This window comes from Pistacia vera, unplaced genomic scaffold, assembly GCF_008641045.1.
Source record: "Pistacia vera cultivar Batoury unplaced genomic scaffold, PisVer_v2 Contig47, whole genome shotgun sequence".
Lineage (NCBI taxonomy): Eukaryota > Viridiplantae > Streptophyta > Magnoliopsida > Sapindales > Anacardiaceae > Pistacia > Pistacia vera.
Window position 1 is genome coordinate 1 of NW_022196301.1, and position 66,795 is coordinate 66,795.

A 66,795-nucleotide genomic window follows, 5' to 3' on the forward strand; every position below is an offset into this window, starting at 1 on the left:
GATCATGGCAAACAGAAACGAAGGTTAATTTGATGCTTTTTTTTTTTTTTTTTGTTTAATTTTATATATTTTGTGCTTAAAAGTGGAATGAGGAACTAATAATTTTGTATAATATTATTTGATCAGGGTTATCAGTTCTGGACACAATCTGACGAGAAAGGGAATTTCTTAATTAAAAATGTTCGAGAAGGGGACTATAATTTGTATGCATGGGTCCCTGGAGTTGTTGGAGATTATAAGCATGACATTAATATTACCGTCAAAGCAGGTAAAAATATAATTTTCGATGGGCCTAACTTTATAATGAACTTTTATGGGCCAGTCTGAAGTATTAGCAAATAAAATCTAAACAGGCCCATGTTGTCAGAATCATATTGAGAAGCTTGCCAATCACTGTAGCAACAGTTCTGTTTCTACTTTCACGTGACTAATTGCTTCTTTGACATGTTTAACACAGGATCTAAGTTCAAGTTGGGAGCCATTGTGTATAGGCCTCCCAGATATGGTCCTACATTGTGGGAAATTGGCGTTCCCGATCGCTCTGCTGTTGAGTATTTCGTGCCGGACCCCTATCCAACACTCATGAACCGACTGTACACTAAGGACACCATGGACAAGTAGTTTGCTAATACCATACTAAAACTTAGGTGTTACATATTATTTCTTGCACTACATTGGCTTGATTCCATAAAAAATTATATGATCTGCAGGTTTAGGCAATACGGATTATGGGAACAATATGCAGATATCTATCGTAACGATGACCTCAAGTACACCGTCGGCGTTAGTGATTATACTCGACAGTGGTTCTTTGCTCATGTTACCAGGTTTTTAGTTCATCTATTACCTTTTAGTTTTATGGGGTCTGGAAACCTTATTAATTTTCCAGGGCCTGTTTCTAAATTTCTAGTAATGCATTGCAGGGAAATAGGAAATAGGACATATCAAGCAACGACATGGCAGATTATGTTTGAGCTTCCATATGTTGATAATCCAGGACCTTACACACTTCAAGTGGCCTTGGCATCAGCAACTGACTCTGAATTACAGGTATAATACATATCTTTCTGCCACCTGCAAAACCAATTCATCTCAATATTAATTTTCTGCTAATGAACTTCTAAAATGGTTTTATAGGTTCGACTCAACGATGCAAATGCCGAAAAACCTCATTTCACCACAGGGCTAATCGGCAAGGACAACGCCATTGCCAGACATGGAATTCATGGGTTGTACAGGTTTTATAGTATCAATGTTCCAAGCAATAAACTTTACAGAGGAAACAACACAATCTATCTAACTCAGTCAAGAAGCAGAAGCCCCTTCCAAGGAATTTTGTATGATTACATTCGCTTAGAAGGTCCCCCTGCCCGTGAAACTTGATAACGCCAAAATGCTGTAGCATAAAGTTTATATTGATTAATTTATTGTAATTTTTTTAGGCATTATTTAGTTAATCTCTTCTTGTGATTAGCCTTAAAAGTAGATAAAATGCGCAATAGATTTAATCAAACTCATTCCTTGTATCACCCATTGTATACATTGTTATTCAATCTTGCTCATTCTTTGGTTTGCAAATGCTTATATGAATTTAAAAGATGTATGCATAATCTTTGTGGCAAACAATGGTAGATTGGTAGGAACAAGGGGACTACGGTCCTATCTCCCCCATTGAAAGCAACTCAGTGGAGTTTCACAAATTAGGAAATAAATCATACCCTACAATAAACAAGAAGATGACAATGCACAAAGATGGATGATAATAATTTACGTATTGGTATCTCATAACTACAAAAATAAAGATTTGATTGTTCTTTGGCAGCTCCTTGACCACTTATACCCCTCGCTATCCATTCACTGTTGCTCCCATTTTGCATTTTGTACTGAAATTAAAGAAATTCAAAGAACTGATATTAATGGAGCAAATAACAGAGGAAGTGCAGTAAAAGATGGCCTTTGGATGGGCAGCCAGAGACACTTCTGGTCTTCTATCTCCTTTCAGTTTTTCCAGGAGGTTAATTTTATCTCTACTCTCCGTTATGTTTCTCTCTTACGTGATTATGATACCTTTCTCTAAAAATATTAGATCCGTAAGTATGGAGATTCATGGAAGATGTTTTGTGTTAAAAATTATTTAGACCGATTTGCAGGGTAACTGGAGAAAAAGACGTGACTTTGAAGGTGCTGTATTGTGGGATATGCCATTGTGATCTTCACATGATAAAAAACGATTGGGGCTGTAGATGTATTGGCTGGAGAATTCTAAGGAAAAGATGGAGAAAAATGTGTTGAGAGAAAGCTCTGCATTTTCATATATTAACATTGCAAATTTATACAACATAAACAGTCCACTGTTACACTAACTTTGTAGAGATATTTACAAATTTGAAATTTAGACCAAAGTTTACAACTAACACAAACCTTAATCACAGCTGAATACACCTAAACACATCACTAAAAACACATCAACTTAAGTTGCTCACACATGTTAGAATACAAGGCAAAACAGAGAGTTCTTTGGCGTCAAAAGGTTTTCAAAACCAAACTGAATTTCAGTTACATTTCCAGCAAAATACCACTGTTTCAACACTCCTTGATTTTATTGCTGGAAACACCAATTCTGAGCCTAAAGTCTTCAAACTTGGCTTTGGACAAGCCTTTCGTCATGATATCAGCCACTTGATCTTCACCCCTGCAATGGACTAGCTTAACTTCTCCACCTTGTTCAGCTTCTCTCACTGCATGAAACTTGATTTTTATGTGCTTAGTTCATCCATGATGAACTGGATTTTTAGCCATAGCCACAACTGATTGATTGTCACACATAATTGTAGTAGGATTTCTTTGTTTCAGCTTTAAATATTCCAGGATGTTTCTCAACCAAATGCATAACCTGAAGTGCTTCTCATGTCCTCTATTGAACCACCCCAATCACTGTCAGAAAATCCCACCAATTCAAAGATTTCTGACCTCCTAAACCATACTCCAAAATTAGTGCTACCCTTTACATATCTTAGCACCCTTTTTGCAACTTTAAAGTGTGTTTCCTTGGGCTGACTCATAAACCTGGACAACAAGCTTGTAGCATACATTATATCTGGTCTGGTTGCTGTTAAATATAGCAAACAACCAATCAAACTCTTATACAGCCCTTCATCAATATTCTATGCATCATCATCTTTTGAAAGCCTTTGATTAGGAACCAATGGAATGTCCACTGGTTTGCAATTCTCCATGTTGAATTTCCTTAAAACTTCACTTGCATACTTCTCTTGGTTGACAAAAATCCCATTTGAACTTTGATGAACTTGAATCACGAGGAAATAAGACATTTCCCCTAAATTAGTCATCTCAAATTCATTGAGCGTGGACTTCTTAAACTCCTCAAATTGAGCAAGTTTACTCCCTGTCACAAGAAGATCATCAACATACAAGGAAATAATCATCACATCCTCATCAACTTCTCTAACATACAAAGTATGCTCATTTGGACTCCTCACAAAATCCAAGCTTATTAAGTGATCATTAATCCTACTATACGAGGCCCTTAGTGCCTGTTTCAGGCCATATAAGGCCTTCTTCAGGAGGTAAACTTTATCTTCATTTCCTCTGATCTAGTACCCTTTTGGCTGTTCAACATATATTTCCTCATTCAGCCATCCATTGAGGAAGGTTGATTTAACATCCTATTGAAAAATTTTCCAGCCAAATTGAGCTGCCACAGTAAGCAATAATCTGATTGTATCATGCCTAGCTACTGGTGCAAAGGTGTCCAAGAAATCAACTCCATATTGTTGAGCAAAACCTTTGACAACCAACCTATCGTTGTGCTTAAGAACTGAGCCATCCGGATTGAGTTTCCTCTTGAAAATCCATTTAACTTGGATTACTTTTCTGTTCTAAGGCCTGTCCATAAGTTTCCAGGTTTGGTTCTTCTCAATCATTGCTAACTTCTCCTTCATGGCAACTCTCGAAGCCTCTGATTTTGCTACTTCATAGTAGTTTGTTGGTTCAAGTGAAGCCATGTTGCACCTCTCATAAACCTCAGCTAAAGGTCTAATGCCTCTTCTGCATCATTCTGATCTTCTTAAAAAATCTGATCACTAGCAATTTCTGTCCATTAAGGTCTTGTCTCTATATCAACTTTGTTTTCTTCACAATTCCAAACTCCATCCTCATCTACCTTGACATCCTTGGAGATCAAAATCTTCTTGGATTTTGGAACATCCACCCGATAAGCTTTGGATTGGTTGCTATAGCCAATGAAAATTCCAATCAAGGCCTTATCATCCAACTTGGATCTTTTTGCTGTTGGAACTAAGATATAGTATATACTCCCAAAATTTTTGAGATTGTCTACTGCTGGTTTGACTCCATACTAGGCTTCATAAAGAGTCTGGTTGATCAAGGCTTTTGTGGGAAGCCTATTGAGTAAGTAGACTGCGGTGTTGACAACCTCTGCCCAAAAACTCTTCGGCAACTTCTTCTCAGCAACCATACACCTTGCCATCTCTATAACAGACCTGTTCTTCCTCTCACTAACTCCATTTTGCTATGGAGGGTAGGGACTACTATACTGATGTCTAATTTTAGCCTCCTTGCAAATTTGCTCAAACTCTTAAGAAGTGTATTTAGTGCCATTGTCACTTTTCAAGGTTTTAATGGTTTTTCCTATTTGGTTTTCCACCAGTTGCTTAAACTTCTTAAACACACTAGCCACCTCACTTTTTTGCTTCAAAAAATACACCCAATACATCTTGGACCAATCATTTATAAATAACACAAAGTACCTACTTCCACTCAATGATAAAGTTTCCATAGGTCCACACACATCTGAGTGAATGAGTTGAAGTTTTCTAGCAGCTTTCTAGGCTTGGTTTATGGGAAAGGACTGCCTACTCAACTTGCCAAGTTGACAAGCTGGGCATACAACCTTAGTTTTTTAGATTCTGGACCAATTTTTTGGTATGAATTTCTTTAAGGCCATGGTAATGGAAATGGCCAAATCTCTTATGCCATTGTTCAAACTCATCTACCCTAGCATTATAGGCTCTAACTTCAGATTTTTCCCACTTAATAGGGAAGCTTTTTCCCACAATTTTTACCCTTATGAGTTTACACCCTTCACTATCCAAGATTTGGCAGGTTTGGTTTTGAAAATGCAGGACATAATTCTTCTCCAAAATTTGTCCTACACTAAGGAGGCTTTGACTAATTTCGGGTGCATAAAGTACATTGGTAATGAGTTTTGTACCTATTGGTGTCTAGATAACAGCATCTCTCTTTCCTTTTGCTTCCACAAACTCACCATTTCCCACTTTGATTCTGGACTGATATGCATGATTCAATTTGACAAAGTTCTGCAGGTTTGGTGTCATGTGGTTTGTACATCCACTGTCATTTAGCCAACCTTCATTGTTTGTTTATGTTGCACTGCAGGAAGCTACAAACAGTTGCTCTATCCCCTACTCTGGTTGTTGATCATCAATCATTTGAGCTTGTTGTTGGGACTGCTCTCCTTTGTTCTTGTAGACCCTCTTTATATGGCCAAACTGCTTGCAGGCCCTACATTGTATCCCTGGCCTAAGTAAACACCTTTTCTCGGAATGGCCTTTCTTTTTGCAGTGAGAGCAAGATGGATAATCTTTCATCCCACCTGGTTTTCCCTACTGACCATTACCCATTTTTGTCACTAGCATATCTCTTATTGTTCCCTTGTGCAAACTTGCCTTTGTGAGTTGCCATCATTCCACCCTCACTTGCATCTTCTTGCCTCAAGAGCCTTATTTGCTCTTGTGCTTGCAATGCATGGACCAACTCAGTAAGAGTGATATGTGACATATCCTTTGAGTCCTTAAGAGATGAAATTTTGGGCTCAAACCTTTGGGGCAAACTTACCAAAACCTTCTCCACAACTCTCATATCTATCGACTCTACTCCAAGCAACTTGATTTTGTTGACTACACTCATCAGCCTATCAACATACTCTTTCACCTTCTTAGATTCTTGTATCCTCAACATCTCAAACTCCCTTCTTAGATTCAGCACTTGCATATTCCTTGTAGTGTCACTTCCCATGAATTCTTCTCTCAACTTGTCCCAAGCCTTTTTTGCAATTTCACATGCCATTATCCTTGTGAATACAAGGTCTGTTACAACAGGATAAATATGGGACAAGGTTTTCAGAGCTTTAGCAACTTCTTCTTCAAAGATTCTGATATGATTTAGAGTTGGATTTGGTCCCAACTATGTTGGCTGTCTATTCTCTTCTACATACTGCCACAAGCCTTGGCCCCGAAGGAAAGCCTTCATTTTTACAGCCCACATGTGATAGTGTTCACCATTGAAATCTGGAGGTGACATCAAGGCTGATTGAGCAGCCATTGGTTTAGGTTAAAGGTCTGAAGCAGAAAATATAAAGTCTGAAATAGAGAAGTTCTTGAGATGGGATGAAAGATTGAACGTGGGAGGGAGAGATTTCAGGTTTTCTAGTATGGCTTTGATACCATTTGTAGGTGTATTGGCTAGAGAATTCTAACGAAAAGATAGAGAAACGTGTGTTGAGAGAAAGCTCTGCATTTTCATTTTATTAACATTGCAAATTTATACAACAAAAACAGTCCACTGTTACACCAACTTTGCAGAAAAATTTACAAATTTGAAATTTAAACCAAAGTTTACAATTAATACAAGCCTTAATCACAGCTGAGTACACCTAAACACATCACTAAAAACACATCAACTTTAGCTACTCACACATGTCAAAATACAAGGCAAAACAGAGAGTTCTTTGGCACCAAAAGGTTTTCAAACCAAACTGAATTTTAGTTACATTTATAGCAAAATATCACTATTTCAACAACGGCAATTCCATATACACTTTTGTCCCAGGTAATGTTCTTCATAAATCAATCCAAATGGTATAAATATCCAAACTAAGACACCTATGATCCTTAAAGAAATATAATTTAACAAAAATGATGAACCATGCTATCAAATATTCAACAATTCATTAACTGTATGTGAAATTTATATGACACAACTAAATTGTATAATCCAGGCATGAGATTGTTGGAGTAGTGATAAGAGGTTGGAAGCAAGGTAGAAAAGTTCAAAGTTGGAGTTAGAGTGCACATGGGAAGCATAGTTGGATCTTGCCACTCTTGTGACAATTGTGCCAGCGATCTTCATATTTACTGTCCAAAATTTATACCTACTCAAGGCACACAAGACTATGATGGAACCACCACACATGGAGGCTACTCTGCCATTATGGTTGCAAATGAGCATTTTGTCATCCCTATTCCAGATAATTTACCTGTTGATGCCAGTGCCCCTCTCCTTTATGCTGGAATTATTGTTTATAGTCCTTTGAGATACTATAGACTGAACAAACTTGGCATGCATGTGGGTGTTGTTAGCCTTAGTGGGCTTGGCCATGTGGCTGTCAAGTTTGCAAATGCTATGGGGGTTAAGGTGACAGTAATTAGTAATTCTCTTAACAAGAAGAAGGAAGCTATTGATCATCTTGGTGTTGACTCATTTTTCGTTAGCAGTAACCAAGATGAGATAAATGTATTTTACTATAAGCATATTTGTTTCCTACAGTCATAATTATTAATTTGTTTCAAATGTTGATGTTTTCATGTTGACAATAGGCTGCCATGAGCAAGATGGATGGTATAATCGATACGGTATCAATGCCTCATCCTCTCCTGCCATTGATTGGACTATCAAGAACTAATGGAAAACTTGTTCTTGTTGGTTGTCTAGAGAAACCATTGGAGCTACCAGTTTTTACTTTGCTATTAGGTAGGGATATAATTCTAGTAAATTGCATATATATAAGTAATTAATGAAGAACAAATTAAATAATTTTTTGGCATTGCATTGATTTAAGTCTAACAATTGTCGAGGAATGACAGGAGGAAGATAGTGGGTGGGGGGACGAATGAGACTCAAGACATGTTTCATCTTACAGGACAACACAAAAGCAACACACTCATGGACCTCTTTTCTAAAGCCCATGTTAGATATTGTTTTGTTATTGATATTGGAAACCACATTAATTTGCACCACTTAATTAAATTGCTATGTAATAATCTGAATTTAGATCTCTCTCTATCTCAACTTCAATAACCTTTTCAAGGTGTAGATGCTAAAATCTACAGTTGCGGAAATAGGGTCTAATCCCGTATAGTTCAGGCCACTAACAATCTGCTGTACCTACACACAAAGCAAATAAGCGTGGAGGTTACTTGGACACTAGTATGGTGTCTACCGTAGGCACTCTGATGCTCAAGTCAGTAAGGCTGAATGAAGCAATTTAGTGAGGGTAAAGGAAGGATAGGTTATCAGAGGTCAAGTCGAAGACTAGAACCACAATGTAGTAAGATAGCTCTTAGGAGTAAGAGTTGGGTGTTGGTAGGTGATATTGAGGTTGAATGCCTAAACAGGGGAGTGACCTTTGTTTATATAGTAGTTGTTGGGTCTTTGTATCCTGCTAGGACTTTGAATCTTTAAGGGTAAAGGTCTCGTGAATAGGAAAGATCCTGATTCACTTGACTTAATAGTAACATGAGTCCTAATTTGCCTAAGATATAGAATCTTGGGCGAATTAGGATAAAGTAAAACAGGAAGAATGGTACTTACCTTGGTTTGGAAGGTCTGGCCTTAGGTGGGCCGCTGGAGTCGCCCATTTTGGAAGAAAGCTGGATCTGGAGGTCGCAGTTCAGCCCAAGTCACGAGCTTTGGTGCTGATCCAACTGAAATTGGATCACAAGCTTGAGCCGATGTCGTGGAACATGTATGTTTGGGCTTGATAAGGCCTCGTATGATTTTAGACCCCCATAGTTAGCCCTCTACTCTCTAAGCTAAAGAGTCTTTAGCTTGGAGAGTAGATGGTCTGATGGAAGCTAACCAGATAGAGAGGCGGTCTGTCGGGTCGGTCAAGTATCCTCATTGGCTGAATGAGATGTCTTTTCGTGGTGAAAGCTGCAAGGAGGCTGTTGACTATATTTTCGCAAACTTGTGTAGTTGAGTCTACTCAGCTGGTCGAGCCGAATGTTAAACTATGAGGCGTGGTACTAGTAGCTATGTCCACTTGGTCGACTGAGCCAAGCGATTGGGTGAAAGAAACATCCCTTGAAGCTAAGTTCATTCGATCGGCTGAACCGAACCGAACCGAATGATAGGGAATAAGCTTATTCAGTCTGTCAGGTCGAGTGTCTGTGCGTTCTTTGCTCTAAAAAGGTCTTATCCATTTCTTGGATTGCTTTGTCAAGTCGAGCTTTGTCTGAGTGTAATGGGGTGGCATTAAGAGAGCGAGACACGTGTATTATAGGGTTACCTGTGTTTTGAGTAGGAGACGAGACATTAGGATTCCCAAGGCAGTCCTATTGTATTACATGTGTACGATCAGGATTTTTTCTTTCTTTTAAGTGGGAAATCGAAGAGTCGTAGCCAATTGGTTGTTGCCGCATGTTGTCTTGGCAGGTTGGGTGATTAAAAGGAGAAGAAAACCACTGGCGACTGTTCATCTTCGTCTTCACCTCATTCTTTATTTTTTTCAAAAAATTTCCTTCGGTCACCATCGAAGCTTTTTCAGGAGTTGCTAGCGATTTCTTCATGATAAATTTCTTTTCCTTTACAGAAATTGGTTTCTTTTCACTGTTTCTACTTTCCTTCAGTTAGACGTGGTTTAGAATCGTTTTTCTTCGGGCGGTTTGAAGTATCGATTTTTCCTTTTTGATTTCTTTGGAATTTTGTGGAATTCCCAGAGGTTTGAGGAGAGATCTTTAGATTTGGCTAGATTCCGAGGATAGGCTCAGTTTTTTGGGATGATTTTGGTAAGTTTTTCAAAATTTTGGGAGAAAAAGCTTTGAAGGATTTGGGTTTAGAAGTGTAGGCTTTATTGTGGAAATTTCTGGGAATTTTGAGTTTGGTTTGTAGGAGAAAGAGGAGTTGATTTATTCGCTGTTGCAATTTGGCACGCCTGGGGTGCTTGCCCTAGTCGAGTGATAACCTCTAAGGTTACTCGTAGATTTTGTCAACCACTAGTCGGTCTTCTAGACCGAGTTGATTGTAGTGTTAAAAGGTTTAACACTTGGACACGAAATGTCGGATATCGAGTTGAGTGGGAATAGCTAGTGTGAGATGGAGGGTAGAAGAGAGTATGAGAACACCCCCACTATGGTAGTACTGTCGGAGGAAGGTAACGTGGCTGTGGGAATCCCTAAAGGGTTGAGTGTAGCCAGGACTGACCCAGCTGCTGTCGAGTTGAGTGGCGAGCACTCTGATAGGCAAGGGGAGAGTGGGAAAGATAGCGATGAAGAGCCAGACAGTAGTCCAGAGGGTGAGCCTTCTACAAGTGGGACTGCGAGGATACAACCAGTTGACTGGGTAGAGGGATCTTTCCATTGGACTATCCCTCAAAGCTTACTTAGGATGATGAATGAAGGATAAGGACCATGTACCATATCCCTTACTCGGTTGAGATACATCTGTCGAGAGATCATGAGCAGGTCGACTGGGACGTTCCAGGATGGATCGCTATGTACAACATCTACTTCTATGACAAGCTAAGGTTGCTGATTCCTAGCCTGGTTTGGGAAGTGCTGAACCATTTAATGATAGCGCCGACTCAGATTATGCTGAATGGCTGGAGGCTATTGATAGCATTGGAACTTCTTTGCACTATGCATTAAGTGGGATTCGGCCTACATGAGTTCCTTTACTCTTATTATTTGAAGGAGCATGACACCGATAAGGGTAGATACTTAGTCACACTAATGCATGACTGAGTCCACCTAGTGACATTCCGGTGATCAAGTGATAAGAACTGGAAGGGAAAGTTCTTCTTCGTGAGGGGTGATGCGGTCTTTGGATAGAGAGGGCAGGGCAACATACCCTTTACGTGGAGGGCGACTGGTTAGTAACTTTTACTTGTCTTTTGCCTTGAGTACTGAGCCTTATCTTTCGTTATTCTGCAGATTCGATATTCAACAAGGCTAGGCAGAGTGGAGGCGGTTTGGACTTGCCAACCTAGGAATTGCTTGCTATACCGCTAAAATAGAGAGATTGGAGAGTGCTCTTACAAGAGGTGAACCTTAGGGCGAGTCATCTTTGGAGCGTGCAATACAGAGAGGTACACCTTTACCTTTGTTGAAGCAGACGTGGAATGTTTTGTTGACATGCTACTGCAATCACATCTGCTTCAAACATTCGCTTCTTTATCCTCTAACTCTTGGAGAGTTTGCTCTTGTGGAGAGACTGATGAAGAGTATTAATGTCGACATCCTGAATGCGAGCAAGATGATCAGAGAGAGTTGGCGTCCAAGCCGAGTGAAAATATCCACATGGAATGAACCGAGTCAGTCCTACCAACTACATCGCCTACTGTCTGTTGCAGCCATGATAGGGAAGCTAGTCGACTCTTTCTTGCTACCCACCGATGAGAGTCGGTTGGATCAGATGGGGATGAGTGCGATTGCTGAATGGGTTGTGGCTCGGTAATTTCAGGTAATTTTTATCATTGAACACTTTGTTCCCTAAGAGAAACTTTTTATGAGTGTTAGATTTTTTTGGAGGCTCTGACTGGGAGTTTGTATCTGAAGAAGGCCGTGGTCGCCCAGGACATGAAGATTCAGGACTTAACCAAGTCCAACACTAGCCTCCGCACTTAGGAGGCTTTGACCTTGAAATCTTCGAAGGAGAGTGCTGCCAAGCTACGACAGGCCGAGCTGGAATTGGGGGAGTTGAAGAAAACATTGGCGGAGAAGGAAAAGGTGCTGGCGGAGAGGGACGCGACGCTTGCTGAGAAGGAGGAAGAGTCCATCGCCCTCAGGGAGCGATGCTGATTGATAGCTAATAAGAGCTTGAAAATAAATATTTTGTTAGTGATTCAATTGGATTATTTGTGGAAAATTGTGTTTGATTTGTGAGATTTAACTTAATTATTTCATAAATATCTTTTATGGGATCACGGGTATGTTTGAGTGTTTTCAGGTTATAAGTTCTTAAGGATGACATTCAAATTAAGAATTATATCAATGATGGAATGTGGGACGACAAGAATCAAATAGTTTGTGATTTAGAGCTAAAACGAAGAAGTTATGGTGATTTAAAGTTGAAGTGAAAATCCTGGAAAACGCTCCAGTCTTGAACATGTGTCAGTAATTCAACAATAACATGAGCTGTAGATTTTGGATTGAGATGATTCTTAGACCGTTGGAAAGCTGATTCAAAGAACTACAATTCATATCCTTACCACTTGGCCGGATTCAAACTTTTCGCACTAAAAAATCACCGTCTTTTCAAGATGGCAAGTCTTGGGGCAGAATCAACTATGCCTAGGCACAGTGTCGTGGCATAACTACGATTCTGGAATTTTCTACCGTAAATTTATGACGTGTATTTCCTGTTTTAAGAGTTCTAAAATGATTAGGATAATAGGAATCATAACCCTAAAACCCTAGGAGTATAAATATAAGTCTTTAGCTGATTTTTGGGGGAGATTAGAAAGGAGAGAAGTTTAGCTGTTGTTTAGAGATTGCAAATTCCTACAATTTTGGGTCACCAATGAGAGAAGTTTTTCTATTCTTTCTTATACTCATGTTTATGAATACAATGGTTGCTTTTATTATTGAACGTATGAACTAATTTTATTTTCTAGGGCTAAGATGCAGCCCAATTTTATGAATATGCATTGAATTATTTGTTGCTAATTTTTATTAAGTTTTGTTCTAAGTTTTATTATTGCGCTTAAAGCTTTCAATTCTTAAGGGCCCTAGAGTTGAATGATTTTATTGGTTAGGTGCGAGATGAAGCCTAATTAGTCTAAGGTAATAAAACGATAGATTGACCGAATGCTAGAGATAGGTTACCGCGATCTATGAGGCTCTAGTGAATTCCATAGAACTTAATGATCTCCAATTGCTTAAATCTGATTAGAGATAATTCGGGTTAGTAATTAGGGGTTAATTTGTTAATTGTTTGAGAGAAAGTTAGCGAAATATTAGGGAGTTTGGCCTTTAGAATAAGCTTAACTGAGTTAACGATAATTATCAATGCATAGGATTAGATTAGTGTGAAATCTATGCCCTAGGTTTAGTCATATTGAGTTCCTACCAAAGTCCTGATAAAATTCTGTTTTTGTTCTGTTTCTAGTTTGTTTTATTTTTCATGGAATCATTCTGAAAATCTGATAAATCAAATAGCAATAAGATAGGCTAGTGTGGTACTTGGTAGTAGTAATTCTCTTGGGATTCGACCCTCGTTACTCGAGCTTTATTACTTGTACAATTACATGCACTTGCGGATTTCACAACAATAGCCATCGATGCCATGATCAAGGCCTATGTTGAACTGATGAAGGAATACAAAGCTTGCAACACTTCCCACTGGAATCCTGATGAGGATATTGAATTGTAGGAAGAGATCGAGGCAGAGTCGATCGGTGGAAACGGTGGGGTAGAGGAAGATTAGGTTGAGTCCAAGTGCAAGGATGTGGTGGACGACTTTGCTGGAGACTTGGAAGGGTTGCTTACTAAGTCAATCAAAACTCTTCCAAGGGATGACTCGGCATGGAGGCGTCGACGAGAAAGGGAAAAGAGGTCGAGCCGACCATATGGCACTCGACTCAGGAAGATGGCCTGAAACATGCTGCTCCTTGAATGTATTTGTTTTTTGTTTGAACGGATTTATGTTTCTGATGCTGTATGCCCATACTTTTGTACTTGAACTAGCCTGATGAGGCCTTAGTAAAATATGATATTTTGTTGAAGCTGTAAATCTGTTGAATTGGCTGAGTGACTATTTGTTTATTGTCCCCCGGTTGCTTTCGGTGCGATAAACCGACTGTGGTTTGATGCAACTACATACTTGTTTGTAGTGACAAACTAACTCATTCAGTCGCTCAGACTGAATGCCTATGAGTTACTTAATTGACAAATTTTCTAAGTGTTAAAGCATATTTTGAACAGGTGGAACCTATATCACACGTGAACCGAGTCGGTGTGACTAACTTTGTAGTTAAAAACATTCGGGGGCTATGTGGTCCTGTCGGCATGACCGACTTTGTAGTTGAAAACATGTGAGGGCTATGTGGCCCAGTCGGTATGACCGACTTTGTAGTTGAAAACATGTGCCTTGATGAGCTGTAGGACCAATCGGCATGACCAACTTTGTAGTTGAAACTTCGTAGTATAATAGTTGAACATAATTTTCTCTGAATAGTTCTTTTTATTGATTCAAGGCTTTGGGGCCGATTGTCGTTGAAGGAGATGGACATGCCCACTCATCCCTTTGAAAAAACAAAAAACGATAAAAAAGAAGTAACAAGAAGGAAGCTAAGATATGGTTTGTCAGAAGTGATACCATTCGAGGTGAATGGTGTTCCAACTGTGGTTGATATCCTTACCCTTCGATGATTGAAGCTTGTAGGCGCTCTTGTTGACTGACCGGGTGATCTTGTATAGGCCTTCCCAAGTGGGACCGAGCTTGCCAGCGTTTATCTCCTTTTTGTTTTAAAGACGTTCCAGAGAACTCAGTCACCTTCTTTGAATGACCTTACTTGGACGTTGCGGTTGTATTGCTGAGTGACCCGCTACTGGTAGATGGCGTTTCTAATATGCACCTGTTCATGCAACTCATCAATGGTGTCCAAGTTGTGGCATAAGTTCAGGCTATTTGATTCGTCATTCATCCATTGAAGCCTAGGGGATGAGACTGACACTTTTGTTGCGATGATTGCCTCCAAGCCATATACCAGGGAAAAATGAGTTTCGCGTGTGGATGAGCGGGTAGTTGTTCTGTAAGACCATAATACTCCTAGTACTTCATCTGCCCATGAAGGCGCTTCATCATGGTTTGTATGATCGTCTTGTTAGATAAATCGGTCTGGCCGTTTGACTGGGGGTTTCAGGGAGTTGAGAAGCTGAGCTTGATGTAACAACTGCTATAAACTAGTAAAATGCTTGTATAATAATATAGAAAATGGGCCCAAAACTTTTCTTTTTATTATATGTAGTAAGTCTTTTATACACAAAGAGCATGATTTACAAAATGCCATTTAAAAAGACAAAAACAGGGGAAACAGTAAACTATTGCTCCTCGCTTGCCGACGCCCTTCTGACTGCATCATCACCTAGATCTTGCATCCACAAAGGAAAATGACGGGGTGAGCACAAAATAATGCTCAGTAAGTAAACCCTCTATCTATCTATCCCCGTAAGTATTTCTCTTAATTCTTTCCTCATACTTTCTTTCTATTGTTTTCTACTAAACGTCATGTCCTCATCTTACCGGAGGTACGGCCGGATGGCGTTCACACAGCGCCATCATACTCTTCATGACTGTCGGGTGGAGTTCACACAGCACCAACCCGCTCTTAATGACTACCGAGAGGGGATCACAAAGCACCTATCCGGTTTCCATAACTATCGGGTGGAGATCACAAAGCACCTACCCGTTTCTCATGACTTTCGGGTGATGATCACAAAGCACCAACCCGTTTCTAATAACTATCGGGTGACGATCACAAAGCATCAACCCGTTTCTCATGACTTTCGAGTGATGATCACAAAGCACCAACCCGTTTCTAATAACTATCGGGTGACGATCACAAAGCATCAACCCGTTTCTCATACTCTTCTCATAGAACTTCTCATTCTCTCTACCCTTAGAGTAGTTGCATTCACAAAGTTCTCTACTCATAGAGCAAGTGCCTACACAAAGTTTTCTACTCTTTCTTAAGTCATTTCTCAATGCACAATTAATGTCTATGGATGGTTCATCTCCACTAATGCACTTATGAAATGCCAACATGCAATGTTGCAAGAATTAAGGTTCACTACTCATACTCAAACCTCTATTAGGCATTTCATCAAACAACTCAAGTGCATAATAAAACTCTACTATAACAATAATTCTATGTCTTTCTCTAACCATCCAAAATGGGAGAAAACTCCTTCACATAGCCATAATTCCTGTCAAAGAATAACACTTCCAAAAGGATTTCTCAATATCCTTCAATTCCATCTCAAACTACCTTTCCAACTCACATCTCACTTCTCATAATTGAAATGTATGAACAACCACAAAGCAATAATAATCTCCATTTGAGACTCAATAACATAGCATATAACATGTATACAATATACATACATAATTGCTATTAAAGCCCTAATCAAGAAAATTCTCAAATCTCCACTTAGGTTGGGATTTACTTACTTTGTGATTGAGAGATCTCACTAGCACTTCCTTTCTCTTGGTTTGCTTGATTCTTTTCTCTACCCTTAAAAAATTCAACCAAAGGCCCTCAATATTCAAATACACTCAAATTTCACAAAACTTCACATCCAAAGCAAGAATCCTTACCTTAGGATGCCTTAGATTGCTTTCCTAGCCTAATTCACTCCAAAAGCCCTCTTAAAAACCTTGAACAAATGAAAGAGAGAGGAAGTAAGAAGGGAGAGTGGCGATGGAGAAGAAGAATGAAGGGTTTGCAATGACTTAATTCCTTTTAACACACTTTATGCACAAGCCTTCCCATTTTGCCCTTACTCTTCCTTAGGAACTCCATCTATATCCTTTGATTCATTACACACACACCCCCACATTAACATATTCTCCATGAAAAATCCTTTCAATTTACTCCCCACTTTTCGTACTAATTAGGGGTAGAATGGTCAAATTGCCCCTAGGGAAGAAAATATCTAAAACTTAACAAACAATTTGGTTGGCACGTCGCCACGGCGAGGAAGCTTCTGTCGCCACGGCGAAACTGTCCAGCAGCTTCCTCGTGGCTTCAACACCTTTTCGCCGCGGCGAAGATTCTTCTTCGCCCCGGCGAAGATTCTGCGAAGCTTGGAACACAAAACTTCCTTTATTTTAACCAATTTCCAAGGCAAATGTTCAACCAAACAATAATACTAATAAACCAATTCAAATAAGAGCAAAGGAAGAAACATTAGCTACGTACCTCAAGTGGGGCGTTACACTTGATTCCCCATGTTTCACAAAAATATTTAAAGCTAGAACTGATGAATTGGGACCCATTGTCTATGACTATCTCTTTTGGAATCCCAAACTGACAGATAACGTTCTTCTAGATAAAGCCTTTTACCTCCCAGTCTCACACTTGGGTGAATGCTTCCGCCTTTATCCACTCAATAAAGTAGTCTGTTACAGCCAACATGTACACTTGCTACCCAGATGTGGTTGGAAGCTTGCCCACTATGTCCATTCTCCATTTCATGAATGGCCAAGGGGTCATGATGGAGTTTAGTTGTTCGGGGGAAAGGTGTGAGACGTTAGCAAATCTTTGACAGTAGTCAAACTTCTTGACATATGCGATTGAGTCCGAGCACATGGTAGGCCAATAAAAACCAGAGGTGATCACCTGGTGTGTCAGGCTATGTCCCCAGTGTGGTTTCCACATTCGCCTTCATGAAGCTCTGCTAGTACATGCTGGGCTTCTTCTGGAGTTATGCATTTGAGGTATGGGCTGAAGAATGACTTCTTCAAGAGTTATCCTTCATAGATTGTGAATCGGGAGGCCTTTGTCCTCAGACGGCGAGCTTCATTCTTTTCTGCGGGAAACTCATTTTTCTTTAAATACTTCAGGATCAGAGTCATCTATGATTCAATTAGCTTGATGTCCATGACCTCTGAAGGTTCTTTGGGGACTAGTATTGCCTCAAATAGAGGCTCTTTCCATTTGGCCGACCATTGGAGGAAAAGAAATGGGATGGAAGAGTCAGACTTACCTTGAAGAGCTGAGCCAAGTTTAGTGAGTGCATCAGCACGTGTATTTTCTATTCTTGGTACTTGAGTGATCGTGAACTCTTCGAAGACAAATTGCAGCTCCTTCACTAAGTTCAAATAGGCTGTCATCTTCGAGTCTCTAACTTGGTAAATCCCTTGAAGTTGATTGACTATTAATTAAGAATCAGACTTGACTTCTAACCTTGTTACCCCTATCTTTTTGCGAGTGAGAGATCAGCTATCAAAGCCTCATACTCGGCCTCATTGTTTGTGCATTTGAAGCCACACTGGATGGCCCGTTGGATGATATCCCCATATGGAGTAGTTAGAATGATTCCCAAGTTGCTGCCATTTGCATTGCTCGATCCGTCGACCGAGAGTATCCACTTCAAAGGCGCCTCACGTGATAGGCATAGTAGCTCTTTCTCTGCCTGAGTGGAGGTGCTAGGGGTGAAGTTTGCTATGAAATTCGTTAACACTTGGGACTTTACAGCTGTGCGTGGTTGGAATGAGACGTCGAATTCACTTAGCTCGACCGTCCATTGAGTGATTTGTCTCAAGAGCTCAGGCTTATGCAGAATCTTCTTGAGCGGATATGTAGTAAGCACAATTATAGAATGACATTGAAAATATGGCCGAAGCTTCGTGGAGGAGTGAATGAGTGCTAGGGCCAGCATCTCTAACTGACTATACCGGGACTTGGCGTCAAGGAGCGACTTGCTCACATAATAGATTGGTAACGGCTTCCCATTATCTTCTCCAATTAGGATGGTTGAAACTACCGACTCCGAGACTGCCTGGTATGTATACAATTTTTCTATAGTTAGTGGTTTAGAAAGTAAGGTTAGAGAAGTCAAGTACCTTTTGAGTTGCTATAGAGCTTCTTCGTAAGGCGTGGTCCATTTAAACTGCTTTGACTTTTGAAGTACTGCAAAGAAGGGTTGACACTTGTTTGTCGACCGAGAGATGAATCTGCTTAGTGAAGCCACTCTTCCAAAGAGACACTGAACGTCTTTCATGCATTTTGGTGATGGGATGTTTAAGACGACTCGAATTTGATCAAGGTTAGCTTCTATCCCTTGTTGAGTGACCATATATCCTAGGAACTTACCAGAAGAGACCCTGAATAGACACTTGGCTAGGTTGAGCTTCATGTTATACTTCCTCAGAACTGCAAAAGCCTGACTTAAGTGGTCTAGCTACTGCTCGGCTTTTGTTGACAAGCCGATGATAGGCAGCCCCAACATTCTTGAGTCCGAACGGTATCACCTTGTAACAGTAAGTGCCCATCTCTATGATGAATGAAGTTTTCTATTCGTTGTTTGGATGCATGAGTATATGATTGTACCTTGAGAAGATGTCCATGAAACTAAGCAACTCGTGACTAGCTGTAGCGTTGACCAACATATCGATATGCGGCAAAGGGAATGAGTCCTTAGGACAGATTCTATTCAAGTCCATGAAGTCTATGCAGACTCGCCACTTCCCATTCTTCTTTCGGACAACCACCACGTTAGCTAGCTAGTCGAGGTAATGGACCTCCTGAATAAGCCCATTATTTAGGAGTTTTTTTACTTCTTCGTTGATCACCTGGTTTCGCTTTAGAGCGAACTTTTGTCTTTTCTGTCTTACCGGGGGACAGTTTGGGTCAACCTGGAGATGGTGCATGATTTCGTCAAGGATGATCCTAGTTGCATGGGACCAAGTGAAGCAGTCGCTATTCTTTTGCAGTAAGTTGATCAGTCACTCTCTGATTTCAAGACTCAATCTCGATCCTATCTAAGTCTTTCAGTCGGGATGATTTGGGTCAATCTGTACTTCATCCAGTTCTTCCATTAAAGGTTGATCTGGTTTGGCTGGGCTAGTCGGACTCGTTTGTAGTTGCTCTAAGGTGTTGGGCTTTCCTTTGAAGACATTTTTTGTAACATTCTCTAGAGGACTTCGGGTCTCCTTTGATCTCTGTTACTCCCTATTTAGTAGGGAATCTGATTGTCTAGTGGAAGGTTGAAGGGACAACTCTCATGTCATGGATCTAAGGTCTACCTAGAATGACATTGTAAAGTGGAGGGCAATCCATCACAAGGAAGGTGGTCTATCGGTTTACTCCACTCGTGTAGACAGGCATGGTTATCTCTTTGATAGTATACTTTTGCTCAGAGCTGAATCCGACCAGGATGGTGGGATGCCTATTGATATCTGATTCGTCTAGGCCCATTTTTTTAACTACCTTTAAGAAGAGAATGTTGACAGAAGATCCTTCATCTACAAACACTCTCCGTACTAGAATATTTGCTATTTGAAGCGAGATAATCAAGGCATCATGGTGCGGGCCTGCCACGGTGGCTGGCTTATAAGAGTGCAATTTAGATATCTTTTTTCCTTCCATATTATGTTTTTTTGTTATATTTTATGCCTAGTTGAGCTGATTAGAGCTTATTTTTTAAGTTTGACATATTTGGATAGACTTTAGGAAATAATTGAGAGAAGATTAGGAAATTCCAGATTTTCCAGATTTTTCGTTATTCTGACCAATGCTACGTTTTTCAGGTTTTTCAGGGAGTTAGATTCCTCGTTGCAAAAGTGTTCTTCAGAGAAATTAAAGTAGATGAATCAAGCTTTTCAGGAAGGTATTATGGGCGAGAATCCGAGTTCGTTTGGGTTCTCAATAGTTGTTGCAAATCCGGACCTGGAATCCTAGTCGCGGAAGGATTCCTTAGCTGAGTATTGAATCTTCGAACGGGCCTAACTAGAGCGTCGGATATAAAAAACGGGCGATTAAAAATCCCAAATTCATCTACACATCCTGGACTACAATTTTCATGAAGTGACGGAGCCCAGAAAAGATCTTTTACATTGCGAGAATCCTGGTTCAAGCTGGAGACGAATTCTGGAATCCATATCTGATAAGATTTTGTCAAATTTGGAAGTCTATCTTCTAGGAAACGTCTAGGAAAGAAATTCCATGATTCTTGGGGAATAATTAAGGAAAACACATGTTATTTAATTAGAAGTTTTTAGGTGAAACGGGGGGAGGACAGTAGAGTTTTATTTTTCAGAGTTTTTTCTTTCTAGATAAAGATGTGCGGCTAATTTCTTTCTTTAGTTCAAGGGGATTTTGAAGCCTAATTTCATGTCATTGGTGTAACTTAACTTCAGTAACATTGTTCTCAATCTCGTTTTTATTAGAATTATTTATGTTATTCTGATTTAATTGTCTGTGATTCCTGTTTGAGTGATTTAGTTTTGGCCTGCTAAATTGTTTAATCAGAATTTACCTGTTAGAATTAGGAATTGTGATACGTAATCGTCCTTTTTCTATTCAACGAGTGACGCATGATGATAGCTGATTATGGACAAGTTTTCGGTCTATTGTCTTGAATAACATAACCTAAGTTAAATAATCTGAGCTTGCATGATTGTTGCTTAGATTGATCTATTCTCCTAATTCTTAAGCCTGCCATTGAATTAAATTTAGAGAGCTTGTTCTAGGTTGTTCAAGGGTTAGTATCTACTCGAAGAGCTTGTTTCAGTAGTGACAAACTAAGGGAGAATTCGGGTAAAAGAGCTTGTTGTTTACTAGGGTCAGAAATTCCATAATGACGAGATAGAACAGTGTTACGGTTACTTTATGTCCAATGCATGTTTAGGTGGATATTGAACCGAGAACTGATTGTTTAAACTGATATTTTATTTCTCTGTTTTACTTTAGTTTGCCTCGATTACAAACCCCCTTTCATTACTGTTGTCAGGTTTATTGTTTAGAGTTTAATTTGCATTTCTGTTGATTGTTTTAGAATATAGAAATTAATCGAGTCATTCCCTGTGGGATCGACCCTTACTTGCCCTTTATACAATTCAGTAGTTAGGTTAGTAAGGTTAATTAATTTGGTGCATTCGGCACGCTACCACTGGCTCATCATCTTCGAATCGGATGACTTGCTGAGTAGGCTTTTGTGTGGATAGATGGAAGAACGAGCTTCCAGATGATGGCTTGCTCGGGCATGCCTCTTTGCCGAGGAGTAGCTGACTCTGCTTATCTCTGAACCACCTGATATCATGTTACAGAATCCTTTCGGCTTTAGGTCAAATGGAGGGGAGGACCGGTTCTTCTTGTCTCTATTTTTTGTTGTGCTTTTTTCTTTATTGGTCAATAAGTCACGAAGGTGTCCTCTCTTAATCAAGGCCGCGACTTCCAATCTTAGAGCTATGCAATCAACATTATTATGTCTGTGGTCATGGTGGAATTCACACCACTTGGTAGTGTCTCTCTTGGCATCCGGTCTCAGCTTGGGTGGCCACTTAATTGCTGGACCCATCCCCTTCATTATGGAAACCACTTGTGTTGGCTCGACATTGAGGTTATACTTAGGGACCATGAACGAAGAAGAGCCGGAAGGTTTATATACAGGCCAAGTTGGCTGTCGGTCATATGGTTTTTGGTTGTTTCTGTTGGAATTTCGTGCTGGAGCTAAGTTGTTTGCCTCATACTGTTGAGCGTTTGGGTGCCTCTCACTGCGGTTCTATCGACGTTCATCGTAGGATGTATGCCTTCTATGGTTTACCTTATCTTCTTCCCACCTTATCTGAATGATCGCTCGGGGCAGGGCGTCCTCCATTGAACTATAGCCCAGTTTAGTAAGGTCTTTGTAGAGTTCCCCATCGGGAAGCAGTCCCTTTCTGAAAGCATCTACCACAATTTCAGGGTAGCAGGATGGAATTGATATCTTTTGTTTATTAAATTGACTGACATACACATGCAGCGACTCTCCTCTTTTATGATAAATCTTGTATAAGTCGGATGATAGCTTCTCTAACCTCTTGCTACTTGCAAACTACTCAACGAATATGTTGGTGAGTTGGGCGAATGAGCCTATGAAGTTGTTGGGGATGTTTGTGTACCATTGGATGGTTGGCCTTGATCCATTGGAACTGAAGCTTTTGCACATGTGTGCTTCCTTGAGGTCCCGGGGTATGGAGATGGCAAACATCCTCTGTTTGTATGAATCTATGTGATCGTCTCGATCAATCGTTCCATCATATGGTTTGATATTTGGAATGAAAAATTTCTGAGGCATCTCGGCTAAGGCTATGGAGTCTATGAAGGGTGAGTCAGCATAACTATGGGGAAGACTCTTTTTGGCTGGGACAGGTACTCCAGGTATGCGTCTCATCGTAGCTTCCATGTCAGCCAACTTTTTTGCTAATATATGTTCAAGAGGGGAGGCTGTAGACAAAAGGTCTGGGTTCATGGTTTGAGGTTGCGTGCTTCTTTCACTCGGTTTGGTAGGGCGAGCCGAGACGTTGTGGTAGCTTTGGTTGTTATCCTGTGTGTTCTGGATTCTATTCATCCCTTCAAGATGAGTCATCCCAAGTGTTACTATTCGGGTATTTCTAATGGCATGGATGGTTAAACGTGTGATTTGGGTGTCGTTCAACCCATTAGGATGAGCTGAGCCAAGCCAAACGGTGTTTGGATGGATGGATGGATGGATCGATCGACCTATAAGGGTGATCCGAGTAAGAGGGGTCTTGGATGTGTTGTGGATCATTGAAGCCAAAGGGTTGGTAAAGGTTAGTGATGTTTTGTGGCCGGTGGCTTGGGACAGCTAAAGTGATATGGTCACAGGTAATTGAGGGATCGACTGATAGGGTGTGTGTTTGCATGGCTAAGCTTGTTGTATCTGTGTTGGTGGGAGCCAATCCATCCGTCACGAATGATTGGAGTTAGGAAGGCTGATGGTAAGAAGCCGAGTTCTTAGGGTTTGGGGTCATAAGTAGTTTACCTTGGGGTTTACCGAGATGCAGAAGTGGTTCTCGGTTATCTAATTGAATGTGAAGTCAAAAGAATAAAACTAGTTTACCTTTTCTCGTGGACTTTGATTTTTGGCCAGAATGTTGTTATTCTCGGCTTCTAGAACGTGACTTTGTCGGCTTGTTATTGCATGAGTGTCAAAAGAGCCTCGACCTTAGCCGTGAGATTTGCCAAGGCGGTATTCATGTTTTTAGCCATTGTGTGACTCTTTGTAGAGCAAGATTCTGAACGAAGGTCGATTGCCAGAGGCCCCACGGTGGGTTCCAAACTGTAGATGCTAAAATCTATGGTTACAAAAATAGGGTCTGATCCCGTGCAGTTGAGGCCACTGACAATCTACTGTACCTGCACACAAAGCAAACAAGTATGGAGGTTACTTGGACATTGGTGTGATATCTGTGGTAGGCACTCCGATGCTCAAGTCAGTAAGGTTGAATGAGACAATTTAGTGAGGGTAAGGGAAAGATGGGTTACCAGAGGTCAAGTCAGAGACTAGAATCACGGCATAGTAGGATAGCTCTTAGGAGTAAGAGCTTGGGTGTTGGTAGGTGATATTGAGGCTGAATGCCTAAACAGGGGAGTGACCTCTATTTATATAGTAGTTGTTGGGTCTTTGTATCCTGATAGGACTCTGAATCCTTAAGGGTAAAGGTCTCGTGAATAGGAAAGATCCTGATTCACTTGACTTAATAGTAATAGGAGTCCTAATTTGCCAAAGATACAGAATCTTGAGTGAATTAGGATAAAGTAAAACAGGAAAAATGCTACTTACTTTGGTTTGGAAGGTCTGACCTTAGGTGGGCCACTAGAGTCGCCCATTCTGGAAGAAAGCTGGATCTGGAGGTCGCAGTTCGGCCCATGTCACGAGCTTTAGTGCTGATCCAACCGAAATTGGATCACAAGCTTGGGCCGATGTAGTGGAACATTTCTATTTGGGCCTGACAAGGCCTGGTATGATTTTAGACCCCCATACAAGGATATTGTGTCTTTTATATTTTTATTTATGAGTGTAATCAATGGTTTTTTTCTTAATTATTTAATATTATATTATCCATCAATTTACATCCTTATATTTACTTAGAAGAATCATGCATGTTGTAGTAGTTTGTCTTCACTTTTGACTTTAGTGAATTGTATAATTAAAAATAAATGAATAGATTAACAATTTAGGGACATGAGTAGAGTGTTTTATCTTTTTAGTTTCTTTAATGTATTATATATGTACAGGTAAATGGCCTAGCTAGTACTGCAAGTTCCTCTTCCTTTTACCTTGATTAACGATCACCTGAAAAAAAAAAATGGAATGTCTCTGACTTTGAAACATCTTAATGTAAATGCATAATAGCGTTGGTTTTGCATTGTATATATATAATATCCTTTCCTGGGTTTGTGACGTTGTTAAAATCTGCATTTTGGATAGGGAGGCACAATACTAACTTGATTATCTTTACGAACGGAACTAATAATCACATATTTAAGGCTCAGTAATTTTCAAATATACATTCTTATGATTCAACCACTTAATTGATCTATCGGTCAACTCATTGAATCAAGGCCTTCCCTACCACCTGTTATGAAGCAAAGTCAAGCAGCAGAGACTCACATTTGACAAAAATATTAGCCTTAGGCTTGGCCCAAAAAGGCTGCTGCTTGAAGACTTTCTTAGAAACTTGATTATTAAATTGTTGACTCCATCACATATGTGTCGTACAAAATATAGAATGTTCAAATATTATACTTCATTAGCTCACCAAATATGTAAGCCAAGCGTAATAGAGTATCTTGTTGATGCAGTGATGCCTTGCTGGAAATGCATCAAATGCTCAAGTCTGCAGGATTGTGTTTTTGGAAAATGCGAATTTTTCATGCAGCAAAAGTTATCGTGCATGGAGAGTTTTTGTGTTGTTGGTTATCTTGTTGTTTAAAGGGTATTTAAGTAAGTTCATTAGAAGTAATTTTACTGTAATGTTCTGTTGAAATTTGAATTTGAAAGCTGTAACTTCTGCTGTAGTTAGTGTAATTAGCAGAGAGTGGATATGAGTTATATATGGTCTTTTTAATAAAAAAGTTCATAACCTTTTTGCAAACATTTGGGGTGATCTGTTTCTCTCTCTCTCTCTCTCTTAATGTTCTCCGACTGAAACCAACAAATGGTATCAGAGCTGCCACAAAAACCAGAAACTTAGCATTGTAAACCTTCGATCACACCTCCAAAAATACTCTTCATCTCAAAACGAGTTCTTCCTTCTTCTTGCGACAGACACGAAAAACAAGGGCATGGCAACACAATCTGCCTTGATGGCTCCACCAATATTCAATGGAGAACATTACCATATTTGGGCAGTAAAGATGAAATCCTTTCTTTGTGGACAAGGATTATGGTAATATGTGGAAGAAAACCGGCAGCCACCTCCTCTTGGACAGAATCCCATGTTGAATCAAATGAGGTTGCATGAGGAAGAAACAGCCAAAGCTCTGAGAGCTCTTTCTCACATACATGCTACTATGACTGATCTTGTTTTGACAAAAATCATGGCATATGAAAACCCCAAAGAAGCATGGGATAAATTGAGAGAGGAGTACATGGGGAGCACTACAACAAGGAATATGCAGGTTCTTAATCTAAGGAGGGAATTTGAGATGCAAAGAATGCAAGAAACTGAAAAAGTAAAGGATTATGTTGACAGACTACTGAATGTTGTCAACAAAATCAGGCTTATGGGAGTGGAGTTGACTGATCGTAGGGTTGTGGAAAAGGTTTTGGTGAGTCTTTCGGAGAGATTTGAGTCCAAAATCTCTTCTTTAGAGGACTTTAAAGACATGACTCAGATCACATTGATTGAGCTTGTCCATGCTCTCCAAGCTCAAGAGCAAAGAAGGCTCTTAAGGCAAGAAGATACTAGTGAGGGTGCATTGGTTGCAAGCTTCAAAGGCAAACCTGCACAGACACAAACAAGAAAGTATGCTGGAGATAGAAAAGGGAAAGAGAAGAGTAATAACTAGTGGGAGAGACTTGGTGGAGCGAAAGAATTTCCAGCCTGCACCCACTGTAAAAAGAAGGGGCATCCGGAGAGAAGATGCTGGTTCAGGCCTGGTATACAGTGCAGGAGTTGTAAGCAATTCGGGCATATTGAAAGAGTGTGTAAGAACAAAGTAAACCAGCCAATACAACAAGCAAAAGTTGGGGAGGATCAGCAACAATGTCAAGAGACAGAACAGCTCTTTGTGGCCACCTGCTACACTGCACAAACCAGCAATGATGCTTAGTTAATTGATAGTGGCTGCACCAATCACATGGCTGCAGACCTGTAAAATTTTGTTAGCTTGGACAAATATAGCTCCAGAGTCAAGATTGGGAATGGTGAATTCATGGAGGTCAAAGGCATAGGGGATGTTTTCGTCCGAACTTGGTCAAGTACAAAAGTAATCTCTCATGTGTTGTATGTTCCTAGAATTAGCCAAAATCTATTGAGTGTGGGACAAATGTTAGAGAGAGGTTATTCCTTACATTTTGAAAACCAAGCATGTACCATACTGGATCCTAAAAGGGTCGAATTGATGAGGGTAAAGATGCTAGGGAAAAGCTTCCTGGTTGAGTGGAAAACCATCAATGATTCTGCCCTGTTAACTAGACAGGAGGAGTCAGAAACTTGGCACAAACGGCTTGGACATTACCACTATAATGGCCTCAAGGAGTTAAAGAATGCAAACATGGTGAGTGACCTGCTAAAAATTGAGGAGAGAAGCACATGGTGTAGTGCATGCCAAATTGGAAAATTGAGCAGACCTGCATTTCCTACGGATTAGACCTGGAGAGCAACAATGAAGCTTCAACTGATTCATTCAGATGTTTGTGGTCCCATGCAAACAGAATCCTTAAGTGGAAGCAGGTATTTCATACTCTTTATAGATGATTATACATGGATGACATGGGTGTATTTTTTATAGCAGAAAAGTGAAGTTCTTGTAGTGTTTAGAAAATTCAGACTGTTAGTAGAAAATGAAGCTGGAACAAAGATCAAATCATTGAGAAGTGACAACGGAACAGAGTACACTTCAAGGGAATTCAGTTCTCTCTGTTTAGAAACTGGTATTAGGCATCAATTCACTACTCCATACACTCCACAGCAAAATGGAGTAAGTGAAAGAAGAAATAGGACTATCATGGAGATGGCTAGATGCATGTTGGCAGAAAAACATCTCTTTAAGAAGTTCTGGGCTAAAGCAGTAAATACGGGGGTTTATCTCCTGAATAGGCTACCAACCAAAGCAGTAAAGGGGCAAACACCAGCTGAGGCATGACAGGAACCAAACCTGCAATTGGATATTTAAGAGTGTTTGGAAGTGTGTGCTATGAGATGGTTCCAACAGTGAAGAGGACTAAGCTGGATAACAAAGCTGAAGTGGGTATTTTCATTGGTTATAGCAACCAATCAAAAGGATTTAGAGTGTACATTTCAGAGACAAAAAGAGTTGTGATAACTAGGGATGTGAGAATTGATGAGAATGCAGTTTGGTGTTGGGCGAGCAAGAAGATTGTTGTTGATTGTAACTCACAACAACCAACTGGAGCTGCTCTGGATGAACTTGAAACTGAAGAAGATGAAGTACCAGCAGATGAAAAACTAGCAATTCGTGGAACCAGGACCTTGGCTGCTGTTTATGCAAGGTGCAATGTGGTTGTGTTAGAACCTAAAACGTATGCTGAAGCTGCTGGATCAGATGCTTGGAAGAATGCTATGCAGGAGGAGATTTCCATGATTGAGAAGAACAACACATGGAGGTTAGTTGAAAGACCTGAAAACAGAAGAATAATTCAGGTAAAATGGATTTATAAATTAAAGCTTAATCCGGATGGTGCAATCCACAAACACAAGGCTAGGCTCGTGGCAAAGGATTTGCACAGCAGCAAGGGGTGGATTACACTGATACATTTGCTCCGGTAGCAAGACATGACATTATAAAGATGATCATAGCCATGGTAGCCCAATTTAGTTGGAAAATTTTCCAACTTGATGTCAAATCTGCCTTCCTAAATGGCTGTCTGGAAGAGGAGATTTTTGTGGACCAACCCGAAGGCTACCAAGTGAAGGGTGAAGAAAGCAAGGTGTACATGCTAGAGAAGGCATTGTATGGTCTAAAACAGGCACCTAGGGCCTGGTACAGCTGCATAAACGATTACCTTAATAGCTTAGGCTATGTAAGAAGTCCAAACGAACATACCCATTATGTCAAAGAAGCTGAAGGTGATTTAATTATTGTGTCATTGTATGTGGATGACCTGTTAATGACAGGGGGCAATCCAGACCAGTTGAAGATATTCAAGCAATCCATGCAATCTGAATTTGAGATGACATATTTGGGGGAGATGTCATATTTTCTTGGTCTACAGATTTTTCAGTCCAAAAGTGGAATATTTGTGTATCAGGAAAAGTATGCAAATGAAATCCTCATAAAGTTTGGGATGGAGAATTGCAAACCTGCAGATACACCCTTAGTCTCTAACCTGAAGCTAAGCAAAAATGATGGTGAGAAAAGAGTGGATGAGAGCATGTTTAGAGGTCTGGTAGGATGCTTGCCGTACTTAACAACCACACATCAAGACCTGATGTTTGCAGCGAGTTATCTCTCTAGATTTATGAGTTGTCCAAGTGAATCTCACTATAGAGCAGCAAAGAAGGTGTTAAGGTATGTGAAAGGAACTTGAAACCTCGGCATTTGGTTTAAGAGAGTAGAAAAATTGATTTTGCAGGGATACACAGACAGTGACTAGGGAGGTTCCTTAGATGACATGAAAAGTACATCTGGGTATGTGTTTTACATCAATGAAGGTGCTATTGGTTGGTTGTCGAAGAAGCAAGATTCGGTGGCTCAGTCCACTGCAAAGGCAAAGTACATTTCTGCCGCAGCAGCAGTGAACCAAGCTGCTTGGCTCAGAAAAATCTTGTCTAATTTGAAGCAGGAACTAGTTAGGCCAACACCAATATTATGTGATAATTAATCAGCAGTGGCAATGGCAAAGAATCCAGTTCTCCATGGCAGGACCAAACATATTAAGATCAAATTTCATGCAGTTAGGGAGGCTGAAAATGATGGGGAAGTGACTTTGATGCACCGTCGGGGTGTGGATCAGATTGTAGATATCATGACTAAGAGTTTGCCTAAAGCCAAGTTTGAGGAACTTAGACTCAAACTTGGTGTTTCCAGCAAATGCATCAAGGGGGAGTGTTGATGCAGTGATGCCTTGCTGGAAATGCATCAAATGCTCAAGTCTGCAGGATTGTGTTTTTGGAAAATGCAGAATGTTTCATGCAGCAAAGACTTATCGTGCATGGGAGAGTTTTTGTGTATTTGGTTATCTTGTTGTTTAAAGGGTATTTAAGTAAGTTCATTAGAAGTAATTTTACTGTAATGTTCTGTTGAAATTTGAATTTGAAAGCGTACCTTTTGCTGTAGTTGTGTAATTAGCAGAGAGTGGATAGAGTGATATACGGTCTTTTTAATGAAAAAGTTCATAACCTTTTTGCAAACATTTGGGGTACCTATTTTCTCTCTCTCTCTCTCTCTCTCTCTCTCTCTCTCTCTCTCTTAATGCTCTCCGGTTGAAACCAACATGTCACTCCACCACCTGTCAAGAGTGTGTCAATTTTGCTACCTTAGACATTCTTCAACGTTGTCCTTCAAAAAGAAAGTATAATATGGTACGAGTGCCTTTTACGCTACTCAGGAGAGTATATCTTTTCTACGATGGAAGGTAACCTTGCGCGTTTGTACGACTCTAACAATGTTACAGAACAAGTTCGGTTTAACCTGCTAGTTGGGACTATAATGAAGGAAGCAGCAAATGGCTGTTCTTCCCTAAAAAATTTTTTAACAGAGAGGCTAACTTTACAACTATTCAAACAGTTTGTATGTCTTGTGGCAGTGCACACCAGACCTGTCAGATTTTGACTGCAACAGTTGTCTTGAACAATCTTTTTCTAGTTTGCCGACTACCCACGCAGGAGCAAGAGTTTTGCTTCCAAGTTGTTGTAGCCACTTTGAATTGTACCAGTTTTTTAATGAAAACGTTCCTGCCGCACCGCCGCCGATGCCTGTGCTCTCTTCTCCACCTCCTGTTTTTGTAACAAGGCCTAAAGGTAAAGTTGAACTAACCCACCTTGAATTCTTTTCATATCTATTTTTGAGTTTACAATAAAAATTGGAGCTCTTTAGAAGAACCGAGTAAATCTGAACACTGGTGTACAAAATAAAAATGTTACCGTTCTTGAAGGAAAAAGCGGGATTTCATCTTCAATAATCATCGCCATCATTGCTCCAATTGTTGTAGCTGTAGTACTTTTCATAGCCGGCTATTGCTTCCTAATTAGGAGAGCAAGAAAGAAGAATAGTCCTCCACTAGAAGATAATGGTAAATCTTTAAAAAGTTATTCTGTCAACAATCCAAACAATCTTTTACTTTCCCATTTGTCTGTGCTCTAGAAATGTTATTGTTGCAATCTTTCGGATGATTAAATTATTTAATGTCTGGCTTTGCCTTTGTAGCTGGAAATGATGACATTTCAGCTGCAGAGTCCTTGCAATTTGATTTGGGGACAACTGAAGCAGCCACAAAAAATTTCTCAACTGATAACAAGTTGGGCGAAGGTGGATTTGGTGAAGTTTACAAAGTACGTGTAGCATTGATTCCTATTGTATTTATTTAGACATAGTCAGTTCAACCGATGATCTAACGTTTTGTTAATGAATATTCTTAGGGCATACTTCCTAATGGAGAAGCAATAGCAGTAAAAAGACTATCAAGCAGATCTGGGCAAGGTGCAAAAGAATTTAAGAATGAAGTTGTATTGGTAGCCAAGCTTGAACACAGAAATTTGGCTAGACTAAGGGGATTTTGCTTGGAAAGAGAAGAAAAGATTCTTGTCTATGAATTTGTGACGAACAAAAGCCTCGACTACTTCCTATATGGTCTGAACTGTCTCCATGAATTTCAACAATTCATGAGTCCAATATCTTGTTTTACATTAGACCAAATTGATTCTTTCATTCATTATGGATTGAATTCAATCCTAAATGGTTTAATTTGAATTTTGATTTTGACATATGCAGACCCTAGAAGACAAGCAGAATTAGATTGGTCACGACGTTACAAGATAATTGAAGGAATTGCTCGAGGAATGCTTTATCTTCATGAGGATTCTCAATTGAGAATTATACATCGTGATCTTAAAGCTAGTAATATATTATTAGATGGAGGTATGAACCCAAAAGTTTCTGATTTTGGCATGGCAAGGATAGTTGGAGTTGATCAAACTCAAGTAAAAACAAACAGAATTGTTGGGACAGAGTAAGTTTTGACTACTACTTGCTTTGAGGAAAGCAGAAAAATGAATTCATTCAATTTTTTCGATTAATTTTCAAAGGGTCTTTGTTGTCTTTAACATTAATCTTCATTGCATAGTGGTTACATGTCTCCAGAATATGTTATGCATGGGCAATTCTCAGTGAAATTCGATGTGTATAGTTTTGGTGTCCTTGTACTAGAGATCATTACTGGCAAGAGGAGCAGCAATTTCTATCAAACAGATGGTGCTGAGGATCTCGTGAGCTATGTAAGCAAATTGTATATTGTATTTCCCTTTTGTTAGAGTTAGTATCTTTACATGCAAATAGAAAAGAGTTAGAGCTGAAGCTCATTTATCTTGACTAATTAATTATTTCAGGCTTGGAAACATTGGAGGGATGGGACACCATTGCAATTGTTGGATTCAACCTTGACAGATTCTTACCCAAGAAATGAAGTGATTAGATGCATACATATGGGGCTATTATGTGTCCAGGAAGATCCAGCTGAGAGACCCACAATGGCAACAGTAGTTCTCACGCTTAATAGCTACTCTGTCAGTCTTCCAGCTCCTAAAAAACCAGTATTTTTCGTTGGTAGTTGAAGGGAGGCTACCATGCCAACAAAAGAGTTGGATTATGTTCAATCTAAAAGCAAGTCGACGCCATGGTCTGTTGATGATGCATCAATTACTGAAGCATTTTAGACTTCAATTCACTTGTACAACCAAAAGCGACAAAAATGCTTGTTTCTCTATTTAGTTTGGTGAACTGAAGGATCCTTCATCATATACTGATCCTATAGTGGCCAACCTTATTCAGGCAGATGTAGCCTGAAAGGAAGGAGATGTATGCTTAGTATTTTCTTGTTTATGATATAATTTTCGTTATCTGCTATCGCCAGCCTTGATGGTATGCACTGTACAGAACAGAGTTTTCTGTTAATTTGTCACTACTTTCCATTGATTTTGTTATCTGCTGTCTTTTGAAAAATCAATACCCTTTTATTATACTTGAATTATTACTCAAATACTTCTTTCCTCCAACGAGAACTCCAGCAATGGATTCTCCAATGGTTTCTACAACACCACCCTAGGCCAAGACCCTAACAAGGTCTATAGTATCTTTCTTTGCCGGTGTTACCACCAGCGTCTGCCAAGACTCTGTAAGATTTGAAACCAGAGATGTAACTCAACGTTGCCCTGTTGAAAAACAGACCAAAACATGGTGCGAACAGTGCCTTCTACGTTATTCAAACCAATCTTTCTTTTCTATAATGTCTGAAGCACCCTGGGTTAGTATGTGGAATGCACAAAAGAGTAGTTAGTGGGGACGGTGACGAATGAAGCTTCAATTGGTGTAGTATTATTCGAAATGATTCAGGATTTGTATGAAAGATTTTGTATAGAGTTTTTGTAAGTGTAGTATTATTCAAAATGATTCAGGAATTTGCGGAGTGATCTAGAGTTGAGTCTCATTCTCAACTAATTGGTGTAGTACAATGACAAATTACCAATCAATATTTGAAAATTACCTACAGCTTGTAAGAAGGTAAATAAACAACAAATGTCTTCTCTATTTAAGGAAATACAATGAAAAATTATTCTAATATCATTTTTACATGGTAAGCTAATAGTTTAATTTATTCTTTTAACATATATTTATGATCAGTATATACCCTTTAATTAAAACTAAATAACTTGCAACCAAAGGTAAGAATCTTTTTTTCTACTTCTTCAAACATGTTTATGCTCATAGTTAAAAGAAGAATTGAACAATCTCATAGACTGACTTCATTTCTGTCGGAATTGGCGACCACTTCAACTATGAAGAGCTCAAAAAAGACCTCATCGGTAATTGTAGGATTCTCTAATTCCTAATAGGTAGGGTTTGACTTAGGAATACGAATCCGAGTATATTTAGGTTTCTCTCACAAAAACTAGAATATAAACACATTCTTCTTTTGTATGAGTGATACATGAAACCATAACAAATACATTCATTGTAACAAGAGAGTTAAGTAAATATTTAAATAATACTGATTGACGTGGCCTGGATTTGAGTGGCCTGTCAAATGCTCTTTAGTTCTTTCAATTTCTTCAGAATTCAGTGAGAATCAATGCTATTTTTCTCTCTGCTTGCTAATCAAATGCTTAGTTTTTGTTATATATGTTAATATATTCAATGTGGATTATTTGTTGCAAGGAGAGAATTTTGAAGATGGGCATTATCCATATGAGTGAAAGATAGGATAGAATCGGCGAATTACCTGATGAAATCCTCCTTCACATTCTATCCTTCCTTCCAATCGGAGATGTTTTCAGAATTTCTACACTGTCAACCAAGTGGAAACGCCTTTGTACATTGAAGTATACGTGGCTGACTACATCTCAGCTTCAGTCATGGATATCTGCTGCAATTAGATGCAACCTGCAGGAGCTTGAGCTTTCTCTCGGCAATTTAGCATTACCTGATAACGCTTTTACTCTCAAATCACTCATAGTAATGAAGTTAAAGATTACTATTACAATTAAAGCCTAAATATCAATCTATCTTTAACACTCACACATAGAACAAAAACGATTTTACTGCGGTTCACTTGTTCAAGATTGAACAAGATATGTCCACGTTGAGCTCAAGAATACTGAGGCTCGCTGCACTAGGATTATCAAGAGTTTACAAAGTATAATCGCACTTGAACAATAGCAGAAACCCTCTCTACAGATCAATCACTCAAATCAACCACCACAACCCTTAATCCTAAGAGAAAACTATCCTAACTTCTCTACCCTTGAAGGAAACACAGCCTTCTAATTGCTAATTAACAGATCGCACCAAGGTTACGAGATTTATAGTGAACAGGTGAACCCTAGTACAGAGAAAGCTTTTTGATCGAAGAAGAGGGCTGTGCTCTTTGAAAGGTAAAGAATCACACGTTTATATACCGTTGACCAACAGATGGAGTCTCAGCCTTTGGATCAGTCAAAAATTGACGGTCAGGATTGCAAATAATAAAAGACCAAAACGGCAGTGCATAGTGTTAATCCATACGACAGCATTTAATGGCTTCACAATTAAGTATTAACAATTACCTCAGTTTTTCAAGTTCCCAGTTTCATTCAATTATCAAATCTGAATTATGCATTTATTGAAGATGACACTTTAACTCAGCAAACTTCTCAAAATGCATTAAAACTCATGAGTGGAATTTGTAATGTCAAATCTCTTACGCTGTCAGGTGATATCCTTAAGGTATGATAGCTTACTGTTTTCTCATAAATTTCATGTAAATGTAATATAAAGACTGATTCTCAGTTCTTTTGTTTGGTTAAGCATCTCTCTCTTGAAGAAAATCTCCAAGATGGTCTTCCTCTGTTTCACCGCTTGACTCATTTGAGGGTGATTTCCAGGAAACTCTGGCGTGGCGGGATATTCTTCAAAAATCACCTAACATAGGTAGAAAATTAAACTCTCTATATTGATTATAACCCTTTTGTCATAAAGTAATTTGTGATTGTCCTGCAGTTTCTTCTCGGACGACAGAGTACTGACAGATTTGCTGCAAGTTTCTACAATCTAGTAAAAATTTAGAGATGTTGAAGGAGATCAACCATCAGTTAGAAGCAATAAACAAAGGGTCAACAAATTAGTGTATTTGAGTTTGATGAGTGCTGAGTATGGTTCTTATCCTGTACTCCCTTCATTCATTCATTCATTTGTTTATTCTTTGCTGTTCATTATTAATTCTTTGTTTGTTTGTTGAGATTTGATCCATGGCCGAGAAGAAAGATGCCCATGTAGTTGAAATCCCAGTAGATGAAGAGCATCAAAACAAAGTTCTGTATTGTATGAAGACAATCACAGCAATTCAACACCACCCATTAATGGAGATTTCTCGGATTCCTAGCCATCTCTTGCTCCTCAAACTATGGCAAAGAGATGAAGATCTTTTTGGCTGGAGGATTGCTCTCAAAGAGTCGAGAATGGACTCCATCAGAAGAGAAATGTTTCAACTTTGTTGCTTTTTTTACTCTTCCATGGCTTGTTCTTGACCATGTTGTTTACATCTTCTGTAAATGTGAAACAAGAGAGCAATTGTAAGAAATGGTGGATACCCTCTTGTTTGTCCTTGTCAACTTCACTTGTGTTTGTGTTTCTGGTTCAGGTTAAGCTTTACAGGTACTGGAAAGTATGGAGGCAACTGCAGAAAGAGAGGGGTGACAATAGAGCTCTCACTAGGTGTATTCAGGAACTGAGAATGAAAGGGGCTAGCTTTGATCTGTCAACGGGGCCTCAAAGTGGGAGGAGAATGAAGAGTTCAAGTGTTGAGATCAAATGGAAACCACTCACCTGGTGTTCCCAAAATTTTATCACCATATGTCTTCTTGGTTTCTCAGGTTTGATCTTTCTTGCTGGCAAGTTCATTCTCTGTGGGTTCTGATTGTAAACAATCAAACTATGCACATTTTTTAGAGCAGAATTATATAATCCATGAATGCTACAAGGCAATAATCCAGAACTCTTTTCCTGATAGCGGGACCTGCGAATTTTCACATGTTATTAATCTTAATTCTTCCTTGTTATGAATATGCATTTGCTGGATTTCGGACGAGGCGTGTGCTGTCAGGAGAAAGAACCTCCGAATCGGTCTCTTTGATCTGTTTAAATGAAGGGGGATGAAGCAAATTGGTCCGATTATTATTATTATTATTAGAAGTTATTGCGAAATCACTAGTCCCCAAAGGTGGCAAAAGATTTTGTGTGAAGGGTTCATGGCTCCACTCTCCAGGTACTGCAAAAAAATTTTATTGAGAGAAATGGTACATTGACATAAAAATAAGTCACTTGTAATTCACTAATTTTGTACAGTTGGGAAAAAAAGAACATATACAGCGGTTCATTGTAATTTAAAGAGTTATTATTCACATAAAGAGAAAATATGTTTTGTTTCTTTCATTCATCACAAACTCTAGCTCATGTGGACATGGAGTGGTGAATGTTTCACCTTGACTGTATCTCCCCCGGCAAGTTTCATTACTCCTAATGGCTTCTGAATGGTTTCATCACAATGTGGAAGACTTGGATTGCTTGGTTGAGATTTGGGAATCAATAATACTTTTTCAGTTATGTATGCATTAAGGCTTGTAGCTCTTTTCTTGTGTTAAACTTAAAACAGTCAATTCTTCTTTGTTAAATCAGAAGTCTTCGTTTTTGTTATGTTTATATATGAAGTCTTCGTTTTTGTCACTATTCACTAGGTGGGTCTCCATAGACGACATGACTCTAAGGGGTGTTTGGTTCAGAGAATATTGTATTATTAAGAATGTTAAATTAATGGGAAGATGGGTAACTTTGAAGATTATTAGAAATCTTATTAAAAATATATTTGGTTAGATAAGATTGAACTGGTATATATGTTATATTGATATGTTTGATTAGAAAGAATAAATTTGTGGTTATGTTATATTTTAGGGAAGATAGATAACCTTAAAGATTATTAGGAATCTTATTAAAATATGTTTGGTTAGATAGGATTAAACTGGTGGGTATGTTATATTAATATGTTTAGTTGAGAGAAATAAATTTGTGGGTATGTTATATTTTAGGGTTAAATTACTGAATTGTCCTTATATTTTAATAATATTATTAATTTGTATTTTATTGTTTAACCCCAACTTTTCATGTTTAGCTAAAACACTCCAGCAACTGTAAAAGTTTAAAACTTAAAAAAACACCCCAGCCACCTTCCAAAGATTTGATCGGTCATGCACTAGTAGGGCTATTTTCGACTATTTCACAGTCAAAGATGTGGCCGTCCAGCCATGGATATGTTATCCGTAGCCGAAAATGGTGATACCAACACACGGCTGGCCAAATCTGGTTGGCCGTGCGCCATTCTAGTGATTGCTAGCAGTGGTGGTTGGTAGTCCCTCTGGGTGGTTAGGGTGGTGGCTTGGGTAATTTGGTTGAAGTATAAGAGTAATTTTGTCTTAAAAATCTTGAATATAAGGCTAAAATGGTACATTAATTTTATTGTAAATCATTTAGATAACAAGGGTATTATTTTCTTAAAATTTTATCAATAATAAGTAAAAATGTAACAAAAATAAGATTACCAAGTAAGCTCAGAATACCTAAGAAAATTATAGTATTTAGGTTACCATATATATAACCAACGGTGATTACTATTAGGGTGCTTTTGGATCATATAATGTTTTATTACAAGGGGATGTTATGTTAATGGAAAGGTAAATCACTTTGAAGATTACTGATAATGTTTAAGAAATATGTCTGGTTGGTTCAAATAAATTGATGAGTAATATGTTTGGTTAGCAAGATAAATGGGTGAGTATGTTACATAGATTAATAAATTCTTCTCCCTTTTAAATATTAATATAATATTATTTTTTTACTATTATTTTTTGAATCATTTTTTTAACCCTTTACATTTGAAATTTTGCTAAAACACCTTAGCGATATAAAACTTTAATTTGTAATAAAATCACCCCTTCCCCACCCATCCCAAACCACTGCCAACAATCAACAGAATGGTGCACAACTGGCCATATATGGCCAGCCGTGTGTCAGCCAAGCCATTTTCAGCCCTGGATCACAAATCCATGGCTGTTTCACAGCTACAGATCTTACCATGAAAAGACCAAATATTTGGTTGTGAAACGACCAGATCTAGTTATTTCTAACTATGGATCTACCCGAAAAAGACCTTATCGATGCATGACTAATCAGATCCTAGCAGTCGTGCGCCATTACGACGACTGACGCTGGCGGTCGATGGTGGTTAGTAATGGCTGCCGATGGTCTTGGGTAGTCGGGGTATTTTATTAACTTTTAAATTTTTTTGTAGCTAGAGTGTTTTAGCTAAGTTGTCAAACGTAAGGGAGCTAGATAATTATTATTTAGTAGACATTTGAGAGAGTTTGTGTTCAAAATGGTATTTAATTAAGGACAAAATAGGCATAAAAATCAAATTACTTGGTAATCTTTTAATTATACCAGAAGAAGGGTATCAGGTTACCTTTACATTACTAACAGTAAATACTATTTACAATAAAAAAGACCAGTAATATTTTATTAATTACAAACTAAATACCAAAATCTTACACAAAAAAATAAAAAAAAACGACCAAGATTATCCTTCTTATCTTCTATGCTCCTTATCCAAATGCTCTCTTAGTTTTGGAAATTTACCAAAATTAAAATCAAAATACGACAGCGTAAGTTATATAAAATGCTATTATCTCTAATAATTTGCCATTGAAATTTTATTCTAACCCGTGATTTATTTTGGTCAAAGTCAAACGAATTAATTTCCCATTGTTAAATGTGATAAGTGGGATGAGCCGCCGCCGGCGCTGCGAATAAAACTTAGTCATTATATATCCACTCAAGTCACTATCAGTTGCGCGTTGCCGCGTTCTCATTCCCAAGGTTGAATTTTCCGCAGATTTGACTCTGCGTTCTTAATACAGTACTAGGTTGTCCTCAAGGTAAGAGAAGAGCCAAAGAGCTGGAAATTCTTCGTCATTTTCTTTCTTGTTCTCTCCCTAGTAAGTCTTGTTATCGGTTTAACAAGTGCAGCTGATCCAACATATCTTTCCCATAATTGCCCAAACACAACAACTTTTAACAGAAATAGCACCTATCAATCTAACCTCAATTTTCTCCTCTCTTCACTTGTCTCTAACGCCACCAGCAATGGATTCTTCACCGGTTTCTACAACGCCACCGCAGGCCAATACCCTGACAAGGTCTACGCTCTCTTTCTTTGCCGAGGTGATGTCACTCCCTCCGCCTGTCAAGACTGTGTGAGTTTTGCTACCTCAGACATTCTTAAACGTTGTCCTGTTCAAAAAGAAAGTATAATATGGTACGACCCGTGCCTTTTACGCTACTCAGGCGAGTCTATCTTTTCTACCGTGGACAGTAACCCCGGTGTTATTTTATACAACACTAATAATGTTACAGAACCAGTCCGGTTTAACCAGCAAGTACGGACTACAATGAAAGAAGCAGCAAATGAGGCTGTTGCTTCCCCTAAAAAATTTTCGACAAGGAAGGCTAACTTTACAACCATTCAAACACTGTACTGTCTTGTACAGTGCACACCAGACCTGTCAGATTTTGACTGTAACAGTTGTCTTGAACAATCTTTTTCTAGTTTGCCGACTACCCAGGCAGGAGCAAGAGTTTTGCTTCCAAGTTGTTGTAGCCACTTTGAATTGTACCCCTTCTATAATGAAAACGTTCCTGCCGCACCGCCGCCGACGCCTGTGCTCTCTTCTCCACCTTCTGTTTCTGTAACAAGGCCTAAAGGTAAAGTTAAACTAACCCACTTTGAATTCTTTTCATATCTATTTTTTAGTTTACAATAAAAATTGGAGCTCTTTAGAAGAACCGAGTAAATCTGAACACTGGTGTACAAAATAAAAATGTTACCGTTCTTGCAGGAAAAACCGGAATGTCATCTTCAATAATCATCGCCATCATTGCTCAATTATTGTAGCTGTAGTACTTTTCATAGCCGGCTATTGCTTCCTAATTAGGAGAGCAAGAAAGAAGAATAGTCCTCCACTAGAAGATAATGGTAAATCTCTAAAAAGTTATTCTATCAGCAATCCAAACAATCTTTTACTTTCCCATTTGTCTGTGCTCTAGAAATGTTATTGTTGCAATCTTTCGGATGATTAAATTATTTTATGTCTGGCTGTGCCTGTGTAGCTGGAAATGATGACATTACAGTTGTGGAGTCCTTGCAATTTGATTTGGGGACAATTGAAGCAGCCACTAAAAATTTCTCAACTGATAACAAGTTGGGCAAAGGTGGATTTGGTGAAGTTTACAAAGTACGTATAGCATTCCTGTTGTATTTATTTAGACATGGTCGGTTCAACAGATGATCTGAAGTTTTATTAATGAATATTCTCAGGGCATACTTCCTAATGGAGAAGCTATAGCAGTAAAAAGGCTATCAAGCGGCTCTGGGCAAGGTGCAGAAGAATTTAAGAATGAGGTTGTATTGGTAGCCAAGCTTCAACACAGAAATTTGGTTAGACTAATGGGATATTGCTTGGAGAGAGAAGAAAAGATTCTTATCTATGAATTTGTGATGAACAAAAGCCTCGACTATTTTCTATATGGTTTGAACTGTCTCCATGAATTTCAACGATTCATGAGTCCAATATCCTTGTTTTGCATTAGACCAAATGGATTCTTTTATTCATGCTTTGTAGATGGGCAGAGTTGCTTCATTATGGATCTGAACTCAACTCCTAGGTAGTTTAATTTGAGATTTTGACTTTGACATATGCAGACCCTGAAAGACAAGCAGAATTGGATTGGTCAAGACGTTACAAGATAATTAAAGGCATCGCTCGAGGAATGTTGTATCTTCATGAAGATTCTCGATTGAGAATTATACATCGTGATCTTAAAGCTAGCAATGTATTGTTAGATGGAGATATGAAACCAAAAGTTTCTGATTTTGGCTTGGCAAGGATATTTGGAGTTGATCAAACTCAAGCGAATACAAACAAAATTGTTGGGACATAGTAAGTTTTGACTACTACTTGCTTTGAGAAAAGCAGATAAATGAATTCATTCATTAATTATATAATCCTAACTGTTGAATCATTCCGAAAGAGAAAAGATGTCGAATGATGGTTTACAAATTTCTACTAGAAATTCTCAACACAAAGTTACAATGTGTCTTTGAGCTTTCTTTTATCACAAATGCATTTTTCATTTGGTATACCAAATGGCCCTCGACATAACATCTGGATAACCAGTTGGTTAGCCTTAAATAGATTAATGTGCAAATTTTTTCATTAATCTTCAAAGGTTTCTTGTTGTCTTTAATATTAACATAATCTTCACTACACAGTGGTTACATGTCTCCAGAATATGCTATGCATGGGCAATTCTCAGTGAAATCTGATGTGTATAGTTTCGGTGTTCTAGTACTAGAGATCATTACTGGTAAGAGGAACAGCAAGTTCTATCAAACAGATGGTGTTGAGGATCTCGTGAGCTATGTAAGCAAATTGCATATTGTATTTCCCCTTTGTTAGAGTTAGTATCTTTATATGCAAATGGAGAGTGAAGAAATAAAACAGTTAGAGCTGATGTTAATTGATCGTGACTAATTTATTGTTTCAGGCTTGGAAACATTGGAGGGATGGGACACCGTTGCAATTGTTGGATTCAACCTTGATAGATTCTTACTCGAGAAATGAAGTGATTAGATGCATACATATGGGGTTGTTATGTGTCCAGGAAGATCCAGCTGACAGGCCCACAATGGCAAAAATAGTTTTCATGCTTAATAGTTACTCTGTTACCCTTCCAGCACCTCAACAACCAGCCTTTTTCCTTGGTAGTCGAATGGAGGCCAGCATGCCAACAATGGAGTTTGACTTTAATAAATCTAAAAGCAAGTCAATCCCATCGTCCGTTGATGATGCATCAATTACTGAAGTATATCCTCGATAATAGGGTGTTTTAGACTTCAATTCACTTGTACATCCAAAAGTGACAAAAATGAATGTTTCTGAATTGTAGTTTGGTGAACTGAAGGATCCTTCATCATATATTGATCTTATATTGGCCAATTTTATTCAGGCAGATGTAGTCGGAGAGGGACGAGATGTATGCTTAGTATTTTCTGGTTTATGATATAATTTTCACAATGTTGTATCGCCAGCCTTGATGTTATGCTCTGTATAAAACAGAGTTTTCTGAGGAAAGAGCATCAAATAGTTATATTATTGTACTTCATGATCTTTGGGTTTCTCTCCCTATTAAGCTTTTTGCTCAGATTCAGCAGTGTAGCTGATCCAACATACGTTTCTCACATCTGCTCAAACACAACTTTCTCCATAAGAATCACCTACAGTCTAACCTCACTCTTCTCTATCTCTTCCCTCCAACGCCAACTCCGGCAATGGATTCCATTGGAGTACAGCTCAGAGTTGTCTAGTAGTTAGAGTATAGTTGTGATTAACTGTGTTAAAGTTAAAGTAATACCATGGTATAGTTAAAGCTTAGTTTAGAGATAAAAAGAGTCAACGATTGTGTTGTGTGTGAAACCGAATTCAAACCTATCAATCAACACTCACAAACAAAGTCACAAGGCTTAAACTACCAAGAACACAATCAAGAACACAAGATTTTACCGTGGTTCGCTTATTCCAATGGAATAAACTACGTCCACGTTGAGCTCCAAGCAAATTGGGACTCACTGCACTATAAGGATCAAAGTATTACAAGTACAACTCAATCACAACCCAAATCTCTCAACTCTTACACTTATACAACAATCACTCAAACCTCCCTGTAATCACAATAAGCTAACCCGAAAAACTGAAAGCCTATAGCAGAAACAATACTCTGTAATTTCTGCTAACAAGATTCACAAGAATCTAACCTGATTACAATGTTCAAAGAGTAGAAAATCAGAGGACTAAAACCTGTTGTAAAATGCGTGAAAGAAGAAGACGAAGCTGCTTTGCGAATTTTCCAGATTTGCTGCTTTTATACCTTTGACTTAATGAGCTAATAATGGCCGTCAGATCTGAATAGAATCAATGGCTGAGGATTGTCACTTAAGCTAACACCAAAACGTCAGCGTTTCACTTAGACACCGTTGAAGCTTCACTCAACAGATTGCAAATGAGAGTGGGACTAAAATGATGCTTGAATTGAAGAAAACTTTCTCTAGAAAATTCTTTTCTCTCTGTTCTGTCACATTTTTCCTTACTTTGTTACATGGTCAAACCAATTAATTTTCTATTGTTAAATGTGATAAGTGGGATGGGCCGCCTTGAATAAAAAACTGGCATTTTATATCCACTCAAGTCAACATCAGTTACCCTACTTATCATTTCCAAGCTTTAATTTCCCGCAGATTTGACTCTGTGTTCTCTTAATCAGGTAGAGATACTAACACTGTACGAGGTTGTCCTCAAACAGAAGCTAAGAGGAAGAGCCTAAGAGCTGAGAATCAAAATGCCCTCCTTGAAATTCTTCATGTTCTTTCTTGTTCTCTATCTTGCAACTTCTGCTATCGGTTTAACAAGTGCTGCTGATCCAAAATATCTTTTCCATGATTGCACAAACACAACAACTTTTAACAGAAATAGCACCTATCAATCTAAACTCAATTTTCTCCTCTCTTCACTTGTCTCTAACGCCACCCGCAGCAATGGATTCTCCACCGGTTTCTACAACGCCACAGCAGGACAAGACCCTGACAAGGTCTACGCTCTCTTTCTTTGCCGAGGTGATGTCACTCCCACCACCTGTCAAGAGTGTGTCAATTTTGCTACCTCAGACATTCTTCAACGTTGTCCTGTTAAAAAAGAAAGTATAATATGGTACGATCCGTGCCTTTTACGCTACTCAGACGAGTATATCTTTTCTACGATGAAAGGTAACCCCGGTGCGGTTTTTTACGACTCTAACAATGTTACAGAACAAGTCCGGTTTAACNATTCACAAGAATCTAACCTGATTACAATGTTCAAAGAGTAGAAAATCAGAGGACTAAAACCTGTTGTAAAATGCGTGAAAGAAGAAGACGAAGCTTCTGTGAATTTTCCAGATTTGCTGCTTTTATACCTTTGACTTAATGAGCTAATAATGGCCGTCAGATCTGAATAGAATCAATGGCTGAGGATTGTCACTTAAGCTAACACCAAAACGTCAGCGTTTCACTTAGACACCGTTGAAGCTTCACTCAACAGATTGCAAATGAGAGTGGGACTAAAATGATGCTTGAATTGAAGAAAACTTTCTCTAGAAAATTCTTTTCTCTCTGTTCTGTCACATTTTTCCTTACTTTGTTACATGGTCAAACCAATTAATTTTCTATTGTTAAATGTGATAAGTGGGATGGGCCGCCTTGAATAAAAAACTGGCATTTTATATCCACTCAAGTCAACATCAGTTACCCTACTTATCATTTCCAAGCTTTAATTTCCCGCAGATTTGACTCTGTGTTCTCTTAATCAGGTAGAGATACTAACACTGTACGAGGTTGTCCTCAAACAGAAGCTAAGAGGAAGAGCCTAAGAGCTGAGAATCAAAATGCCCTCCTTGAAATTCTTCATGTTCTTTCTTGTTCTCTATCTTGCAACTTCTGCTATCGGTTTAACAAGTGCTGCTGATCCAAAATATCTTTTCCATGATTGCACAAACACAACAACTTTTAACAGAAATAGCACCTATCAATCTAAACTCAATTTTCTCCTCTCTTCACTTGTCTCTAACGCCACCCGCAGCAATGGATTCTCCACCGGTTTCTACAACGCCACAGCAGGACAAGACCCTGACAAGGTCTACGCTCTCTTTCTTTGCCGAGGTGATGTCACTCCCACCACCTGTCAAGAGTGTGTCAATTTTGCTACCTCAGACATTCTTCAACGTTGTCCTGTTCAAAAAGAAAGTATAATATGGTACGATCCGTGCCTTTTACGCTACTCAGACGAGTATATCTTTTCTACGATGAAAGGTAACCCCGGTGCGGTTTTTTACGACTCTAACAATGTTACAGAACAAGTCCGGTTTAACCTGCTAGTAGGGACTACAATGAAGGAAGCAGCAAATGAGGCTGCTGCTTCCCCTAAAAAATTTTCGACAAGAAAGGCTAACTTCACAACCATTCAAACACTGTACTATCTCGTACAGTGCACACCAGACCTGTCAAATTTGGACTGTAACAATTGTCTTGAACAATCTTTTGCTACTTTGCCGACTACCCGGGTAGGAGCAAGAGTTTTGCTTCCAAGCTGTAATAGCCGGTTTGAATTGTACCCGTTTTATAATGAAAGCGTTACTGCCGCACCGCCGCCGACGCCAGTGCTCTCTTCTCCACCCCCTAAAGGTAAAGTTGAACTAAACCACTTTGATTACTTTTCATTATCATTTTCAGTAAATTTAAGCTTTATCATTTTAAATTACTATTATATATTCGTTTATTTTTCTTTCAGGAAACAGCGGAATTTCATCTTCAATAATCATCGCCATAATTGCTCCAATTGTTGTAGCTGTAGTACTTTTCATAGCCGGCTATTGCCTCCTAATTAGGAGAGCAAGAAAGAAGAATAGTCCTCCACTGGACGATAATGGTATTAACTATCCAAACAATCTTTTACTTTCCCATTTGTCTATGCTTTAAATGTTTGGCTGTGCCTGTGCCTTCGCAGTTGGAAATGAAGAAATTATGATTGTAGAGTCCTTGCAATTTGATTTGGGGACAATTGAGGCAGCCACTAAAAATTTCTCAACTGATAACAAGTTGGGCGAAGGTGGATTTGGTGAAGTTTACAAAGTACGTATAGCATTGATTCCTGTTATATTTATTTAGACAGAGTCGGTTCAACAGATGATTTAACGTTTTGTTAATGAATATTCTCAGGGCATACTTCCTAATGGAGAAGCTATAGCAGTAAAAAAGCTATCAAGCAGATCTGGGCAAGGTGCAGAAGAATTTAAGAATGAGGTTGTATTGGTAGCCAAGCTTCAACACAGAAATTTGGTTAGACTATTGGGATTTTGCTTGGAGGGAGAAGAAAAGATTCTTGTCTATGAATTTGTGACGAACAAAAGCCTCGACTACTTTCTATATGGTATGAACTATCTCCATGAATTTCGACGATTCATGAGTCCAGTATCCTTGTTTTGCATTAGACCAAATGGATCCTTTCATTCATTATGAATTTCAACTCAACTCCTAAATAGTTTAATTGAGATTTTGACTTTGACATATGCAGATCATGAAAGACAAGTAGAATTGGATTGGTCAAGACGTTACAAGATGATTGGAGGCATCGCTCGAGGAATGCTTTATCTGCATGAGGATTCTCGATTGAGAATTATACATCGTGATCTTAAAACTAGCAATATATTGTTAGATGGAGATATGAACCCCAAAATTTCTGATTTTGGAATGGCAAGGATAGTTGGAGTTGATCAATCTCAAGTGAAAACAAACAGAATTGTTGGGACATAGTAAGTGTTCACTACTACTTGCTTTAAGGAAAGCAGAAAAGTGAATTCAATCAAATTTTCGATTAATATTCAAAGGGTCTTTGTTGTCTTTAATATTAATCTTTGTTGCACAGTGGTTATATGTCTCCAGAATATGCTATGCATGGACAATTCTCAGTGAAATCCGATGTGTATAGTTTCGGTGTCCTTGTACTAGAGATCATTACTGGGAAGAGGATCAGCAATTTCTATCAAACAGATGGTGCTGAGGATCTCGTGAGCTATGTAAGCAAATTGTATATTGTATTTCCCCTTTGTTAGAGTTAGTATCTTTATATACAAATAGAGAGTGGAGAAATAAAAGAGTTAGAGCTGAAGCTAATTGATTGTGACTAATTTATTGTTTCAGGCTTGGAAACATTGGAGGGATGCGATGCCGTTGCAATTGTTGGATTCAACCTTGACAGATTCTTACTCGAGAAATGAAGTGATTAGATGCATACATATGGGGTTGTTATGTGTCCAGGAAGATCCAGCTGACAGACCTTCAATGGCAACAATAGTTCTCATGCTTAATAGTTACTCTGTTACTCTTCCAGCACCTAGACGACCAGCCTTTTTCCTTGGTACGAGAAGGGAGGCTAGCATGGCAACAAAGAAGTTTGACTTTGATCAATCTAAAAGCAACTCAATCCCATGGTCTGTTGATGATGCATCGATTACTGAAGTATATCCTCGATAATAGGGTGTTTTAGACTTCAAATCACTTGTACAACCAAAAGTGACAAAAATGCTTGTTTCTATATTGTATTTGGTGAATTGAAGGATCCTTCATCATATAGTGATCCTATATTTGCCAATTTTATTCAGGCAGATGTGGCCTGAAAGGGAGGAGATTTATGCTCAATATTTTCTTGTTTATGATATAATTTTCATTATCTGCTATCGCCAGCCTTGATGGTATGCTTTGTGTAAAACAGAGTTTTCTGAGGAAAGAGTGTCAAATAGTTAATTTGTCACTACTTTCCATTGATTTTGTTATCTGCTGTCTTTGAAATATTAATACCCTTTTATTATACTTGAATTATTACTCAAGTACTTCTTTTCTCCAACGCCAACTCCAGCAATGGATTCTCCAATGGTTTCTACAACACCACCCTAGGCCAAGACCCTAACACGGTCTACAGTCTCTTTCTCTGCCGGGGCAATGTTACCACCAGCGTCTGCCAAGACCGTGTCAGATTTGCTACCAGAGATGTAACTCATTGTTGCCCTGTTGAAAAACCGACCATAATATGCTACAAACAGTGCGTTCTAAGTTATTTAAACCAATCTTTTTTTTTTCTGTAATTTCTGAAGCACCCTGGGTTAGTATGTGGAATGCACAAAAGAGTACTGACCAAAGCCGGTTTAACGAGTTAGTGGGGATGTTGATGAACGAAGCTGCAATTGGTGTAGTATTATTGGAAATGATTCACGACTTTGTATGAAAGACTTTGTATAGAGTCTTTGTGTAAGTGCAGTATTATCCAAAATGATTCGGGAATTTGAAGAATGATCTAGAGTTGAGTCTCATTCTCAACCAATTGGTGTAGTATAATGACAAATTACCAATCAATATTTGAACCTCCAGCTTTTAAGAAGGTAAATAAACAACAAATGTCTTCTTTATTTAAGGAAATACAATGACAAATTATTCTAATATCATTTTTAAATGGTAAGCTAATATTTTAATTTATTCTTTTAACATTTATTTATGATGAGTATATACCCTTCTATTAAAACTAAATAACTTGCAACCAAAGCTAAGAATCTTTTTATCTAATTCTTCAAACATATTTATGCTCATAGTTAAAAGAATAATTGAACAATCCCACATACTGACTTCATTTCTGTTGGAATTGGCTATCACTTCAGCTATGAATAGCAGCTGTAGGATTCTTTAACTCCTAACGGGTAGGGTTTGGCTTAGGAATAGGAATCTTAGTAGATTTAGGTTTCTCTCACAAAACTTAGTATATAAACACATTATTCTTTTCTATGAGTGATACAGGAAATCATAACAAATACATTCATTGTAACGAGAGAGGTAAGTAAATATTTAAATAATATTTTTACTGACCTAGTCTTGATTTGAGTGAACCAAGATAAATCGCTCTTTAGTTCTTTCAATTTCTTCAAAATTTGGTGAGAATCAATACTATTATTCTCTCTGCTTGTTAATCAAAATCTTAGTTTTTGATATGTTTATACATAAAGTGTAGATTCTTTGTTGCAAGGAGAGAATTTTGAAGATGGGCGATATCTGTACGAGTGAAAGACAAGATAGAATCGGCGAATTACCTGATGATATCCTCCTTCACATTCTATACTTCCTTTCAATCGGAGATGTTTTCAGAACTTCTGCATTGTCAACCAGATGGAAACACCTTTGTACTTTGAAGTATACGTGGATTACTACATCTCAGCTTCAGCCATGGATATCTGCTGCAATTAGATGCAACCTGCAGGAGCTTGAAAATTCTATCGGCAATGTACCATTACCTGATAACGCTTTTACTGTCAAATCACTCACAGTAATGAAGTTAAAGATTACTTCATTTTTTCAGGTTCCCAGTTTCATTAAATTATCAAATCTTAAGACTTTGCATCTTAGTCTTTTTTTGAAAAATGGGAAAGGGATTGCTGAACAACTTGAACAACTTTTTTCAGATTGTTGTCTTCTTCAAGAGCTGGTTTTAAACATAGGTATCTCTCTTAGTATTAAGAGAATCAAGATTTGTATTCCTAGTCTAAGAACAATGGTTATTCGTTGTCCATCCAACCGACGCATACTTTGTGGGTGTGGTATCACAATTTATGCTGAAAATTTGAAGGTTCTCCTGAGCATAAATTGTCTAAATATTGAAATTTTACCTTGTGATTTATCTTCACTGAATTATGCATATATTGAAGATGACAGTGACAGTTTCACTCAGCAAACTGCTCAAAATGCATTAAAACTCATGACTGGAATTTGTAATGTCAAATCTCTTACGCTGTCAGGTGATATCCTTAAGGTATGATAGCTTACTGTTTTCTCATAAATTTCATATAAATGTATTATAAAGACTGATTCTTAATTCTCTTGTTTGGTTAAGCATCTCTTTTTTGAGGAAAATCTCCAAGATGGTCTTCCTCTATTTCATCGCTTGACTCATTTGAAGGTGATTCCCAGGAAACTTGGTTATACAGATTATCTAGTGTGGAAGGATATTCTTCAAAAATCACCTAACATAGGTAGAAAATTAAACTCTCTAGATTGATTATAACCCTTTTGTCATAAAGTAATTTGTGATTGTCCTGCAGTTTCTTCTCGGATGACAGGGTACTGACAGATTTGCTGCAAGTTTCTATAATCTATAAAAATACAGAGATGTTGAAGGAGATCAACCATCAGTTAGAAGCAATAAACAAAGGGTCAAGAAATTAGTGTATTTGAGTATGATGAGTACTGAGTATGGTTCTTATTCAGTACTCCTTTCATTTCATAAGTTGTTGAATTGGCATATCACAGCCAACTGTTGCAAAAGAAAACAGAAATTCCATATTCATGGATTTGTTTGCTCACTTATGAATGCATTCACAAATTGGTGCATCGAACTAAGCAACAGTTAGTAAGTGTAGCACAAACAAAATTGTTACATAATTTCTTAAAGATTAGCAACAAGATAAACAATTTAAATATAACTGGAACATTGAACATATCATTGGATGTACTTCAATTCTATGGAAAGAACATATGAGAAAAATTCTTCTTTTAGAGAAATCTATAGTTGGTACATCTCAGGTTAAGTCATGGATATCTTTCAGCTTCAACTGTCAAATTACTCGGTAGTATTGAAATTGAAGATTATTCCTCCCTTACTTCAGGTTTCTAGTTTCATTATCAAATCATTAAGACTTCACAGCTTAGTGTCTTGATTCCAGGGGGAAACTTGGTTGTACAAATGATCAGTGTTGGGGGACATTCTTCAAAGATCTCCTAATATAGAATCTAACGTAGTTTAAACTCTTGAACATATAGTACTCTATTGGTTATAACCCTCTTTCAACAGGTAATTCTGATTGTCCTGCAGTTTCTTTTCGGGACAGTTGATCCCAAGGGCGATCATTTAGTGATATTTTTACTATCCTCATGTTTCTATGATCTAGTGACAGATTTGGAGAAGTAAAAGGAGATAAACCATCAGTTACAATAAGCAAAGGGTCAACAAACTGGTGTAGTTTTTTATCATGTTTATATATGCAGTTTAAATTCCTTATTGGAATTGTGAAGATGGGCAATATCTGTAAGATTAAAAGAAAGGATAGAATTAGCGAATTACCTGACCATATCCTCCTTCACATTCTATCCTTCCTTCCAATAAGAGGTGTTTTGAGAACTTCTGCATTGTCAACCAGATGGAAACATCTTCGTACTTTGATTACGGATATCGATTATGATGACTCCNTGTAATAAGTTATAGTTTTTTTATAATATAATTATCTGTATATTATAAATAATATATTATACTATAACATATATAGATGTTTATATCATGAATTTGATATGAATTTATTAATTAATTATTAATATAGCATATATTTTATTCTATAGTACGTGTAAACCCAATATTCTATATAAGAATAATTTTATGTAATAATAAAAGTTATGGCCCCAATTTGAATTAGTTATAATCAATAATAAACTTCATACTGTAATAAGTTATAGTTTTTTTATAATATAATTATCTGTATATTATAAATAATATATTATACTATAAAATATATAGATGTTTATATCATGAATTTGATATGAATTTATTAATTAATTATTAATATAGTATATATTTTATTCTATATTACTTGCATTAAGGATAATGAACGGTGCGTTTGGTTTATTATTTTGGGAAGGATTTTAGGGATAGTATTGGATAGTTGAATAGGAGAGTATTATGAGATAAAATTTAAAAACTTATGAAAAAGCCCCCAAGGTTTGCTAATTTAATAAACACCCCAATTATTAAAATATTATAAAATAACAAAAACACCCCTAACACCCAAAGTGCCAGATTCCAGCCACCAGGTGGTGGCTGAAAAATTGGATAACCACAAAATCCAGTCAGATCTGGCAGGTATTCGATCGATATGGCCTTTTCCGGCCATATCCACCATGGATCTGGTCGAAAAATGCCAGATCTAAGGCCAGATGTGGCCTTCGACGGCCGGAAAAGGCCAATTTTGGCCATCAGCGATGGCCAAAGATATGGCCGTCGTTGTCTGTCAACGATGGCCAAGATTTGGCCGTCATTGACAGTGAATGCCAGCTATTTTTTTGGCCGTCGCTGACTACCAGATCTGGTATTTTTTGGCTAGATACGTGGTGGATCTGATCGGAAAAAGTCAAATCTGGCCATTATCGGCCATTTCTGGTGGTCGTGTGACTGTTGTGACAGATTCCGGCTACCACCGGTGGTGGTTGCCAGAATCTGGCAAGTATTGTAGGTGGGGGTGTTTCTGTTAGTTTTTAAATCTTTTTTCTGTGGAGTATTTAATGAGATTAATAAACTTATGGGGTCTAAAAATAATTAAAAAAATAGACTAATATTTTGAAAATAATATACCAAACAACATTTGAAGAATAGGATTGAGAATATGGATTAAAACAATAAACCAAACGCACCGAAGTAAAAACAATAGTTTTTTCCCACGACTCGAGTAAATTATAACATATTCCTATGAATAAAATTAGTTTGGTCATAGTGACTATAGCGGGAGTTTACTTTGACCAATAATGAAGAAGAAGGTTGTATGTAGAGATGTCAATACCAGGTTGTACTCAAGCAGAAGATAAGGGGAAGAGCGTANAATTAATCCTCATCGTCAATTGAACACTTTATAAACTCAATAATCCAAAATAGGTCAGAGCCAATCTGCAAATCCGTCTCAGAAAAGGACAAATGACTCAAGAAAAGTTTTGACAAGATCACGTCTCTCCTTAAGGGTGCTTTGGACTATGAGAGCTTCAAAGATTTTGATATGGTCATTGAGGCTGTTAATGAAGATGTTTCTTTGAAGCAACAAATTTTTGCTGATCTTGAAAAATATTGTCCACCACATTGCATACTTGCAAGTAACACTTCCACAATTGACTTGAATTTGATTGGTGAGGGCACCAAGTGTTAGGATCGGATTGTTGGAGCCCATTTCTTCAGTTCGACTCATATCATGGAACTCTTGGAAATTGTTCGTACTAATAAGATTTATTCCCAAGTGATTGTGGACTTACTCGATATTGATAAAAAGATAAAGAACAGTCTAGTTGTGGTCGGTAATTGCACCAGCTTTGCTGTCAACAGGATGTTCTTCCCTTACACACAGGGACATAAGCAGGATTCCGAGTCAGTGGGTTTAAAACATCAAAGTTGATAAATTTACAATAAAATATATACTGAAGTACTAGCATAAAAAATGTACTTTTAAAAGTTATATATACCAAATTATCAATTTTACAATTGTTCTTGACGATTTTTCATATTCTAAAAACATTGCATAATTGCTTCATTGACAATTCCATCAAATATCTCTCTCTTAATATATGTAGTAAGACAATCATTTAATCTCCCATTCGATTCCGTAGTCGATTTTTCACAATCTTCATTGCGGAAAATGCTCTTTCAATACTTGCAGTTGTAACAAGCAATATCAATGCTAATTTTATGTCTAAAAAGATAACAACACAAACAAAAACACCCTCATTTTCTACACTATACTCCAAACAATTTGTATATTCTCTAAACCAAATGGGATTAAAACGAATCATTAAATTCTCAATTGCTCGCTTTTTAAAATTATGATTGTCTGGTTGGCAAGGTCCTTTTTGCAAGTATGTCTTTCTCACTTTGTCACTATCATTAGGATGATATTCTAAAATTTTAATCCTCAATCCAGGATCTGCAGGAAGACTACTCAAGTTAAGTTTAACATATGTTTGTCTTGAACTAGATTTCATAGGCTTATTGTGAATACTATCGTGACACCTTATGTTTTGTTCAATTGATAGTTCCTCATTAGAAAACTTTCTTTTGATCAAAAACTTGTCCGTAACTAAAAAAAATAAAAGAATTTTTATTATCAGAAATATAATTTATTTGCAATTACAATTAAAAAACAACACAAATTTATCAAAATTCAACTCATAACTTAGGTTTTTCAAACAATTTCTACTAACCCAATAAAATTCAACTCATAAACCCATGAAAACTCATTAAATCTAACTCTAAATATCAAGCAACTAACCAATATATCGAAATTAAACCAAATTCTCAAATCTCTACAACTTAAGGTTTCATCAATTCTTTGAACCATATTCAAAATTAACTCAACAACTAACCACAATTTATCAAACTCAACTTAAAACAACAATTAATTAACCCATACCTCAACATAAATAAGATTAAATCAAAACCCACATCAAAATTTAGGAATTATTTCAAATTCATTTGTTAAACTCAATAAAAACTCATAACTCTTGATCTTTCATCAATTAAGAAAGCTAAAAGAAAAGAATTACTTTTAAGTAAAAAAATAAAAATAAAATTAGTATCATCTTACCTTGTAATCCAAAGGAGTAACATTTCTTTAGTATCCAACCAAAGGAAAAATATAATATGAGAGCAAAAGAGAGGAAATAAAGAAAAAAGAAAAGTTTATAAAGTATTAATTAATAATTTATTTTGTGGGGTTAAAATTGTAAAATCTATAAACTATTAATATTTTTTTGAAAATTTTAAAAAGTTTAATGGGTTCAATTGAACCCAGAAACCACTATGTGGCTACGTGTTTGCTTACATACAAGCTGCTTTTTGGCTTGTTGAACGTGGAGCAGATCCTTATCTGATTGATGGGGCAATTACCAATGGGTCCTTTCAGATTGGCTAACCTTGTTGGTTTTGGAGTGGCAATTGCAACTAGCATGCAATTTATCGAGAATTTCCCTAAGAGAACCTATAGATCAAGGATTATCCCAATAATGCAAGAGGATAAAAGAGCAAGTGAAACTGTTGATGCTTGATTTTGGATGCCAATGACGCGCACATGCAAAGTGCTAAGAGAGCCTTAGAAATTACACGTGATGGATCCATAAGATTTGAATATGGAGCTGAAATTATATATGTTGCAAAAAACATAAATAAAAGATTGGCAAGAGGGGTTTTTATAGTGGTTCGGATGCTGAAACAAGCGACTCCTACATCCACTGTTATTTTATTGATCTCTAACTATTTCTATGATATTGTCCGTAAGGCATACAAAGATGAAGAAATACAGTGTTTATAGAGATAAAGAATTGAGCTTGAATCTATGTTTTAGCTCTCATATGCCCAGCCCCCTTCTTCGGGAAGAGAAGTGTCAATTTATACACCTAAACACTCAATGTAATGAGTGTTTTGCAAGTTGCCTTGACACATAGAAGGCTCTCATCCATTCATTTCTTGAAAGGAGATAGGGTTGGTAAGAATATCTTTGAGGAGATATGGGCTTGGCAGCTAGTACAAAAAGACATTTATTGGACTGACATAAGCGTGACTTTTGAGGCATAACAGAAACCACCCGCAAAGGATTCTACTTGTATGATGATAAACGCAAAACTAGACCAGATCTTGAACAAAAGAAATACATTGAGAAGGCTCGGAGTGCCATTGACCCAAAGTTTTCTGATTTATCAGAGGAGGACATTGTAGAGATGATATTCTTCCTAGTGGTTAATAAGGCTTGTTGAGCATTTGCCGAAGGTATTGCAGTCAAAGTTGTTGAGCTTGATGTTTTTGCTGTAAAGGGCATGGGTTTTCCACCTTATAGGGAAGGTAGGGTTGTGTAAAATTCCCCATTACCCGAACCAAAATGAATCGAATTTTTCAGGTACCGAAAATTCAGGTAGGAGTTTATAAGGTACTCAAATATTCGGTTCAGTTATTAGGTTATATTATAAAATTAATCCAGGTACCCAAAACCTGGTTTAAATAAGAAAAATAAAAGATTAAAAGTTTAAAAATTAAAACACAATTTATTAATTATTATTTCCTTTCTTATCTTTGACTCAGAACAAAAGTGAAAAGCCCTAAATTAATTTATTTCAACCGAAAACGCTATTTGCCTATTTCTTCTCCAGACTCCAGTTCGCATCTTATTCTTCAATTCTTCTTGATCTCGAGCTCGACTTCTCCAGTTCTCCACCACTCCATTTCGCATCTTCTTCTTCAATTCTTCTTGATCTCGACTTCTCCATCTCTCCACCACTCCAGTTCACATCTTCTTCTCCAATTCTTCAACATTCTCGTTCCAGCTGTTCTCCTTCTCAATTATTGTGTCAGTTCTCAGTTCGATTAAGTAGTTCAAAAGTATGTGTTTTCTTATTTAGTTATTTTCAGTTTGATTAATTTTTTTCTATTTTTTAGTTTTGGATTCCTTTATCTCATTAATTTTTAATTATTTAACAGTTGACATAATTAATTAAGAAAAATCAGGCATTTAAGGAAGATGAAACTTGTGAAGGGATCTTCCAATCTAATCAAGTAATTAAAAACTAGAATCAAAAGCTTTTTACAAATGATTTTGTGTATTTTAAATTGTCAGCTTTGACTAAGATCTTTTTTTTTTTTGAAAATTGGCTAATGGGTTTGACATTTTATAATTATATTTTTTTTTTTTAGTTTTTGTTATCTGCCAATTTTTCTTTCTTTGTATCTAGTTTACTATTTGTATTTGTAGTGAAACAAAATGTCACAGTCAAGGCCAACTACAAAGTTCACTTTTGGTTTATTTTGAGTTAATTAAATTGCTTTTAACGATGAGTAAATTTTGTTGGGTTTTAATTACTTATATTTGTCATCTTTAACAAATTGCAGTGTTGATTTTGATGGTAATGATGCTGGTTTTTTAGTGGAAGTCTACTGGGCATTTTGTGGGCATTTGCTATGTTGCAATGTTGTGCTTAGTGGAATAAATGTATAAGACATTTTTTATTTCTAATTTTTTATACACTTTTTGGTGGAATAAATGTAAAAGACTTTAATTACACTTTTTTTTCTTCTACAAATTATGAATTGTATTTGTTTGTAGTAGTTGCAATGTAAAACATTTGATGTTTGGTGTATATTAAATCAACTTAATGAATTCTGGAAGTAGAATTATCCTGTAATGTAAATGTTAGATTTCTAGGGTTTACTTAAACCTAAATCAGCTGTAAAACATTTCTCTATTTAACAATCAGACATATGACAAATGAAGATAAAGAATAAAGCAAGCATAAACAAGACACATAAATTATAATGGTTCAGCTTTGCAGCCTACATCCACTCTACAAGGCTCACAATAGGGGATTTCATTATCAATCAATATAGTACAGAGAGAATGATTGAATCAGAACATGAAAGATTACAGACAAGGAAAGAACACACCAAATCCGTAAAACCCTAGATTTCTCGATCTGAAATCTACTGATTCCTTCAGCATTAGCCTGTGTTAAATACACATTCTCCACTCCTAGATCGTCATCTACCTGTCTCTGATTCCTTATAACCGCAAGATCAAAATCAATTCTGGAACTTTCTTTAGGGTTAAGAGCTATCAAACCAAAACAGAAAAGAGAGAGATGAAGTCTGTGTAAAAGTGTGATAGCCTAATCAGATAACACATTAGGTTTGGCCAAAACGACGTCGCAGCAGGTGTTTGACCACTAACAAAACAAATTTACTTCCACCTTGGCAAATGAGAAGCCACATCATCACAGTAAAAATTTAAAGCAATTTGGAAAAACAAATTTGGTTCAGAAACCGGGTACCCAATAATCAAACCAAAATTTCGAGTACCCTAAAAATTGGTTCGATTATCGGGTATGCTAATAGGGGTACTTGAATATTTGGGTCTAGGTCAGAAAATGGCAAAACCGATTCAGGTATCCAGTTTTACACAGCCCGAAGGGAAGGTATCATGTTGTGGGTGACTTTCTGGGATCTAAGTACATCTTTTCAAGATTGGAGAAATGGTCAAAACTGTATGGAGAATTTTTCAAGCCTTGTGCCTTCTTGGCTGAAAGAGCAGCCAAGGGAGCTCCTCTGAGTGGTGATCAATGCTTCACATATAATCGCAACCCATTAATTAATTAATTATCTTTTGTTGTGACTGTTTGGTTTATAGTTTATACTGTTTGGAACACGTGATTGTTGCAAAGTCAAATAAATTGGACTTACACACTTGAGAGTATCTTCCTATACGCTCCTACATTGGAATTTTTAAGGTTGTCCTAGCTGTTTGCCAAAGTTGTAGGATCAAGGACTGTACAATCCTATGATCCTTGTCGCAACTCCACAACTATCATCAAGAACTTCAATGCAACAAAGATAAGGCTTAAATGTTGAGTTCATCATAAAATTTGTGTTGTGCATGAAACAGAATTCAAACCTATCAATCAACACTCACAAACACAATCACAAGACTTAACTACCAAGAACACAAGATTTTTACCGTGGTTCGCTTATTCCAATGGAATAAACTACATCCACGTTGAGCTCCAAGCAAATTAGGACTCACTACACTATAAGGATCAAAGTATTACAAGTACAACTCAATCACAACCCAAATCGCTCAACTCTTACACTGATACAATAATCACTCGAACCTCCCTGTAATCACAATAAGCTAACCCGAAAACTGAAAGCCTATACCAGAAAAACCACTCTGCAGTTTCTGCTATCAAGATTCACAAGAACCTAAACTTGATTACAATGTTCGAAAGAGTAAAAAATAAGAAGACTAAAACTGTTGTAAAACGCAAGAAAGAATAAGATCAAGTTATTGTATGCATTGTCAAATCTAGCTGCCTTTTATACTTTGACTTAATGAGCTGATAATGGCCGTCAGATCTGAATGGAATCAGTGGCTGAGGATTATCACTTGAGCTAACACCAAAACGACAGCGTTTCACTTCAGGCGCAAGACGACACCGTTAAAGATTCACTCAACAACCTCCACCTTGAAGCTTTAACACACCACCAAATCAAGAGAACCAAATATCCTTATCAGTGCAGTTTCACCACATATTGCTTATCACAGCTCGATTGCTGCAGGTCATTTGACATGTAGTAAGTTCAAGCAGTGCTTGAACTTAACTAGAGTGACTACCTTTGTTCCCATATCAGCAGGATTGTCTTCAGTTGGTACCTTTTTCAGGCTGATCACTCCTTTCTCAACTAGCTCCCTCACAAAGTGGTACTTAACATCAACATGTTTGGTCCGTTCATGGTACACCGGATTCTTACACGAGTGGATGGCACTTTGGTTGTTTGAATAAATAGTAACTGTACCATCCAGCAACTCTACCTCTGATAGTAATCCTTGGAGCCAAAGGGCTTCTTGGAATACGTCCGTGATGGCCACATATTCTGCCTCGGTGGTGGACAGTGCAACAATTGGCTGAAGTTGGGACTTCCAGCTCACACAATTTCCCCCCAAGGTAAACAAGTATGCAGTAGTTGACTTTCTTGAGTCCTTGTCACCTGCAAAATCAGAGTCTACAAAACCTACAAGATTAAGTGAGTCAAATCTTTTTCCATATTCCAGACCAACATTTAATGTACTGTTAATATACCTAAGCAACCATTTAAGGGCAAGCCAATGCTCAAAACTAGGATTTGACATAAATCAGCTTAAAAGGGAAATTGCAAAGGAGAGGTCTGGTCTAGTGCTGATCAAGGCATACATAACAGACCCAATTACATTAGCATAGGGAACATTTTCCATTTTAATTAAATCTGCATCTGTTTTGGGACATTGACTCTTACTTAACATGAAATGTCCAGCCAAAGGTACTGTTACTACTTTAGAACCTGTCATGCCAAATTTGGTCACCAGTTTTTGCAAATATGAAGTCTGATGCACCTTTAGTTCATTATGCTTTCTGTTTCTATCTATGACCATGCCTAAAATCCTTATTGCATGTCCTAAATCTTCCATATGAAATTCAGAGTTTAATTTTTTCTTTAACTCTTCTATCCTAGCTTTAGACTTGCAAATTAAAAGCATGTCATCAACATACAGTAGCAAATACAAAGGCATATCATCATATAAAGCATAATAGAAACAGCTGTCATATTTACTTCTACTGAAGCTAATACTAAGAATAAAAGCATCAAAACGTTTATACCACTGCCTAGGGGACTGTTTCAGTCCATATAATAATTTGTGAAGTAAGCATTCATGGTTGGGCAAGTTTCTATCTACAAAACCTATGGGCTGTCTCATGTAAATTTTTTCATCCAAATTCCCATGCAAAAAGGCAGTCTTGACATCCAACTGTCATATTCTAGGTCCTTATGGGCAACAATGGCTAACATGATCCTAACGGTTTTATATTTCACAACGGGGGAGAATATCTCGTTAAAGTCTATTCCCTCCTACTGTATGTAGCCTTTAGATACCAACCTAGCCTTATATCTAGGAGGGTCAGAAGAGGTTATACCTTCCTTCAATTTGAATAGCCATCTGCACTCAACCAGTTTCTGGTCTTTGGGATTTGGAACCAAAGACCAGGTTCCATTTACCTTAAGGGACAACATCTCTTCCTCCATTGCAGCTTGCCTTTGTGCTCTGTCTTTGGATCTGACTGTTTCTTCATAGCAGTCGGGTTCTGACCTCTGAACTTGAGCCCCTGCCACCAAGGCTGTGTAAATCAAGTCTGCATAGGAGTATCTTGATGATGGCCTGATTTCTCTCCTACTTCTATCCCTGGCTAGCTGGTACTGGGCTAAAGGATCAGGATGGGGTTCAACAGGTTCCGTTGCATTTTCCTCATCCAAGTCAGGGTCCAGATCTGGTTCATTTACTTCAGCTTCCTGATGTTCCAATCCAGGTTGAATTTTAGCAGATTCCACCTTAATTTGGACTCTCTCAGGCTGGTCCTGGTTCATAGGATTGTTGCTTGTTGATCCTGCATCAGGGTTAGCAACTTTGCAAGGAAATATATTTTCATTGAAAATTACATCCCTACTAATTATTATTCTAACTCCTGTGGTACTTCTATCCCAAAGTCTATACCCTTTGGTTCCCTCTTGATAACCTAGGAAGACACACCTAAGTGACCTAGGATCTAATCTCCCTTCACTGTTATGGACGTATGCAGCACATCCAAAGGTCCTCAAGTGTCCTAAACTAGGTTTCCTATTACTCCATTTTTCCTCAGGACACTTAAAGTTGATGGCACTAGAGGGAGTTCTATTAATAAGATAGGCAGCTGTGTTAAGGGCTTCTCCCCAAAATGACTTAGGAAGGCAGGATGTAAAAAGAAGGCATCTCACCTTCTCTAAAAGGGTTCTGTTCATTCTTTCAGCAACCCCATTTTGCTAAGGGGTTCTCTTAACAGTTCTATGTCTTAGAATGCCATGTTCAGTGTAGAAGGAGCCAAATTCCTGGTTACAGAACTCTAAACCATTGTCTGTTCTAAGGGTTTTAATTCCTCTGTCAGTTTGGTTCTTTACAAGAACCTTCCAACTTTTAAACCTACCTAAAGCTTCATCCTTAGTCCTAAGCAAGAAAACCCACACCTTTCTACTGTAATTATCTACTATAGACAAAAAATAACTACTACCCCCATGTGATTTGACCCTTTCAGGTCCCCACAAGTCAGCATGCAAGTATTCTAAGCAGTTGGTAGCCAGGTGAGTCCCCTTTTGGAAACTCAACCTGTGTTGTTTACCCATAATGCAGGTCTCACAGAAATCAAAAGGTTTAATAGGGTCCTTACCAAACAGGCCCTGCTTATGGAGGATGTCCAGGCCCTTTTGGCTCATATGGCCTAATCTTAAGTGCCATTTTTCAATAACATTCAAGTTAGTAGAAACCAAAGCAGAATTTAAACAATCAGCATAATAGGATCCAAACAGAATATACAAGCCATTTCTTTTTATCCCTTCAAGCAAAACACATTTATTTTTATAAACATACAGGCAACCATTTTCAGCTTTATAACTACAGCCAGATTCATCTAAGACACCTAACGAAATTAAGTTTCTTTTTAATTCTGGAATGTACCTCACTTTAGTCAACTTGACAGTTTTACCACTGTTTAGTTTTAATGTGATACTGCCTATCTCTTCAACCCTACAAGCATTATTATTCCCCATATAGACAGTTTCTAACCTATTCTCCTCATAGTCCTGAAACCAATCTTTATTGGGACTCATATGAAAAGAGCACCCAGAGTCCATTACCCAATCATTTATCTTTTCTGTTTTAGAAACGGTTAAAACTTCATATTCTTCTAAACTGGACTTAGAGGTTGCTAGGTTGCTTTTTGTATTCCCTTGTTTCTATTTCTTAAGCCGGGCATAATAGTTCTTTTTCAAATGGCTAGCCTTGTTACAGAAGAAACACTTTTTGGTTTCTCCTTTGGCCTTACGGTTTTGTTTTCCCTTTTTCTTATTCCTAGGCCCACTATCAGACTGGACAGAATTACTAATCTGATTAAAATCACCCTTTCCTTTAACAAAAAGATTACTACCAGTTCTTCTCTGCACTTTAATCTCTAATTCCCTAGCTTTTAATCCTGAAACTATTAAATCTACGCTTGGGACAGTACCAGTATATTGGAGGGCATTTTTTACAACCTGGTAATCTTCAGTTAAAGAATTCAAAAGAATCATAGCCAAACTAGAGTCTCCGAGTTCTTGATCTGTACCCTTCAACACTTGGGTCAGTTTTAAGAACTCATCAATATTCTCATCAATAGTCCCAGAGCTATCCATTTTATATGCAAATAAAACACGTTTTAAGTAAGCTAGATTAGGAGCAGATTGTAATGCATAAAGAGATTCGAGTTTACCCCATACCACTGTCGAAGTTTCAAAACCGTCTACCTTTCGCAGGACCGCATCGGAGAGGTTCATGATTATCAGATTGTACGCCTCCTCTTCTAGCTCTGCCTTCTTTTTTAGTTTCTCCTCTGACCATTTGGTCACATCCTTTTTCAGTGCGATGGCTACCTTGTTATGAGATAACAACGCCTTCATTTTCTTTTTCCAACTATTGAAATCAATTTTCCCATCGAATTGGGTGATTTCGACTCTTGTAGTAGTCATAGTGACGGATTACTGTTTGGAACTAGGATTGACACAGAAACCCTAATCGTGGTTAAGGTTGAATTCGAACTAATTTCACGAAATTGATCGGATATTCTAAGGTTTTCTAAGCCCTAAGCCACTAATTTGACTGATTAAACCAAAACCCCCAATTTGTATAAACCCTAGGTTTCAAGAATCACTCAAATCAGACCGAATAAACCCTAATCTCGCTCTGATACCACTATTATGCGTGAAACATAATTCAAACCTATCAATCAACACTCACAAATACAATCACAAGACTTAAACTACCAAGAACACAATCAAGAACACAAGATTTTTACCGTGGTTCGCTTATTCCAATGGAATAAACTACGTCCACGTTGAGCTCCAAGCAAATTGGGACTCACTGCACTATAAGGATCAAAGTATTACAAGTACAACTCAATCACAACCCAAATCGCTCAACTCTTACACTGATACAACAATCACTCGAACCTCCCTGTAATCACAATAAGCTAACCCGAAAACTGAAAGCCTATACAAGAAAAAACCACTCTGCAGTTTCTGCTATCAAGATTCACAAGAACCTAAACCTGATTACAATGTTCGAAAGAGTAAAAAATAAGAAGACTAAAACTGTTGTAAAACGCAAGAAAGAAGAAGATCAAGTTACTGTACGCATTATCAGATCTGGCTGCCTTTTATACTTTGACTTAATGAGCTGATAATGGCCGTCAGAACTGAATGGAATCAATGGCTGAGGATTGTCACTTGAGCTAACATCAAAACGACAGCGTTTCACTTCAGGCGCAAGACGACACCGTTAAAGATTCACTCAACAATTTGCAATTTAATCAAAATTACAATACAAACTGACTAGGGAAGAGAAATATCATCTAGATATCTATCATGAAAAACACTTTATATGTACAAAAAATTGGCATTAGCACAGCCAAAGAAATTGAATGCATATTAATTAAAAAAAAAAAGGAAAGAGAAATGACAAACTCTCACAATGACAAGCAATGTAATCAAATAAAAATAAAAATAGTTTCTCCCTATTGTCTAAACCATTTGTTGTTGTTTTTTTTTTTTTTTTTTTTTTTTTTGAGGAAGGCATGGCAATGATCTTTGTGTGCCATAACATATTGAATGACCTTTTCTTTTGGTTTGAATGAACTTGAACTGTAATACTTGCAATCAATGTTGTTCACAGAACCCCACTTATACAGATATTTGGTTGTACATAGGAAAAAAAGCACACGAATATGCCATGAAAAGCACGAAGAGGCTTGTGCTAGTATAGATATGAAACTTATTGGGAAATACCGCCGCTAGACGATTGTGCCGACATAGCCTAATCCTGTGATGAGGAAGGTAATGGTTTGGAGGAAAAGGTATATATAGTAACGGTTCTTCCCATGGACATAATCATAGCATCCACAGAAGAAAAGGAACGATGTGATTCCATGCTCCAGAGTGTTTAATCTATTTGTTATTTTGAATCAAGGTCTTTAGATAATTTTGGTGTTTGTTTTGTTCTTGGCTTCAGCTGCCTTATTCTTGAAGGAGTTGCGAAAGTAGAATTGCAAAAAAAGAAACTTAGCAGAAAAATCAAAGTAAAGTGTAAAACGTGTGAGCTAAAACTTTACTCTTTTCTTACTGAGATATTTTACATGAGTTCACTTATATAGGGTGAACAGTGAACAAAGTCAAAGTCAAAGTTTACACGGTAAGTCAGCAGAGTAAAACAGACTCTTTTTTTACTTAAAACGAGCTGCATGAGCTTTACTTAAAACGAAATGCATGAGCACGAACTACATGAGCTTTACTTAAACGAATTGCATGAGCACGACCTGCATGAGCTGGATGAGTAAAATAAGCCTAGCTCATTTTCAGTCTATCCTACCATCCTTCCGTAAACAAAACCTCCTATGAGTTTTAGTCAGCCATAGTCAGCTAGGTTCAACAAGTCCAAAACTAAATCCTAGCATCTTCCCGCAAGCTGAACTTCTTCAAGTGATACAGCCTGACAGCACATGTAACTCCAGTCACAGAACCTAAAGTAGAAACTCACAATTCTAGTAACCTAAAACTGAACCAACTCACAATTCCAGTAATCTAAAACTAAACCAACTCACAATTCCAGTAATCTAACACTGAACCAGTTCCACATTTCCAGTTACTGAAATCTGAGTCACCTTTCAAACAGTCAAGTATCACCTGACTAACCATGCTGCATCATTTTCCAGCCAAAACAGCAGCCAACCAAGAACTTCATCAAATTTTCGGCAAACAACCATCAAAAACCAACTAAACTTCAGATTATCACCAATCAAATTTTTCCAGCAAACAACCATAAAAAACCAACTAAACTTCAGATTATCACCAAAATAATTTCCAGCAAGCAGTCATCAAAGAACCTATGTAGCTTTACAAACTTCAGCAGATGATGTAACAATCAGTTTCTCCCACAGGATTGCAAATATGGACAGTGAAAGTGCTTTGGTGAAAATGTCAGCCTTTTGATATTCAGTGGGAACATATTGCACTTTAAGTCTATTATTTGTGACTTGTTCTCGCACATAATGTGCATCCAACTCAATGTGCTTAGTCCTTCCATGAAAAACTGGATTACAGGCAAGAGACCCTGCACTTTGATTATCACACCAGAGGACAGGAACTTCAAGAAGAATGAGACCAATTTCAGAAAATAGTCTGCTAAACCAAGCAAGTTCAGTTGACCCTTATGCAAGAGCCCTATACTCAAATACTGTAATGCACCAATTGTACTCCTATAGAGGGCTGAATTTTCAAATGGTTCACTATCTTCAAGGGTAAGTTTGGTCCCAACTGCCATTGGAGTTGAGCAAGGTTTATTGTCAAGCATGTTAGTTTTAATCGGCAAGTCTTTAGCATATTTCTCCTATGTCATATGAAGACCTGACTTTCTTCTTGTCACCTCAAAACCTAGAAAGTATTTGAGCGAACCTAATGCTTTTAAAGCAAATTGATTATTCAGATCAGTGACAGTTTGCTTAACTAAGCTGAAATCATTGCCGATGAGTAATATGTCATCAACATACACCAATACATACATTATCTTCTCATCCTTTTTGTAAATAAACAGACTCGGATCTGCCAAGGAATGACTGAAGCCCCAACCAAGAAAAGGTTTCTTTAATTTATCAAACTAGGCCCTTGGTGCCTGTTTCAGACCATACAAAGCCTTGGTAAGTCGACATACATGATGAGGATGATGAGGACTCACAAAACCCTCAAGCTGAACCATATAAATTTTTTCGGTAAGGTCACCATTCAAGAAAGCATTATTAATGTCCACTTGTTGTATATCCTAGCTATAACTCACAGCCAAACTCAGTATAACTCTAACAGTGGGAGACTTCACCACAGGACTGAAAGTTTCAAGATAATCAATACCAGGGGTCTATTGGAATCCTTTAGCCACCAATGTGGCCTTAAACCGCTGAATAGAGCCATCAGGATTGGTTTTGATTTTAAAAACCCACTTACACCCAATTGGTTGTATCTCGGATGAGGCAGGAACAAGTTCCCAAGTTTTATTAGACAACAAAGCATCATATTCTGACTGCATAGCAGCCTTCCAAGCAGGATGTGTAAGTGCTTCAGTTACAGATACTGGTTCCTTAGTATCAAGTGTAGAAGTGGAAAGAATGGCAGTGTTATGGGCCTTGACTTTGGCTCCAGTAA

General features: G+C 37.8%; 5 protein-coding genes and 4 pseudogenes across 6 annotated transcripts; all 9 read left to right on the forward strand.

Moving 5' to 3' along the window:
- Positions 1 to 5: 5 nt before the first annotated feature.
- Positions 6 to 1,399, forward strand: LOC116145948 (probable rhamnogalacturonate lyase B; the record flags this gene model as incomplete). Its single annotated transcript, XM_031431372.1, has 6 exons — positions 6 to 23; positions 127 to 268; positions 458 to 617; positions 711 to 827; positions 924 to 1,050; positions 1,138 to 1,399. Coding segments are annotated over 6 exons (810 nt in total), but the record flags the coding sequence as incomplete, so codon positions are not given.
- A 550-nt stretch (positions 1,400 to 1,949) lies between these two features.
- Positions 1,950 to 8,139, forward strand: LOC116145907 (annotated as a pseudogene).
- Positions 8,140 to 29,591: 21,452 nt separating this feature from the next.
- LOC116145908 lies at positions 29,592 to 32,849 on the forward strand (annotated as a pseudogene).
- A 2,845-nt stretch (positions 32,850 to 35,694) lies between these two features.
- Positions 35,695 to 36,362, forward strand: LOC116145943 (annotated as a pseudogene).
- A 2,351-nt stretch (positions 36,363 to 38,713) lies between these two features.
- Positions 38,714 to 42,431, forward strand: LOC116145909 (cysteine-rich receptor-like protein kinase 10). Its single transcript, XM_031431345.1, is given in 9 exon segments — positions 38,714 to 38,719; positions 39,418 to 40,255; positions 40,390 to 40,431; positions 40,434 to 40,526; positions 40,661 to 40,785; positions 40,869 to 41,079; positions 41,253 to 41,490; positions 41,823 to 41,973; positions 42,098 to 42,431. Coding segments are annotated over 9 exon segments (2,037 nt in total). The 3' UTR covers position 42,431.
- Positions 42,432 to 43,945: 1,514 nt separating this feature from the next.
- LOC116145910 (putative cysteine-rich receptor-like protein kinase 9) lies at positions 43,946 to 44,470 on the forward strand. The gene has a single exon (XM_031431346.1). It carries the CDS (start codon positions 43,946 to 43,948, stop codon positions 44,468 to 44,470), a length of 525 nt encoding a protein of 174 aa, XP_031287206.1.
- A 496-nt stretch (positions 44,471 to 44,966) lies between these two features.
- LOC116145942 (cysteine-rich receptor-like protein kinase 10) lies at positions 44,967 to 47,813 on the forward strand. 2 transcript variants are annotated; one of them, XM_031431368.1, is made up of 7 exons: positions 44,967 to 45,821; positions 45,928 to 46,065; positions 46,156 to 46,268; positions 46,356 to 46,566; positions 46,711 to 46,948; positions 47,062 to 47,212; positions 47,337 to 47,813. In XM_031431368.1, the coding sequence occupies exons 1-7, from the start codon at positions 45,026 to 45,028 to the stop codon at positions 47,667 to 47,669; spliced, it is 1,980 nt and encodes a 659-aa protein (XP_031287228.1). In that variant the 5' UTR covers positions 44,967 to 45,025; the 3' UTR covers positions 47,670 to 47,813. The 2 variants fall into 2 exon arrangements, with proteins under 2 accessions (XP_031287228.1, XP_031287229.1); XM_031431369.1 differs by lacking the exons at positions 47,062 to 47,212; positions 47,337 to 47,813 and having other exon boundaries at positions 46,144 to 46,268; positions 46,711 to 46,949.
- Positions 47,814 to 49,221: 1,408 nt separating this feature from the next.
- Positions 49,222 to 50,317, forward strand: LOC116145912 (F-box/LRR-repeat protein At3g59250-like). The gene is made up of 3 exons (XM_031431347.1): positions 49,222 to 49,986; positions 50,068 to 50,206; positions 50,276 to 50,317. Exons 1-3 carry the CDS (start codon positions 49,222 to 49,224, stop codon positions 50,299 to 50,301), a joined length of 930 nt encoding a protein of 309 aa, XP_031287207.1. The 3' UTR covers positions 50,302 to 50,317.
- Positions 50,318 to 52,742: 2,425 nt separating this feature from the next.
- LOC116145913 lies at positions 52,743 to 58,113 on the forward strand (annotated as a pseudogene).
- Positions 58,114 to 66,795: the final 8,682 nt, after the last annotated feature.

Bases quoted from the DNA above. Each gene is read 5' to 3' on its own strand.
- LOC116145942 (XM_031431368.1), top strand. From the start codon at position 45,026: ATGCCCTCCTTGAAATTCTTCATGTTCTTTCTTGTTCTCTATCTTGCA. The intron at 45,822-45,927 runs GTAAAGTTGAAC...TTTTTCTTTCAG, and splicing joins CTCTTCTCCACCCCCTAAAG to GAAACAGCGGAATTTCATCT. The intron at 46,066-46,155 runs GTATTAACTATC...TTGGAAATGAAG, and splicing joins TCCTCCACTGGACGATAATG to AAATTATGATTGTAGAGTCC.
- LOC116145912 (XM_031431347.1), top strand. From the start codon at position 49,222: ATGGGCGATATCTGTACGAGTGAAAGACAAGATAGAATCGGCGAATTA. The intron at 49,987-50,067 runs GTATGATAGCTT...TGTTTGGTTAAG, and splicing joins TGTCAGGTGATATCCTTAAG to CATCTCTTTTTTGAGGAAAA. The intron at 50,207-50,275 runs GTAGAAAATTAA...ATTGTCCTGCAG, and splicing joins TCAAAAATCACCTAACATAG to TTTCTTCTCGGATGACAGGG.